Genomic DNA, 72089 nt, shown 5'->3' with positions numbered 1-72089 from the left:
TGTCACACTGAAGGTTGTCTAATAAAGGTTTTGTATTCTTGGCCTAGATTTATCTTCTTTATGTCCACCGTACACAGTTTCTACTACTTTAACCATAAAAGAGCTAATAACTGCCCCCCCCCCCCCCCCCCCCACACACACACACACACACAGCAAGAGCAACTGATTTAGGTTATGTTACAAAAATTAGGAAACTAGCCGCTGATGATGTTTTCCACCTATAAGAGCAGTACTGATTAAATATACTGTATGTGGGAAGTGACATGGTGTGTTGGCTGCGCCCATTGAGAATGTGGTGGCCACTGATACAACACTTAAATTATGCCAGTGGTTGCATCTGTCCTCATGTTAATTATGCTTCATGGAAAATCACAGTTTTCAAGTAAATGGCATTGGCGCTTCTTATTGCAAATCAATTTTAGACAGAGCCCAGAAAGAGTGCCCTGCAAGGGGCTGCAAAGGTTGTAGCTAGATTCATTTAGATTATTATTATTAATTGGATTTATATACCGCCAACATATTACACAGACAGTGGTGCTCATCAGAGCTAGGATATCCGACATACTCGGATATCCTAGCTCTTTTTTCACTATTCGAGCTTGAATACCGAGCTCGAATAATATTAGCTATCCGCAGAGCCGGGACAAGGTCCTCCAGCACCCAAGGCTGAGACACCAAAGTGCGCCCCTCCATTCCTGCCACCCGAGCCATCAAACACTGATTGCTATTAGACTAAGAGGCGCCACAGGGCCCACAACCTCCCCAACACCTTAATATCTAGTTATCTGGCTTGCAACCACTGCCATATATCCCCTTTTCTTATTTCTTTCTGCTTCAAACACAATTAGGAATGACAGCTGAATGAATTCTGCGCCCCCTCCTACACTGCGCCCTGAGGCTGGAGCCTCTCCAGCCTATGCCTCGGCCCGCCCTTGGCTATCCGGGCTGTGCTATCCGAGCGCACTCGGATAGCAAGCAGCTATCCGGAGATATCCTAGCTATCCGAGCTCGGATAGCGTCACCAGCTCGGATAGCGTCACGTCTGACGTCACTTCGAGTCCTCACAAGCGAATCAGAGGGCTCCCAGCCCTCTGACTGCAGCCAATCACAGAGGGGGAGCCTGGCCAAGCCCCCCTCTATAAATAGCGTACGCCATCTTGCCTCACTCGTCCTGCTTGTGACTTACTGACTGATTGTACTGAGAGATTGCTCCAGTGCTTTTTGTCTGTGTGCAAGTGCATTTATATTGTTCTAAACCAAGCGTTTTTACACTCCAACACTTGATATTCAACTGTATTGCTTTGTATTGTAGATAGATTGTATTTTAGGCAGTTTAGTTTGTGTGATTAGGGACTAGGGAGGGAGACTGTCACTGCTGCAGCTGCAGCCAGCAGCTAGGCCCTGTGCCTAGGCAAGGCAGCCTGCCCTGCTCTGTGCTCTAGTCTCTAGTTACCTGTGCGCTCACCTGTCTTACTCTACTGTACTACTACTTCTGTGTTAGATAGATTTGTACTATTTTGTAGTTAGCAAGGCCCAGCTTTACTGCTATACCTGTCCTGTATCTGCTCTCTATAATCTAGTCACACCTGTTCTATTATTTAGCTAGATCTTCTATTGTTTAGTTAGTAGTACTGTAGTGTACTCTAGTCTGTGTATAGGGACAGTCCGTCACCGCGTTACCTAGGGTCTTTGTGTGCGCAGTGCACGTCTGCGCTGTCCGCACCCTCTCGTTAGTGCTACACCCGTCCTATTGTTTATATTACTTCTATTGTGTATTCGCTGACTGTACTGTACTGTAGTCTGTGTATAGGGACACCGTCAGTCAGCGTCAGCTAGGGTCTTTGTGTGCGCAGTGCACGTCTGCGCTGTCCGCACCCTCTCGTTAGTGCTACACCCGTCCTATTGTTTATATTACTTGTATTGTGTATTTGCTGACTTGTACTGTAGTCTGTGTATAGGGACACCGTCAGTCAGCGTCAGCTAGGGTCTTTGTGTGCGCACTGCGCACTCTCTCGTTAGCGCTACACTGATCTCTGCTGTAGAGTACACCTGTCCGTCACCTCACACACCCACCACCACCAGTCCCACCCCATTAAAGTACCCCACTTGTCCCACCCGCCTGTACATACATACGTTTTTTTTTCATTTGTATAATATTAAAAATATACGATGTCTGGCACTGGCAGCCGCGGTTTGGGCAGGGGCAGCAAGGGCAACAAGGGCATCGCCAAGAGAGGAGGTCGTGGGCGTGGCAGCCGCGCCACCACCACCATGCGCAGTTCTGCATCTGCACCAGTGGCTATTCCACCATTAGCCACTGGCCGTGGACGCCTTGGCCGCCCAACAGCTGGGAGTCACGCTGCAGAGACACAGCAGCAGCAGCGTGTGGCGCAGATGTTCCTCCCACCGCCAGGTCGTAGCCGTCCTATTGAGGAGAAGGATGCAGACTCTGTGGTGGAACTGATGGTGGATGAGCAGGCCACCATTAGCTCTGGAACCGAGTCCTCCACCCCCGCCACCACTCCTGTTCGCAAGAGCAGCAGCAGCCGACCAGCACTGCCTGGGGAGGAGGAGGAGGAGTACAGTTCTCCAGCCCCAGCGGGCGACACCAGCACCCTGTCACTCAGCACCTTCTTATCCCCAAGCACAGCGGGGTTATGGAGTGCTGTTGCGGCAGAATTGGAGAAGGAAGGAATGCTCATGGGCACTTTGGGGGATGATGCTTTGGACAGTCAGACAGTGGTGATTGTCCATCCGCCCATGCATGCAGAAGGGGAGTTTGTGGGATCCCAGCAGGACATGTTTGCAGAGGGGGAGGATGATGATGACAGGGTGAAGGACAGAGACTGGGTGCCAGGTACTGGGAGTGGGGATGTCATCAGCTCTGAGGAGGAGGATGCGTCTGTGGGCCTTGCTAGAAGGATCAGCATCGCAGGCATGGGCAGGATCACAAGTGGGCGTGGTATGCAGGCCACACAGCGTGCTGATCTGGAGACGAGTTTTGCCAGTGCCACCACCAGCCGCACCAAGACCCCCCCCCCCCTCCCCCAACCACCACAGGGAGACCAGCAGCAGCAGCACCTTTCAGCTGAAGGGGCAACTTCACCTCCCCAATTTGGAATTTTTTCACCCTGCCATATGTGGAGTGCAAGTATACCACCTGCAACCAGTGCCGCCAGCAGCTCAGCAGAGGGAAGGAGCCCTCTGTGTTTGGCACCACCTCTCTGGTGAACCATCTGGCAGGGAAACCCTTTCATGAGCATGAGGAGTTCATGAAGTTGAAGGAAGCTGGCAGTGGCAGTGGCAGACCCGCCACCACTGCGAAGCCGTCGGCAGCAGCCACCCGCCCTCCTCCACCTCCTCCAGCAGCACCAGCAGGAGTGCGTCAGAAACGCACTGCTCCTCCTCCCTCTGCAACTCCTGCCGCCGACACTGAGGCCTGTTCTGGCAGCCAGTCCTCTGTGGCCTCCTCTGCTCCCTCCACTGATTCCCGTGCCAGCAAAAGGCGTCGCCAGACCCTGCTCAGCGACACCATCCAGGGGGTGGTCAGGGTTCTGCCTCCCAGCAGCCATCGCGTGCGTCAGCTGAACAGCTTGCTGGCACGGGCCATGTGCTCCCAACTCCTGCCTTATTCCCTTGTGCAGGAGGGGAGCGACATGCGTGTGCTCCTGATGTGTGCAGCCCCCGATTGGCCAATCCCCAGCTGACATTATTTTGCACGCAAGGCCATCCCTGCACTTCACCGCTCTGTGATGGCCAATGTCGGGAGAGGGCTGGATCACACGGTGGGTCAACGGGTCCACGTCACCATGGACTCATGGAGCAGCCGGTTTACAGGCCGCTATCTGTCCTTTACCGCGCATTGGGTCAGCTTGGTGGAAGGGGGTGAGGAGGGGGGAGCAGCATCGGGCACTGTCAGAGCAGTAGCAGCAGCAACAATGCAGTGGGTGGTGCCACCATGCAGGGTCAGTGGAATTGCAGCAGGTTCCTCTGATCCGCTTTCATCCTCCGGCACACCAGCCCAAACCCCCCACCTCAGCAGCAGCGTGAAGCCCCGCCACTGCCAAGCGCTGCTGGAATTGGTCAGCCTGGGGAAGACCAAACTGACGGCGAACCATGTCCTGGCCAAACTCTGAGAGCAGGAGAGGAATTGGCTGACCCCCAGAGGCCTCAGAGTCGGAGAGGTGGTGTCCGACAATGGGGCAAACCTTGTTGCTGCCATCAACAAGGGAGACCTGACCCACATCCCCTGCCTGGCGCACGTACTAAACCTGGTAGTCCAAAAGTTCCTGCGGACCTACCAGGGGATGGACCGACTCCTTGAGGCGGCAAGGAAGGTTGTGCTTCATTTCCGGCACTCGCCTGCAGCCGTAGCGAGCCTGGAAGAGGTGCAAAAAGCTGCACCTGTCACAGCACCGGCTCATGATCGATGTTCCAACTCACTGGAACTCCACCCTGGCGATGTTGGAGCGTCTGGTTGAACAGAGGCAGGCTGTCAGCCAGTACATTGCACGAGCAACAGTTGCCGCCATCACTGCAACTGGGCGTGCCACCACCAACCTCCCGTCCATCATCTCCACCGAGGACTGGGGGCATATGCAGCAGGTGTGCTCCGTCCTGGCACCCTTCCTGCAGGCCACCAACATGGTAAGCACGGACCATGCAATGGTGTGCGAGTGGGTCCCCTTGGTGTGTGTGCTGGACAGGGCCCTGTATGCACTGCTGGAAGAGGGAGCGGCAGCCTTGGACCAGCAGGAGCTGCAGGCAGCTTCACAGGCCACCTCTGAGGAGGAGGGCTTGGAGTTGGTGGAGGTCCCTGATCTTGCTGCTGATGAGGGGGAGCAGCAGAGCGCAGCTGGACTGGTGCGGGGGTGGAGAGAGGATGAGGTGCAGGAGGCAGAGGAAGAGGAAGACAGCACTGTCGGCTCTGGGGCTGCCGATGATGTGCCAGCAGACGTGGCCAGACTCTTCCCAATGGCAGCGCACATGCTGAGGTGCCTGCGCACGGACCCAAGGGTCATCCAGATGAAGAAGAGGGAGGACATCTGGATCTGCATGATGCTGGACCCACGTCTGAAGGGGAAGCTCAGCCAGTTCCTGCCTGCAGGAGGAGACCGTGCGCAACAAATGAGGGATTTTCAGCTGTCCCTTGTTGAGCGCTTGGAGGAAGCCTTCCCTCAGCCATCCACCCCCACTGTCCAGCCAGCACAGAGGCAGCACCAGGTGCCTGCATCCACCAGCAGCAAGCGCACGCGCACCACAGACCTACTGTCTCTGACCAACGAGCTCTACATGAGTGTAGATCTGCCAAGGACTAGAGAGGAAGTGCCTGCAGCAGCATCCTTCTCCGGTCACAGACAGCGCTTGACCAGCATGGTGGCTGACTACATGGGGTCCTTCAGCGGGCTTGACAGCGTTGCCCCTGTTGATCCCATGGAGTACCTGGCGATCTGGAGCGAGCTTATGCAGTACGCCCTGGAAGTGCTCTCCTGCCCCCCTTCCAGCGTACTGTCAGAGCGTTGCTTCAGTGCAGCCGGTGGAGTCGTCACTGAGAAGTGATCTCATCTGTCTCACAAGTCTGTGGACAGACTGACATTTCTCAAAATGAACCAGGCTTGGGTGGAAGGCGAATTCCTGGCCCCTGTTGTCGGCGAGAGGGGGACATGAAGTGGAGCACACACACATTACACCTGCTGCTGCTGCTGCTGTATTTCTTCCTGCTGTCTGTGTCTCCACTGCCAGGGAACACATTACAAGGTGCTGCTGCCCATGCGCCACCAGCTATTATGCTCAAAAATAGCTGCCTGCATTATTTTGAGAGAAAAAAAATTGTAATTATTTTAGAGGTGTCCGGGTTGAAAACTGTGCTGTCCCAATTGTGTATTGGACACAATGTGGGCTTCACGACCGCTGTCTGGAACCTCATGCTGTGTATTTATGGCCCTGGAACTACCGCTAGGAACCAGGGCCTATTATGTCTCGCTGCCTGCCCTCCTGCTGCCTGCTGCCAGTCTGCCACACACACTCATCCTCCTCACGCTGCCTGCTGTTGTATTTCCTCCTGCTGTCTGTGTCTCCACTGCCAGGGAACACATTACAAGGTGCTGCTGCCCATGCGCCAACAGCTATTACGCTCAAAAATAGCTGCCTGCATTAATTTGAAAAAAAAAATTGTAACTATTTTAGAGGTGTCCGGGTTGAAAACTGTGCTGTCCCAATTGTGTATTGGACACAATGTGGGCTTCACGACCGCTGTCTGGAACCTCATGCTGTTTGTTTACGGCCCTGGTACCACCGCTAGGAACCAGGGCCTATTATGTCTCGCTGCCTGCCCTCCTGCCTGCTGCCTGCTGCCAGTCTGCCACACACACTCATCCTCCTCACGCTGCCTGCTGTTGTATTTCCTCCTGCTGTCTGTATCTCCACTGCCAGGGAACACATTACAAGGTGCTGCTGCCCATGCGCCAACAGCTATTACGCTCAAAAATAGCTGCCTGCATTATTTTTGAAAAAAAAATTGTTATTATTTTAGAGGTGTCCGGGTTGAAAACTGTGCTGTCCCAATTGTGTATTGGTTGAAGAGATCAGCAGCACCACGTGGATGTATTCAAGCTCTTTATTGCATAAAGAAAGTGCCCAGGGACAGCGACAGACGCTGTTTCGGAGACAAGCTCCTTCCTCAAGCTGTATAGGCTCACTCAACTTGAGTGAGCCTATACAGCTTGAGGAAGGAGCTTGTCTCCGAAACAGCGTCTGTCGCTGTCCCTGGGCGCTTTCTTTATGCAATAAAGAGCTTGAATACATCCACGTGGTGCTGCTGATCTCTTCAACCGATACTTTGGGAGCTGCTGGACTACAGCGCCATATCAGCTTAGCACACGTATACCCTCACCAGGGTGCCTATCGACTGTGGTCCAATTGTGTATTGGACACAATGTGGGCTTCACGATGGCTGTCTGGAACCTCATGCTGTTTATTTACGGCCCTGGTACCACCGCTAGGAACCAGGGCCTATTATGTCAGTCAAATCACACTGCCTGACACACACTACTCCTCCTCCTGTAGCTGCATTGAGCTTCTGCTGTCTGTGTGCTGCTACCACTGCCAGGGAGAACAGAAGAAGAACTATTTTCTGCTGCCACCTGCCCACCCACTCTCCTACCGGCAGCTATTACCACACTACAACTTGCAACTACTTCCTCCTCCTGCTGATGTCTGTGTTTTACCACCTCCAGGGTACACAGAAAAAGGCGCTGTGGCTTGCAATGTGCCACTACCTACCTATTATGCCATCAACACAAATATAACTATGGTGTTATTAAAATAAAATATTTCCACAAATGAAGTAAAAAAAAATATTACAAAAGAAAGGAAAACCAAGACACATAATATAATGATAGAGAAGAAGAGGAAGAAGAAGATATAGAAGAAGAAGATATAGAAGAAGAAGATGAAGAAGATATAGAAGAAGAAGACGAAGAAGAAGAAGATATAGAAGACGAAGAAGAAGAAGATATAGAAGACGAAGATGAAGAAGATATAGAAGATGAAGAAGATATAGAAAAAGAAGAAGAAGAAGATATAGAAGAAGAAGAAGATATAGAAGAAGAAGAAGAAGAAGCAGAAGAAGATATAGAAGAAGAAGATATAGAAGAAGAAGAAGAAGATATAGAAGAAGAAGAAGATATAGAAGAAGAAGAAGAAGAAGATATAGAAGAAGAAGAGGAAGAAGAAGAAGATATAGAAGAAGAAAAAGATAATTGAAGAAGATACAAGAAGTAGAAGATGAAGAAGATTCGAGTAGAAGAAGATATAGAAGAAGAAGAAAAAGAAGAAGATATAGAAGAAGAAGAAGAAGATATAGAAGAAGAAGATGAAGACGACGTAAATGAAGACTTCCAACTTACAACCATTTTGGACACACCTTCTCATGCAAACACTTTTCATGAAGTTAATTTACTATTTTTGATACCTTTTTTATAACTACTACATCATCACATAATCACTTGACGTTTTTCTTCATAAAAAAGGTGGTTTCATGCATCATTGACCTCCAATACAAGTTTTAAAAGCTATTTAAGGCCAGCTCGAATATTTTACTCGAATACAGACTCGGATAGTGACGTCGGATATCCGAGGTCGAATCAGATATTCGATTAACTCGAATATCGAACTTCGAGATGAATTTAGATAGTTTACTATCCGAATTCGACCAAACTCGAATAGGATAATGAGGTATCCGATCAACACTGTACACAGATAACACCTAATGTTAGGCCTCTTTGCAGACAGACCAGAGCTCAATAACTATGTATACAATGACACTGTATTGGATTAATTTATATGTAGCTATTGCTTTATCCTGAAACAGACATGTTTAATAATAGTTATTGCTTTTCTTATGGTTTTTTTTCCAGCCACAGGTAACGTGCATTTTAAATCAACTCCTAAGTAGTTAAATCTTCAAATTAAATTGTTAACTCCCATTATAATCCCTCCGTCCTCACCTCCCTGCACCTTTCTTATGACTCTTTGCCTCCCCCTCCTCTCCTATGATTCATGCTGTCAGGTCTCTGAACATGTGAGAGAAGACAGCATGAGTCATCAGAAGGGGAGGAGTGGTTGAGAAGTGATTATGTGAGAGTCAGCAGAAGAAGGCTTGGGGTCACTGCATGTTTGGTCTTTAGACAGATAACATAGAAGAAAATGTTCTTTCAATGTGAGAAAGAGCATCTAATCAAATATACATAATAACCTATATCCCCATAAAACAATGCTGTTTCTTAAAGGACAACAAAAGTGAGAGGAATAGGGAGGCTATCATATTTATTTCCATTTAAACAATACCAGTTACCTGGTATCCTGCTGATCTTTCATGCCTCAGTAGTGAAACAAACATGTGCAAATGCAGTCAAACTTAAGTCAAACATCTGATCTGCATGCTTGTTCAGGGTCTATGACTAAAAGTATTAGGGGCAGAGGATCTGCAGGACAGCCAGGCAGTTTACATTGTTTAAAAGGAAATAAATATGGCAGCCTCCATATCCCTCTCTCTTCAGTTATCCTTTAAAAACAATGGTTACAGTCAGCAATGAAAGCTGCAAGGCCCATGTTAATTCTAACTACAAATTGCAAAATATTCTCTGTGAATATATTACAGAGTGGATGCCAATGGTCCTCAAGTAGTAGTTGGTCACCACCTTAATATATTTTACATTCTTTATATTATTATAGTTAATTGTTTTACTTATGCTTCCAAAATGTCTTATGCTATTTTCTCTGAAAACAAACTACAGCTTATAAAACAGCAGATCATGGAATCCATGGTTACACCCCGCCTCACACACGAACACACACACACACACACACACACACACACACACACACACACACACACACACACACACACACACACACCACACACACACACACACACACACACACACACACACACACACACACCACACCCACACCACACACACACACACACACACACACACACACACACACACACACACACACACCACACCCACACACACCACACCCACACACACACACACACACACACACACACACACACACACACACACACCACACCACACACACACACACACACACACACACACACACACACACACACACACGCACACACACATAGACACACACACACACACCACACCCACACACACACACACACACACACACACACACACACACACACACACACACGAACACACACACACACACACACACACACACGTACACACACACACACACACACACACACACACACACACACACACACACACACACACACACACACACACACACCACTAGATCAGGGATGTCAAACTCAAATACAAAGTGGGGCGAAATTGTACACTGGTACCTGGTCGCGGGCCAACCTTAATATCTACTTGGCATCTTCCACTATTATAAAGTTCCCAGGTGTCTAATGGCCCCCCTCCAACCACTATACAGTTCCCTGGTGTTTAGTTGTCCTCCCTCCCCTACAGAGTTCCCTGATGTCTAGAGCCCCCCACCCTCCCCTATACAGTTCCCTAGGGTTTAGTGCTTTCCCCCTACCTCCCCCATATGGCTTCCTTGGTGTTCTAGGGCTTCACCTCCAATATAGCTTCCCTGGTCGACTAGAGCGGGCCAAATATAATGCAAAGTGGGAAAACCACTTGAGGGCCAAATTGAATGGCTTGAGGGCCAGATTTGGCCCATGGGCCGGACTTTGACATGTATGCACTAGATGAACCTGAGCTGGATTTAGAGACAAGAAACTAAACATATTTATCATGCTTTAAAGAACCAGAGCTGCAGCTACTAGGGTGCGCTCTATAGGCAGTAGCAGTGTTAGGGAGGTCTCCTCATTGAATAGGTGTTGGCTTACTACACAGGAAGAGTTGAGATACAAATCCTGATCGCCTGTGTCAGAGGCAGAACCCTTAACCAGTACACTATTCAGCCACTAGTAAGTGAACATGACGTTATTATAGACACTGGAATCCCAGGTTATGTGACTTTGGTCTGGAGGTTTATGAAAACGTATTGGGACATTTATTTACTTGTGCAAATAACAAAATGGTGAACTTAGACTACCCATCTGAAATTGTCACCGGCTACAGTAATGTCTGTATAGCTGCAATTCCCTTGCAATTATTGTCTGCTATATATTAGATTTTTCTCAGGTATCACCAATGTCTTCAGTGTACTCTAGCTTGATCTGAAAATGAATGCATTTTTGTTTATCTTCATCACCGAACATTAGCAAAATAGTCCAGAAAAGAACATGACATTGATTTTAAAACTATACTTGTAGTGTATTGATCTGTTGCAGACTGAAGTACTTTTAGTGGTTTTACAAGGACATGGCTGATTTTCACTTTGAAAAGTAGAAAGGTTTCAAGTGTTTACTTCTGCCAGTCTATGACCAAGTTTAGACTGGTTATGTACTAAATAATTCCACTCCACATTTAGGAAAGACTGGAGATTTATAAGCCAACTAGTATGCAAATAAATATGCAAGGCAGCCATAGTGAAAATTAGCCTTAGTGCTTACAGATGGGCATCTGACTAGAGCATTTATCAGCAACAAGGTATTTCCAGATACACCTGGTTTTCAGGTGCATGCGTTTCCAGACTGCTCATCCAGGCGTAGTGAGAGAAGAGTTCTCTTTGACGTGCAGGAATCGAATCAATCACTATCATTCAAAACATTTTTCATATAGTTTGCGAATATCCACACACCATTGCAAACACTCCCAATGATCACAAGGGCTCATCCATAGTCTACTAATCAATGCCTTTAGTGTAATAAATGGTATTCAGTTGTAATATAATCCAGGAATGAGATATGAGAAATGATCGTCCTCTAGCCCAAACTTTTGTTATGAGGTAACTCTCCTTATTGTTTTCTTACCTTTTTTGTTAAAAAAAAAAAGTTTTGGCATCAAGCACAGAAAGAAACTTAAAATAAGCTGTTTCCTATTAGTTTTATATATATTGTGCTGATGATATACATGATGGCTTTATAAGTGGGCACTATAGAGGATGCTGTAAACTGGGAATCACTATATATAAAGCCATTATAATGGGGGACACTATAACTGAGGGCACTAAAAGGAAGATGCATGGAAAGGGGCACCACAATATAATAGATGCAATGGGAATGACACATAGGGACTATTACAGTGAAAATACTATCTAGCCACCTCCATATACTTGAACACAATCTTCAATCAGGATCCCAGCCAAGACGACAATACAACCTTCCCAAATGGTACACCACCACCACACCCCAAAGCAGTGGGCACTCACCGTTATATAGTGACCTTCTATTAGATATGGTCTGCAGCACCTAAGGGGTCATCAGGCCGCCCCTCGCCTGATTAGGATCCTCCTTGTAGTGCTTTTTCCTATTGGGCTTATTCAAACCATATCACTTCAAATAAAACATAGAGGGCCACCATTGCATAAATCCGTAATAAAAATGTATTTATAAAAAGATTGTGCACTTACAAACATGTAGAAACATGAGAACACACACACTCAATAGGCTCTGCGACTCATCATGCTCCCAATGAGTCACCAATGTGAAGAAACTAGTCGAGCTGAGCATGAGGGACGCAGAAATGAGGTGACGTGGTCTGGCGGGATGGTCTGGTTTTGTGGACGGTCAGGTCCTCGCATGCGGGAGGTCCGCGCATGCGCAGAAGACACCGACTGACATGACTGAACCAGTTACCGGAGATGATTGCCGCTAAATGAAGGACCGCAGAAGGACAGCAAGGGATGTGCTTATGGGGCTGGAGGAAGTCCCGGGTAAGTATCAAATCTTTCTATATTACTGTCTCTGGTACACTTTAAGTTTTGTGGTCATTGGCATAAATATCCAAACACAGTTAGTGGTTTCTACCTACTGTGGACTCTTTAAAGCACTGCCAAAGATGTCAATGATTATTATTATTAATATTATTATTATTGATTTTAAACTATACAGTAATAGGTGAAAACCTGTATTGAATGCCATCATTTATATTTAAAGTGAACCTCCGGACTAAAAATCTACTCAGCAGAACTGAAAAGGCTTGGTGTTTCTTTAACAGTTTCACAGCATCAGAGCTTTGTTTTTCTTGCCAAAGCATCATTTTTAGCGGCATTTTTAACTAAGCTCCACCCATCAAAGAAAAAAGCCCGGGCTTTTTTCCCCTGATGCTGTGCAGAGCATGATGGGATTTCCTATGTTGTTATTCACGTTGCCTAGCAACTGGGAGAGGTGCTCAGGACACAGGACAGTTGGAACTGTGTCTCATGCTCCCTGTCACCTACTTTCAACCAAAAAGATGGCTGCCATCATGAAATCAAACATTTGCCTGTTCTTTAAAAACAGTGTGGGTAAGAGATTATATTACCTATCTATTTTAATTAACATAACTAATGTAACTTAATGACAGTATGTTTGTTTAGGCTGGATTTCCTCTTTAATTGCAATTTGTCTTAGTGTGTGGTGTGGCATTTTTCAACATTTCCAAGAAGTTTTATTGTAGAACATTACTTGTTGAAATCATATTGAACAATAAGACATTCATTGATATTTTTTCTTGTTTTAATATTTTTAGCCTACATTTCTGATTAGTATATACGTTAAGAAAAATGTATGGTGCTGATAATGCGAGCAACAGGCCTTTTGTCATGAGATCAGTCTTTGACTTTTAATTATTTGAAAGCCTCAGTTTAGTGGCGATATTTCTGGCATGTTTGGTGTAACCTCTTTGGTGGTGTTTCTCTCTAGCATAACCTGGCAGCAGTAAAGCAGAGTAACAGCCTATTAAATCACAGTTAAATTAGATTACATCATAAAACAAGCGTTAGCCTTTATGACAGCAGTTAACTGATGTACAACTTTAATAAATTCTCTTTTTCATCAACAGACATAATAACAGTTACTGATACTGAGTGTTCCATTAACTTTACTATTTATTTACTGTCAGTCTGTTTGATAAGACCTCTGAGATACAACATAAGTAAAGAAATTGAAATGCTGAGAGTGCTTTATTATACTTCCCCATATAAAATCATTCTTATGATGTGTAGAAAATGTTCAGCAGGAATTATTATTATTTACATAGAGATAGTTCCATCTGTCTTTGGCTTGCAAACAGAGACACAGCTGAATCATCTGGATGTTTGCCAGTAAAACGAAAATGCCATTTGGTGCTACTACCCTGAACAGTAGGCACTACCATCAATCCTAGGCCCAGGTGTAAGTAAGTGCCAGGAACTTGTTGCTCCAGTAAAGTCCATAGCTTGATGCAGTAATGTCAGATATGGCATATTACTGTCAGTACATTCATAGCAGTGAAGAAATGTAGAAGCACAGGGTGTGTGTATGAGATATGGAGACAGGAATTGCTGTGTTAGATCCATGGGCCTGGCTGTACACAGAAGCTTTCATTCTGCTCACTTTAAACAGCCACTCTTGTTCAGAAAAGTCTGTATTTTTTAAATTCAGATTGGATATTTGAAGAGAACAGTGATTAAGTTTGCTGATCTCATTGAACATCTCTGTTAGGGAATCACACCCTTTGTGTCACATTGCAAGCCTTGGAGCTCTTGATGGATTTGGTTGCAAAAATATCCCAAATCCCAACAATCACTTGTAGTCCACAATAAGTCACTAATTGCTACTGGCAAGGAATGAAACAGAATAATAGTTCAGAAACATGGCAAAGGCTGTTTCTGGACATAAGCAGGCTAAGCAGCAGGGTAGGGTATCAATGAGCTTGAAAGCATTACATTGTTTACATGGATGCATTTTCTCAATCCCCGCCCACCCTCCCTTTCTGCTACTATTTTCTGCTGAATGCCCATTCCCTGAAATCCAGACTTATAATGGGGTGGTGTATCGATGTCTACATTTTACTGTACATATTTTGACAGTAGGCCCTGTTCTGTAGTACAGCCCTTATATCTGTTGACCCCTTCACATCGTCATTTCAATTCACTAGGATTGAGTTGGGCGTAACATTTGAATCACAGGCTTGACATCCAGAACAGGAATATATGTGCAATTTATTATAAAATTATAAAACAAATGGTATAACAAGGCCTCAAAATTTAATGTTATTATGCAAGTCTTAACTCCTCGTTGCATACTGTTCATTCAGCTGTCTGGCAGATGCCAACAAATTATAGCAATAGAGATATTGGTTTCAAACACAGTAGATGTTCCCTATCTGTGGTAGCTCTGCCCACCTACTGGTTTTGCACACTGCATGTGCTCTTCCACAGGGTGCTCTAAATTGGCCTGAAGAAGAAACTTCAAGTTTAGACACCTTGCAATAAATCTATGTACAGTCAATAAAGGTATTACCTGGACCAACAATTGATGTCACCAGGTTCTTAATCATACCTGATACAAATACAACCATTTCTCCATTTTAAAGATACAAACTTCTACCTCCTTCAAACCATTTATTAGCAGATACAAAAAAATCCAAAACTAAACAAAAGGCAGATTCTTAAAAGGTAACTGTCAGGCATAAAATACAAAATTAGGGCCTTATATTTGTGAACCATAGGCACTGATATCCCTATAAGCTTTGGCCCCTTGGTTGGTTTATTACTGATATTCCACTGGGATAATTGTAATTTAATACTCATGCTGTAATTCATTGTTCTACATTTGATATATTTTCGATGTTGGTGTTATGGAACTTGACTTTTTCTCAATATAAAGCTTAAAGTGGACCTGAACTCTTGCACAGGACAGAAGGAAAACACAGAGAAATGCACCCTGAATGTATTTAAGGAGTTTATCCTGTTTAATTCCTCCTCATTTGTGTCTAATCACGAGTTGTAATTTGACTACTCCCCTGTGTCACATGACTGCCACGGCAGATAAGGCAAATAAGCTCATTTGAAACATTTGAAAGTAACAGAGGTTAACAATATGTCTGCTTCCATGAATGAGGAAGTAGAAACAGTGCAGATTTATTTTAGGATTTGCATCAGCTGTAACAAAAGAAATGTTTTTTTTGTTTAAAGGTTACTATGCTGCTGTGTATCTTTTAGAGCAGAGAGGGCATTCTGAGTTCAGGTCCACTTTAAATACAAAATTCAATTCTTTATTTTTATCTGGTAAACAAATGATAAGGATGCTAACGAGGTAATCCAAAAGTTAAAAATCACTCTTATTTTTTCTTCTCCATAAAACATCATTCCCCAGTTTCTCTGGCTCTTATTTGGTACATCTGCCACACAAAGGAAGTTGCAGGACATGCTGGGTTTTCTTTTTTTCTTCTTTACTTTCCCCTTAGACATGACTAATGCAGCTTGATTGGCTGAAGCCTCTTTCCCTCCTGTTTTCCCCTCCCACACCTCTATTCCTCTCTGATTGGCCAATATTTCTCAATGCACTTTCTATTACAGAGTTGGGTGGGAGTGTCTAAAGACTGGGAGGAGGGCAGGCAATGCATACACAATCAGGCAGAGGAGCGTAAGACAGAGTAAGGGAGGAAATTATGTCAGTATTGGCTTCAAGATAGACACAGACAAAATGGAAAATCCTAAGAAGAAAAATCACTAAAATCAAAATGTGAACAGGCAAAACACGTTATGTTTCTGAGATAGTATGGATGACAGTTCCACTTTAACAGCCCAACAAATATACTATAAAATGACTAGAGTATAATTGTGAAAACACCAGACAACAGAAGTAACTACTAACTAGGTGGCATATCTATGGGGCCGTCCCAATATTTATTTAAACTATATGCAGAACTGTAGATTGCAAAAGCACTAGACTTCTTAAGGTGCCTATACATCAGGCGACTTGTTGGCCGATCGACAATCCAATTTGATTATTATAATCGAATTGGATGAAAATCAGTGCCGCCAGGTGCATGCCCGACCGACAATGTGACCAATTTTGGGACGAAAATTGGTCGCATTCTCGATCACGCATGCTGCAAGATGCTGGGCCGTCTTACTCGATCGGGTGCGCAGCGGGAATGTCGTGCAATTTTGCGTCGATAGACGAATGCAATGAAACCCGCGATGCTGTCCCCTAATGTAAAATCCCCCCCCCCGTGCCCAGTGTAAAGTATACATTACCTGTCCGCGGCCTTCGCTTGGCCCTCTGATGCTCCGGGTGCTTTCCGTTCTGCATACATGTTCGCCTTAACATGTTTTCTAGTAATGGCACACGTGTGACATCACACACATGCCCTTGCTGAGAAACCATATGGAACACGCGTGTATGGAGAGAGGTAATTGCTCAGAGCAGCGAAGGGACAAGCACAGGCTGTGGACAGGTAAAGTGGCGCACAAGGCCGATTCCGGATCGAATTCATCATGAAATTGATCAGGAATTGGCCTGTGGTGAATGGGCCACTGATAGATCTCTCTCTAATCAGATTCTATTAGAGAGAGATTTGTCTCTTGGTCAAATCTGCCCATGCATCGCTAGATGTACGGGTACCTTTACAATATTAGTCTGTACTACCACACCCTTCAAATGGCCACAAAACATTCTCTACCTCATGGGACGTGATACTTGACAGATCACCACCAGACACAATGGTGACATGCCAGGATACATACCAATCTGAGGGGGGGGGGGGGCACGCCATCCACTCTTCATTTAACCATTCCAACGTTTCTCTGGAATACTTCTTGTTTTTTGGATTACACTTAAAGGTTGAGCTTCCAAAATGATAATATAATCTTTTTAGAATGGTTCTCTGCACTCACCAGTGTATTGGGAGCAGCATCTCTCAAGGTAGGGAAAGTGGGAGTGAACATCAGTTCTTCAACCTCTTCTTGCAAAAAAGGTGTCTATAAACATCCTGTTTCTGCACCTTTAATGCAAATAGGGTCTTCACAAAAATCCAATTATTCTGCTAAAACACATTTGAATCCTTTAGTATATGGCATAAAGTAGTTGGGTTATTTATTTATTAATTAGTTATTGAACTATTTTGTCATGGTAATTGTTAAACTTGTTATTCAACATTGTTTCTCAAGTGTTTTCCCTTGTAGATATTTTTTAGGATTCAAGGAATCACTCACCTGCACTAGGGGCCCTTTTGTACTAGGTGCGTTTTGATTGCTGCAACACTGTGATTAATATGTAAAAATCACTTAACTTTTTCAAATCCTCCCAACATAAAGAAACATTATATAAGATTCTATACAAGTAGTACTATTCTCCTTTATGTTGGAGAAAATGCGAGAATGTAGATACTCTATTGCATATATTATGGGAATGTCCAAAGGTTAAACCCTACTGGCTGTTCATAGAGTCAATAATTAAATGTATCCATAGTAATCAATTGTCCTATTACCAAGATTAATGCTACTTCACTTGGATATGGAGAGGGTACCTATCAGCAATAGATTACAAGTAAACCATACAATTAGCGCAGATAGACGTCAACTTTTATCTCATTGGCGTTTAGAAGCCCTACCTTCTAAATTCCAAGTTATTAATAAACCAAAAACTTCAAATGTAACAAAAACTTAAATCTTAAGACTTAAATCTGACTCTCACCCCAACTATTTTATAATATTGACTGGACTTGGATAATGTATTGAATATGTATTTAGGACTTACCCTATTTTTCGACCATAGGACACACTTTTCTCCCCCAAAAGTGTGTGGGGGGAGTCAGTGGCCCATATACAATTATCATTTTCTCCCGAGTCTTCTCCCAGGAGATAATTTTTCATCTTCTTTTTAAAATAACTTTTCAACAATCTGCCATTGAAAAAGTACTAAAAAGTAGATGAATAAGTACTATCAAAATTATTTTGAGTATTTTCTTACTTGCTGGTGGTTTAAAGGGCATTTTATCGACAAGGTGTGAAAATGTCACCTAGGAGAAAACTCAGGTGATAAAGCTAATTGCATATGGGGCAGTGCGTCTTATGGTCTGAACAATACAATCTGCCCTGGCACCAGCCCCCACCCCCGCCCTATATTGCAATTTCTGCAGCGGCCCTCCGCTAAGGCTTCTGTAACCCCCTCATATTCACTGAATCTTTGGGGATATTGGTGCTTCCATGTTTAAGTTGTACAATGGATCTGCCCCCTCTTTTATTGGTGGAAGTCCCTGTGAAGCAATATGATTTGCTTGTCCTACTTGCAGGAGTATTGGTATAAACGCGGATGTGGATGGTGTTGTCATTGGGGAGCAGAGAAGCGGAGTTCTTCATTGTGAGTGGACACTGGCTGGCCACAGGTTTGTGATTGGTGGCAGCTGTTAAATTCTATACCCGCTTGCAGAAGTATTGGAGCTACAAGCATTGTGAGGCTGGTGGCTTCCAATGATTGGGCAAACTGACAGTGGGGTGCCCTATGATGGCTATTGCCTTTCCAGGGGGAATATCTGAATAAATGATCTAACAGGAAGGGGAGGTAAGGGGAGCTTGATTGGCTAAAGAAGTAGAAGTGAGCCGCATAATCTAATAGTAAGTAGTGTCCAGGCACACCATGGGTGGTTTCAGGAGGAAGGATACAATGGATGGACTGCTGGTAATGTATCTACTTAATCAGTAGTTGCTGGTGATATTTATTCCTTACATGGGAACCTCCATCCTGATCACTATTATTTACTTAGGCAGCTTGGGGGGAAAAGCTCCACAAGCTGCCCCCGCACCATGAACACACCAAGCTTATTGTATTTTTTCTTCCCTGGTTTTTGTCCTCTAAACCTAGGTGGTTTTTATGGTCAGAGATGTCTTATGGTCCAAAAATATGGTATCTCTCTCCCTAAATACAGTATGCACAATAGTTTATTGGCAACATGTCTTTTCGTGCCTTCTTTAGGTGCATGCCTTACCTAGATAGGAGCGTACCTTCCTATACATAATTTCTATGTATAGGAAGGCACGCTCCTACCTAAGGAAGGCACACTCCTATCTAAGTAAGTCACGCTCCTATCTAAGTAAGAAACACTCCTATCTAAGTAAGGCACACTCCTATCTAAGTAAGGCATGCTCCTATCTAAGTAAGGCACGCTCCTATCTAAGTAAGGCATGCTCCTTACATAGCACAACGGCTGCTCCTTCACATTAAGATGCGCTGCTTTAGCAGTGAAGCTGAATGAATCAAGCCATAGTTCTATCTAATGTTTATTTCTATGCTAATTGTCCACTTTCTATTGACAATGCTGCAATTTTCTGGTTGTTTGTGGTGTTGTTCTCAGTTCTTTTGTATCGTTCCCATTTTGTAGTTGTATCCTTGATAGATTTTGTGTTCCATCTAGTTCCATCAAGCTGAATCCAGGCAAAACAATACCCATGACTATAATAAGCAAGAATATATCCTGCTGTCGCACCTGGTTTCCAAATACTGATTACTTTTTTTGGATACTCGTACTTCTTTATTGTATTTTTCTAAATTTCTGTAATTTTCTGAATCTAAGTACTTATTCTAAAGTTATAGTGTGCACATTTTGTACTGTAATGTTAAAAAAACTCTTTGTAATAAAAAAGCAAGTTACAAAAAGAGTCATGGCACTGTTTTTCCACTGGTGATATTTGATTTTTTTCTGAATTTCAGTCGCCAGCCTGCTACATTTTTGGAGCGTTTTGCGCTCCAATAATTTGTATAGGAGTAAACTTTAAAAAACTTTACACCTTGGGAAAATCACTGGTAAATATCTAGCCAGCCAGTAAACAGCTTCCAACAGGTATACCACCCCTGTAGATCCAGTAGGCAATATCAAAAGAAAGGCATGGCACTCAAAAGGCTGTATGCAGCAACAAGCTGTATTGGAGCTTAGTAGACACACACTACATGTTTTGGGCGAAGCACCTGAGAAAGGGCTCCTCCTGAAACATGTAGTGTGTGTCCACTAAGCTCCAATACAGCTTGTTGCTGCATACAGCCTTTTGAATGCCGTGTATAGGAGTGCAAGGAAAACACTTAGCAATCATTCCACTATGCGATTTCCCCCGCAATTCAGAAATTCAAACTATTTTCCCACCTAGATTTTTCTCTTGTCAGAAAAACCAAGTACAAATGTACTGCAGTCGCGCTGTATACCCAACAAATCGTGGCACAATCATGGTGAAATTTCAGTAGTGGAGATAGAAACAAAGGCGATCGCAGTGCGTTTCCTAGTTTAAAAGGGCCCTTACATTAAATGTTAAACTTAGTGAACTAGCCTGCATTTATTACTGCAACTTTAAAGAAAAGTAAGCATTGCTATTCATTATGTAGATAATACGCACAGAACAATGTGAAAGTTTTCCTCTTTTCATTACGATATACCGTGTGAAAGACAATGTACGTCATGGCTGGCTAAAGCAGATGATGTGATATGGAGCATTCCTGATTAATTTGCTATGATATCCAAATGGTCCTAATCCGTCTCTGGTTTTAACATGATTCTCAGTGTGTAAATGACAAGATTCATTGAGATGCCTACAATAGCAAGGCAATTCAGCATGTCTAACCTCTCATCCTCTTAATGCTAAAGAGGGCCGAGAAAATGAGCTTCCAAACGAGGGATCCCAGTGCTTCTAAAAACGAAACAACAAAACACAGATGTATGTTACATTGCTCCACTCCAGAGCTTTTTGTCCTAAGTTCCCCCCAACCTGTAAGGCACAATTTCCCATCCCCTCCCCTATAGGAAGTTTCATTCATTCATATATTGCTGGAATTCCTTAATTCTCTTTCAGCAAGATTACCACCATCCAAGCCCCCTCTTCCTCTTTCTTGCCTGTGCCATGAACAGAAAGGGGAACAGGGCAGAGCCTGCCCAGATGGTTGAAGAACCAAAAAGACAGAACATTTTCTCATGCTTTTAAAAAGGCTGCTTTCTTTCCTGCCTAATATTTAGCTCCTTCAAATGCAAATGGAGAGGTTTTACTCCAAGGTTAGCATAACAATTATGGGAAAGCTTTAAATCTGTAGCATTTGTTTACATGCTGAAAGGAGTTTCCAGTCCAAAGGCATTGAGGCCAGGGCTTTTCACCAGTTATTTTCAGGACACTTCATGATCTGCAAGTCAGTTTAGTTACAGTGAATACTGCCAACCTCTTGAATACTGCTGCTCTGCTGTACACTTTCTTATGAACTGTAAGCATAACTTCTGCAGGAAACATAAACATGTGTATTTTTTCATATAAAAATAAATAAACACACACAAACACATATATTAGTATTCAAAGAAAAAAAATAGTGTATCATTACTTTTTTATATTCATCTTTTATTGTACCTTTTCGAATTTACAGTTACAACCATACAATAATATTAAATTAGATCATTTTTACCATTCAAGGACATCTGAAAGAGATGATGTCAATTAAACACACATATCTACCCATAAGCTTTCTATATGCCAATTAGAGATGGCCCGAACAGTTCGCCAGCGAACGGTTCCAGGCGAACTTTCGGTGGTTCGCGTTCGCCAGCGAAGGCGAACTTTTGTGGAAGTTCGGTTCGCCCCCATAATGCACCATTACAGTCAGCAGGCACATTGTAGACAATTAGGCTACACTCTCTCCTGGAGCCACTCCCCCCCTTATAAAAGGCAGGCAGCGCTGGCTATTACACTCACTCGTGTACCAGCAGTAATTATTGAAGGGACAGCTGCGGCAGACTCTCATAGGGAAAGATTAGTTAGGCTCTTGTAGGCTTGTTAGCTTGCTCCTGGCTGATTGTTATTGCTAAAATAGCACCCCTCAACAGCTCTTTTGAGAGCTAATGTTCTCCTGATGTGTTTTTTTTTGTGTGTTGCCCACTGACACTGCATTATACAGCCCTATCTGTTGCAGCTGGACCTTGGTAATTTCTATTACTGTGCCAGCCAGGCCCTGCCTAACTATCTATACTAGGAAACCTACCTATGCCTACCTAACTACTGGGGCACCTACTTACCTATACTGGGACACCTACCTATGCCTACCTACCTATACTAGGGCACCTACCTATGCCTACCTACCTATACTGGGACTCCTACCTATGCCTAGCTAACTACTGGGGCACCTACCTATACCTATCTACCTATCCTGGGACACCTACCTAAGCCTGTCTACCTATACTGGGACTCTTACCTATGCCTAGCTAACTACTGGGGCACCTACCTATGCCTATCTACCTATACTGGGACACCTACCTTTGCCTACCTACCTATACTGGGACTCCTACCTATGCCTAGCTAAATACTGGGACACCTTCCTATGCCTACCTACCTATACTGGGACACCTACCTATGGCTACCTACCTATACTGGAACTCCTACCTATGCTTAGCTAACTACTGGGGCACCTACCTATGCCTATCTACCTATACTGGGACACCTACCTATGCCTACCTACCTATACTGGGACTCCTACCTATGCCTAGCTAACTACTTGGGCACCTACCTATACTAGGACTCCTACCTATGCCTAGTTAACTACTGGGGAACCTACCTATGGCTACCTACCTATACTGGGACTCCTACCTATGCCTAGCTAGCTACTGGGGCACCTACCTATACCTATCTACCTATACTGGGACACCTACCTATGCCTACCTACCTATACTGGGACTCCTACCTATGCCTAGCTAACTACTGGGGCACCTACCTATGCCTACCTACCTATAACCGGGACTCCTACCTATGCCTAGCTAACTACTGGGGCACCACTGGCAAAACAATAGGCCCTGCAGCCCGTGCCCCTGCGGGGGCCCCGCCCCCCCCATGAGGCCCACCCGGGGCCATTTTGGGGGCTGGAGGGATCGCAGCATGAGGGGAAAGCTATGCTGCAGTTCGGCGGGGAGGGGAACGGTCCCCCCTTCCTCACCTCGGGCTCTCCTCTCTGCGCTCTTCTCCAGCTTAAGTAAGCGTCCGTGAGCAGCGGTGGGCAGCGGCAGCAGATACATACCTTCCGTGCGCTCCAGCGTGGACACTCCTCTCTCTAGTCTCTGACGCAACTTCCTGTATAAACAGGAAGTCGTGTCAGAGACTAGAGGGAGAAACTTACTGACAGGTACACATTGTAATCCCCATCACTGCATATGCCTACCTGTTGTTCACAGTGCACCCACCTACCTACGTGTGCGCACGCAGTGTCTTTGTGCCTGTCCGGTACCTGTGTGTGTGTGCAGGTGCACATTGCAATACCCATCACTGCATATACCTATCTGTTGTGTTCAGTGCGCCCACCTACCTACGTGAATGCAAGCAGTGTGATATACCACTCCGTGCATACCTGTTAAGTGCACCTGTGTGACTGCACATTGTATTAGTCAAGTCAGTGCATACCTTTCACTTCATCCCCCCCGATATGGACAAAACGGACAAAGCAGGTAGAGGCAGAGGTAGAGGCAGAGCCAAAGGAAGGCCACCCGGCAGGTCTGTGCGAGGTCGTGCTGATGTTATTTTGTGCAGCCCTGGACCAAAGTACAGTGCTCAGAAGAAGGCACGTCCCATCAACTTCCAAGATGGTCAGGACGTGGTTGACTATTTAACACAGAACACCTCATCTTCCGCAGCCACCAGCGCTACTCCAAGCATCACATCCACTACATTTGACAGTTCGCAGGAGTTATTTGGTGGGGAAATCACTGATGCACAGCCATCATTTTTACAACCAGATGAAAGCGCTAAGCAAGTTAGGCGACACTATGGACGTAATGTTTGAGGAGGAGGATGATGAAGTACCTGCTGTTGGTGCAGTTTTGGATGTGTCTAAGGCAAGTGAAGCTGGGCAGGATGATTATGATGATGACGATGATACGGATGCCACGTGTGTTCCCAATAGAGGAGATGAACAGGGGGACAGTTCAGAGGGGGAGTCAGAAAGGAGTAGGAGGAGACGAGTTCCTGAAAGAAGCAGGGGGAGCTCATTTTCAGAGACAGCTGGTGGCAGTGTCCGGCGCCATTTATTGCCACCTATGGACAGCCAGCCAACATGCCCTTCAACATCAGCTGCTGATGCCACCATAGTGCCCACACCCCAGGGGGGCTCAGCGGTTTGGAAATTTTTTAGTGTGTCTGCCGTAGATCAGAGCAATGCCATCTGTTCTCTCTGCCTCCAAAAATTGAGCCGTGAAAAGGCCAACACCCACGTAGGGACAACTGCCTTACGAAGGCACATGGAGAAAAGGCACAAACTGCAATGGGAAGAGCACCAGAGGAAAAGCAGCACACAAAAGAAAAGCCACCCTCCTTCTCCTCTTCCTCCTTCAGGTGCAGCATCTTCAGCTGCTTTCTCCCTTGCACCTTCACAGCCACCCTCCTCCAATCCACATCTGACCTTGAGCGGTTCCTGCTCCTCTGCCCACAGCAGCCAGGTGTCCCTGAAGGAAATATTTGAGCAGAAGAAGCCAATTTCTGGGACAGGTGGATCAGTGGCTGACCCCGCACCAGCTGGAGATCGGCAACGTGGTGTGTGACAATGGCAGCAATCTCATTTCCGTTTTGAATTTGGGAAAGCTGACACATGTACCCTGCATGGCACATGTGCCGAATCTAGTCATTCAAAGATTTGTGTCAAAGTACTCAGGCTTAGAGGACGTCCTGAAGCAGGCCTGGAAGTTGTGTGGGCATTTCAGGCGGTCATGGCACGCTTTATGGACATTCAGCGGAGAAACAAGTTTCCAGTGAGACGCCTGATTTGCGATAGCTCGACTCACTGGAATTCAACCCTCCTTATGTTCTCTCGCCTCCTAGAACAGGAGAAAGCCGTCACCCAGTACCTTTGCAACTACAGTAGAAGGACACAGTCTGGGGAGATGGGGATGTTCTGGCCCAACAACTGGACACTCATGCAAAATGCATGCAGGCTCATGCGGCCGTTTGAGGAGGTGACCAACCTGGTGAGTCGCAGTGAAGGCACCATCAGCGACTTGATCCTATACGCTTACTTCCTGGAGCGTGCCGTTCATAGAGTGGTGGATCAAGGAGCGTGAACAGGAACAGTGTAGAGGAGCGTGAACAGGAGCAGTTACGGGACGAAGCGTTGTGGGATCAATTCTCATTAGAACCAGATGTTTCCTCAACACCTGCGGCAGCACAGAGGGGGGAGGAGGAAGAGGAGGAAGAGTCATGTGGGGAAGAGAAGTCAGACTCGGATAATGAGGAAGGGTGTTTCTTTGGAGGAGGAGGAGGAGGCGGCGGCAGAAGAACAACCACAGCAGGCGTCGCAGGGGGCTCGTGCTGATCAACGTTCCCATGGTATTGTTCATGGCTGGGGGGAGGAGGAGGACTTATCTGGCGTCACTGAAGAAGAGCAAGAGGAGATTAATAGTACGTCTGGATCCAACTTTTTGCAGATGGCATCTTACATGCTGTCCAGCCTGTTGAGGGACCCCCGTATAAAAAAACTCAAGGGGAACGAGCTGTACTGGGTGGCCATGCTACTAGACCCTCGGTATAGGCACAAAGTGGCGTACATGTTACCAACTCACCTGAAGGCAGAAAGGATGCAGCACTTGCAGAACAAGCTGTCAACTATGCTTTACAAAGCGTTTAAGGGTGATGTCACAGCACAACGCATTAAAGGTACCACTGCCAGTAACCCTTCTCCCATGTCCACACAGGCAAGGACAGGACATTCCAGCGATCTCATGGTGATGTCAGACATGCGGACATTCTTCAGTCAAATGCCTCGCCTTAGCCCTTTCGGATCCACCCTCCACCAACACCTGGACTGGCAGGTAGCCGACTACCTGGCCTTAAGTGTGGATGTAGACACTGTGAGCAGCAATGAACCCTTGGACTACTGGGTGCGCAGGCTTGACCTGTGGCCAGAGCTGTCCCAATTTGCCATCCAACTTCTGTCTTGCCCTGCCTCAAGCGCCCTGTCAGAAAGGACCTTCAGCGCAGCTGGAGGCATTGTCATTGAGAAGAGAAGTCGCCTAAGTCAAGTCACAAAAGTGTTCAGTACCTCACTTTTATTAAAATGAATGAGGTATGGATCCCGGAGGCCTGCTGCCCGCCCCAAGACTAAGTCAGTCCCCACACACAGCATCTCTGTCTGCACGCCGTGTGACTGCCTGCCCCAAGACTAAGTCACTCTCCACACAGCACCTGTGCCCACAGGCTGCTTGACTGCCTTCTCCGCCACCACCAACAGGGTCCAGGACTCCAGGGGGATTCCTGAATTTTTAAGGCCGCTGCTAGCAGCGGCCGCTATACTAATTTTTCTGGTGCGTGTACATTCCTGCCTAATTTTTCTGGCTGCACTGCAGCTGCAACAACAAAACAAAACAAAAGGCATGTACATGTGCCAATTCCCCTTCGTGATCATTACCTTGCTGCGGTGAAGGGGCTTGCGTATCACAATTAAGCAATGACCGATGGCTATATGAGTGTCTCGGGAGGTGCACACCAAAGATAATAAGGTCATTGATACATTGTGGACAGATGAAATTTGATCAGCTAGACAGTCACTGTTCTGTCATTCAGCTACCTCAGACCGGCGACCATATGGGCTGGAAAGCCGCCATCACCTGCACTCTCGTCATGGTGCGTACCAGTTCAGCATGGCTGTCACTACACAAACAGCTGTTTTGCAGTCACTGCATACCTTTCACTGCATCTTTGATTACACATTGTATTACACTTGGCAGTCAGTGCATACCTTTCACTTGAATGGATGGCAGACTTGCCCTCCATAACAGATTCTCATTAAAGGATTTAAAGTTGATTCGTCTCATATACAGCAGGGCCTCGAATGTCCACCTGTATTGTTATTTTTGGTCACTTCCTTGGGACGTGCATGCCATGCCTGCTGCCTTCCTTGGATGTGTGGTGGTAGCCGTTCCTGCTCCTTTGCCCACAGCATGCCTGCTACCTTTCTTGGATGTGTGGTGGTGGTAGCTGTTTCCTAGGCTCCCACTCCGGACCGGAATCGAACCATGATTCCCCGGCCATTACCCATGGTCACCATGCTACTGAGAAAGTACCATTGAAAGTTTCACACAGTTGAATGAATGGTAGACTTGCCCTCCATAACAGATTCTCATTAAAGGCAAGTGGTGTCATCTGTGGCACACAGTGTTGGCACACAGCGTAGGGTCAAGGGTCCATCTGACCACAGATGCCTGGTCTGCAAAGCACGGTCAGGGCAGGTACATTACTTATACAGCAAATGGGTCCTTACTTGGATGTGTGGTGGTGGTAGCCGGTTCTTAGGCTCCCACTCCGGACCGGAATCGAACCCTGATTTCCCGGCCATTACCCGTGGTCACTCACAATGGCAGACTTGCCCTCCATAACAAATTCTCGTTACAGGTACTGAACAGCCTGCAGAAAGTGTAATTTAAAAAATATAGATGTAAGCTTTAACAATGGTAGAGAAAGAACCATCGAAAGTTGATAAGGCAGTCAGACATTACCTGATATCACTGAGGAAGAGCAATCTCGCCATGGTGCGCACCAGTCCAGCACGGCCGTCACAACACAAACAGCTGTTTGCGGTGCGTTACACAGCGAGTTTGGTGTGTCAGTGTGAAGCAGTACTCTAATTACACTCCCTGATTGATGTATACACATGCAAGATGTTTTAAAGCCCTTTAGGCCTGCAATTTAGCATTCAATGGGATTTCTGCCCTTAAAACGCTGCTTCGCGTCAAATCCAGACTTTTGGCGTCTATCCCACTCCTCCATCCTCCATGCAAAAACTCAGATGTTAGACCCCTTGAAACATCTTTTCCATCACTTTTGTGGCCAGCATAAGTGTTTCTAGTTTTCAAAGTTCGCCTCCCCATTGAAGTCTATTGTGGTTTGCGAAAGTTCGCGCAAACCAAACTTTTGTGGAAGTTCGCGAACCCGGTTCTCGAACCAAAAATTCGGAGGTTCAGGCCATCTCTACTGATAAGCGGATGATGGCTTCTTTTTTTATTTAATAAATTCCAGCCTAAGTTTTAACCCTGTTTGGAGGATTTTACTTTAGCTTTCCTGAACCCTCCCCATTTAGAGGGTGTGGTGCCAATGAAGTCTGAGGACCTTCCAAAGGAGACAAAAAATTAGACAGGGACACCAGGCGCCCCTGATAGTGTAGCACTTTGAGGGTATGGGACACTCAACAACAGTATGTGCAGAATACTTACAAGGATAGCTTGCAAGACCAGCAACCACAGTGTAATGGCTGGTGAGGAAAGCCCGTCCTCACTCGGGTTCTTTGGTCTTCGTCAATGTAGGTCTAAAGTCATAGAGGCGCTCCATGCTTGCAAATCGCCAGTATTGAGACAATTTTGTTATTTGATCTGAGGAAGTGGACTGCGATCCGCAAAATGCGTTATCATTCAAGTGTCTGGTTTCTATTAAAAATGTTATTACTTTTTTTGGGCTACCCCCTTCTTTTAGAGGTAAACCTATTTATGTATGTTTTATCCAGCTTACATTATCCATTCCACACATCACATCTTGGGGCGCCTCCTCCCTCCCAGTTTTATCCCCATTTGTACCAATCTTCCTACAATGGATAACTAATAGGAATTGTATAGTTTTAAGTGCATTCACAGTAGAGATGGATTTCTAGAAGGGCCACAAATGCCCAGGCCTTGGTCAGGTGCATCCCAGGAGGGCAGTTGGACGTGGAAGAGGAATTGCTGCATGCTAAAAAGGATATTGCAAAAGGAAAAGGAAATCTGCAACTGTGGAGCAACACATGGATGAGGATTGCTGCTGCCCAAGGATGTGGTGCATGAAATAAGGGACTGCTGCTCATGGATGTTATACATGGAAGATGGGGCTGCACATGCAATGGGAAGGAGCCTTTACACATTTTTTCATTTTTTTGAAAGGATACTACAAAAAAGTTGGCCTAGGGGTGAAAAAATATAAATCTGGCCTTTCATACAGTGTTTCTGTGTGTGCTGTGTACCTAGAACATGATGATATCATAATTTTCTTGACCCATTTAAGAGGAGCTTTTTCTTGTCATTGTAAGGAGGGGGACATGCTCTGGTATAACATATACACCAGGAGGAACAGATTATCTTTTTGGAGACATTGACGTTCTTCATAGATTCTGTATACCTTCATTGTGTACTGCGAAAAAGTTCCCTACCTTCTTTTCATCCAACTTTAGGCATCAGGGAGGTAATTCTGTAGCAGGACATGTTGTAGATAGAATTCTTCTTAAATTGATGTTTCTGAAATGCAGGATAGGTAATATGAAGACAATGGGTGGCAGAGGGAGACAATTACCAGTGGGGGATGCACACTGCGTAACATTACGGAGGAATCCAAACCTGCCATAATCATATTTGGGACAATAACACTGCAAAAATAAAACAATCTCATGGCTGCTACCACAGTCACAGCTTGTTTTATGGTTTGATTACCATGTCATATAGTTTATATCCATGGCTATGTGTATACTTGTCAAGGACAAGCACATTTAAAAACATACTATGCAACGTGTGCAAGATACGGTGGCATTTTATAATTAAATCTTCACTCTTCAATTCATTCAATAATACATCTATTTTATGTTTAATATAAACACATACTGTTTAATCAATAAAATATGACAGTGCATCTTTAAACTACACATGTCACTTCCTTTACTAATATAAATCACCTTGTTTATTCGTGATAATTAGAGTGGGGCCGAATATCCGATTTTAGGTTCGCGAACCGGGTTCACGAACTTCCGCGTAAGGTTCGGTTCGCGTAAGAGTTCGCGAACCGCAATAGAACCGCAATAGACTTCAATGGGGATGCAAACTTTGAAAAAAAAGTATGCTGGCCACAAAAGTGATGGAAAAGATGTTTCAAGGGGTCTAACACCTGGACGCCCAGGTGGAGGAGTGGGATACATGCCAAAAGTCCCGGGAAAAATCTGGATTTGACGCAAAGCAGCGTTTTAAGGGCAGAAATCACATTGAATGCTAAATGAGAGGCCTAAAGTGCTTTAAAACATCTTGCATGTGTATACATCAATCAGGTAGTGTAATTAAGGTACTGCTTCACACTGACACACCAAACTCACCGTGTAACGCACCGCAAACAGCTGTTTGTGTAGTGACGGCCTTGCTGGACTGGTGCGCACCATGGCGAGAGTGCAGGTTTTGGTGGCTTTACAGCCCATATGGTCGCCTGGCTGATGTAGCTGAATGACAGAACAGTGACTGTCCAGCTGATCAAATTTGGTCTGACCACAATGAGGCAACGACCTTATTATCGTGGGTGTGCCCCACGAGACACTCATCTAGGCGCCGGTCATTGCTTCATTGTGATACGCAAGCCCCTTCACCACGGCGGGTTCACTGAACACAACAGGTATGCAGTGGTGAGTTCACTGAACAGGAATACAGTGGCGGGTTCACTGAACAGAACAGGTATACAGTGGCGGGTTCACAGAACAGGTATGCAGTGGCAGGTTCACTGAACAGGTATACAGTGGCGGGTTCACTGAACAGAACAGGTATACAGTGGCGGGTTCACTGAACAGAACAGGTATACAGTGGCGGGTTCACTGAACAGAACAGGTATGCAGTGGCAGGTTCACTGAACAGGTATACAGTGGCGGGTTCACTGAACAGAACAGGTATACAGTGGCGGGTTCACTGAACAGAACAGGTATACAGTGGCGGGTTCACTGAACAGAACAGGTATACAGTGGCGGGTTCACTGAACAGAACAGGTATACAGTGGCGGGTTCACTGAACAGAACAGGTATGCAGTGGCGGGTTCACTGAACAGTACAGGTATGCAGTGGCAGGTTCACTGAACAGGTATGCAGTGGTGGGTTCACTGAACAGGGATGCAGTGGTGGGTTCACTGAACAGGTATGCAGTGGCAGGTTCACTGAACAGGTATGCAGTGGTGGGTTCACAGTACAGGTATGCAGTGGTGGGTTCACTGAACAGGTATGCAGTGGTGGGTTCACAGAACAGGTATGCAGTGGCAGGTTCACAGAACAGGTATGCAGTGGCAGGTTCACTGAACAGGTATGCAGTGGCGGGTTCACTGAACAGAACAGGTATGCCGTGGTGGGTTCACAGAACAGTACAGGTATGCCGTGGCAGGTTCACTGAACAGGTATGCAGTAGTGGGTTCACTGAACAGGTATGCAGTGGTGGGTTCACTGAACAGGTATGCAGTGGTGGGTTCACAGAACAGGTATGCAGTGGTGGGTTCACAGAACAGGTATGCAGTGGTGGGTTCACAGTACAGGTATGCAGTGGTGGGTTCACTGAACAGGTATGCAGTAGTGGGTTCACTGAACAGGTATGCAGTGGTGGGTTCACTGAACAGGTATGCAGTGGTGGGTTCACAGTACAGGTATGCAGTGGTGGGTTCACAGAACAGGTATGCAGTGGCAGGTTCACTGAACAGGTATGCAGGTATCCAGTGGGCTCACTGAACAGAACAGGTATGGTGAGCTCACTGAACAGAACAGGTATGCAGCCAGGAACAAGCTAAGCCTAACTAATCTTTCCCTATGAGAGAACTAATCTTTCCCTATGAGAGACAGTCTGCAGCAGCTCGCCCTACTCTCACTAACGCAGGCACACGAGTGAGCGTAATGGCCGCCGCTGCCTGCCTTTTATTAGGGGGGGAGTGGCTCCAGGGGCTAGTGTAGCCTAATTGGCTACACTGGGCCTGCTGACTGTGATGTAGAGGGTCAAAGTTGACCCTCATGGTGCATTATGGGGCAAACCGAACTTCCGCAAAAGTTTGCATGCGGGACGCGAACGCGAACCACTGAAGTTTGCATGGAACCGTTCGCAGGCGAACCGTTCGGCCCAACTCTAGTGATAATCTTACAACATGCATATTCACTGGATGAATGACGAGATCCAGCTTCCAAACAGTCCCGACAAAAAGGGAAACCTCTCCCAAATCCTGTTCTATTCTTGATGACATTTCTCTCCGACTGTGAGCCTGATCTCATCTTAGTCTCAAGCTGAGTACCCAGACCGTGATTTTCCCGACTGGCATTACTTTGAGCGATGAGCGATCGCTTCTGTGGTCTCGTGATGTGGGTACAGGTGCGCGATCAGGCCGATGTAATTTAGCGTCGTGCGGCGATAATGACTGTCAAACCGGATCAGATTTTTAGGATCCCAGATGACTCTGCCCAAAGTACCAGCTAGAAGATGGATCGTGGGATGCTTGTTGTCAGGGAAACGTTGCTGGATACATCTTCCACGCCGCTGCGGTGAGTATTCAGCTTCAGGTAGTGGATAACCAGTTTAAATCATTATATATCCATTTATTATGAGTCCTATTTAAGATCTAAAGCTACCAGGGCACTTCTTCAATTGACTTTTCTTCAGTATGTTCTTCCAGAAAATTGTTTTTTAAAATTGTCTGCATAATAACTCTTTAACACCTAACAAGTGAAAAAGTGCTAAAAAAAAAAGTAGTTAAAAAATGCAATCTCAAATTTACTTTGAGTATTTACTTCCTTATTGAGGGCTTAAGAAGTATATTATTTATATTATTGATGAGATCTCTTATGAGAAAACTCAGAAGAAAAGTTCATTACATATCGGCCCATGTATTCTACAGCTAGGCCTGGGAAAAAAATGTTTTTGAGCAGATAAGTGCATGTGTGTTTTCTCTACCTACATTATTAGTATTGATCTGATTACTGTATACTTATGAGTTTATTTATATGCAAAGTTTTCTGCTCCCTTAATGTTTTCTAGCATCCTATGCCTGCATGGTGTCAGACTATACACCCCCATGTCCAAATTGCAATTATCTTTTGATTCTTGGTCCTATTTCCTTTTTCATATCTAATTTATTTGCAATTCTTCTCCAATTGCTGTCTATGGAAATCCCTCCTATCACTATGAGTGACTTTGGTTTTTCATTAAAAGAAACAATCCTGTTCCTTTCCTCCTAGGAACTGGTTATCTGCACCAACTCACAGTTATGCTGGGGATACACGGTACGTTTCTGTACCGTGTATCGACCAGCTGATCCGGCCAGCTGATAATATTCAGCTGGCCCGATCATGCCGCTCAACTTCCGCCCGCTCGATCCCTGCCGGCGGACAATGGCAGGCAATTGAGCAGCTGATTAGGAAGCGCCGGCGGGGACAAGCGGCAATCGATCCGTGCGCACGCGCAGACAAGCGGGGACACGGCGGTGACGCGACGGGGGTCGATCTGGCGGCTAATTGGCTGCCGGATCGACCCATGTATGCCCAGCACAGACACATGCTAAACATCATATTCAGATTTTATTAACTATCCTTTCCCTCCCACTGACTACAAATTATTAACAATTACCCTCTCCTGCTTTGCACAGGTAGGCACGCATTCATGTAGAAACTGCCACAACCTGGTTTTGCTTTCTCTCTGAGATCATGTAAACTTCTCTTCTCCATCTCATCTACTCTTCTCCATCTCATCTGTAAACTTCTCTCTTCTCCATCTTATCTACTGACCCTGAGACAGAAGCTTCTCCTTCTCTAATCTCTCTTTTCTAAGTTATGGACACTACCGAATGCCCATCTTTAGTATATCAGCCACCAGCTTTGGCAGACCGTAGTAGCTAAATCTCTGAAAAAGTTCTCTAGAGTAGCTGAATTCTGATGAAGAAAAAGCAACAATGATGAGGAGTTATTTGCAGAAAAAGCTGTACACGACACCCAGTTTATTCTGCGAAGCGGTCTTCTTTCACTTTCCTCATAGTCTCACAGTCCCATAATCCCAAAACAACACTTTAAGCTCTCTACTCCATACTCTACCTCAGGGGCATTGCTAGGATCCTAAAAGATGTGGGGCACCTTCTGTCACCAAGGACAAAAGTAGTGTAAAAAATGAGGATGGCCAGTTAACCATGATGTGGGTACCAAAAGATTGTCGTAGAGAAAAAGCACATATATAATAAGGCAGCAACACACCTGACAAAACAGCATTTCCCCACGATGAGGTGGTCTCATTTCATGGATGTGCAGAAAATAAATCTGCATAAACTGTGAGATGCTATTATATCGATAATGACCAACCTGAGAAATTTTGTAAAGAATGAAGGCAGTTCAAAGCAAAAAGAGTTCCAACTCAGTATTAGCAAGACACAATTAATAATACAAACACTACACCAGATATAAAATGCAGAAACCAGTAGATGTGAAATGCAGTAACCATTGCCCCAAATGTCAAATGCAGAAACCATTGCTCCAATTGTCAAATGCAGAAACCGTTACCACTGATGTCCTCTAGATTGTAAGCCTTTAGGCAGGGTCCTCCTCCTTTTGTGTCCTACCTGATCATGCACCTCCATTACTGTAAACCCATGCTATGCATTTGAGTGAACCTAACTTGCCTATTCTCCATGCTCCCATCCAAAGACTGACTAAGCATTACCTTGTACTCATACTGTGCTGTGTGATCTGGTTTTCTTGTATTCCTGTATTGTCATATTGCTGTATGTGACCCCTAAATATTGTCTGTAACTTAAATTAATGCCCAGCGCTGCGTAATATGTTGGCACTTTATAAATACAATAAATAATAATAATAATAATAATGTTGATAGATCTATGGACCATAGCTGGCTGGCATTTCTCCTATACGCTCTGTATGCAGCATGCAATCACTGAACAATATGTAGGAAATGCATTGTTCAGATACCTAATCAAATATATTGATAATGCCTAGTAACCTGCTTATGTTTACAAAATAAGTTGATTTCCTTCAAATGTATATCAGATCAATCCATCTATACATATATTCCTATGATTGGAAAAAAGTATATCCTGCTTAGCTTGCAGTTTTTTTGAACCAGACAGAATCACAAGACAATGACAAGACTTGCCCGTGACATCTCTGTATCACAAGATATTCTCTATACTCAACCAGAAGAATGCTTATATAAAAAGATTTTGCTAGCTAATGGATAATTTAATATATTGTGCAATTATCTTATGTGGAATATATATATTCATAAGACAACCCATTTTTAATACGTTGAATCAACATGTGATTAATATACGTTATGAACCTAAAGAAAGGGCCTGCAGGAGCCCTTGGCCCCAGAGTCCATACTCACAAGCTGTCTGTGTGAGACTCTCCTTTATGCATGCATATTATTTTTATTCCAGGTATAACCAGAGGCCTACATCTATGAGATATTTCTCCCTTCGTTTACACCACCCATGTGAAATGCAGAGACTGTTGCACCACATACTGGAAGTGCAGAAACTGTAACTACAACAATGAGAGTGCTTTTCTGCATAGTGTTAACCAAAGGGGGAGCCCACCTGTGGTAATATAACAATACTGCCAATATTCCATGCCAAAAGTGTCTCATAAACACATTACACCTTTAATAAAGTGAATGAACTAACATTTGTATATGGAAAACCCTAACCCCCATAAAAACAGTAATTAACAGTTTGAGTTATCTTCCCACATAAAGAATCACACTTCTAAGTGAGAGACAATCAACCACACATACCACACAAAGCTGACACACTCCTAAAGGTGGCCATACACTGGCCCGATTCCCGGCCGTTTCGACAGCAGATTCGATCCTGGGATCGAATCTGCTGCCAATCGTTCGCGGTAAACGCCGCCGACGATCCGATTTCCTCCCGAAATCGGATCGGTCCGTCGATCGCGCCGTGCGGGAAATTACCCTCGATCGCCCGCGGGTAAAGTGCGCGTCGCTAGCGGCGGCCGATCCGATGAAAAATACATTACCTGATGCGGGCTCCCGGACGTCTTCTCCGCATCTTCTCAGCGCTGCACCCGCTCCATCCCGGCGCTTCCTGGGTCACTGTAGTGACCCAGGAAGTTCAAATAGAGGGTGCTCTATTTGAACTTCCTGGTCACGGAGTGACACAGGAAGCGCCGAGATGGAGCAAGAACAGAGCGGTGCAGCGTGGAGAAGATGCCCGGGAGCCAGCGTCAGGTAATGTATGCGCGGGGGGAGGACAGGCGGCAGGAGCAGCTGAACAGATTGTGATCGGTTTCAGGCTGAAATCGATTCACAATCTGTTTGCAGTAAAGGCAGCCATACGATCCCTATCTGATCAGATTCGATCAGATAGGGATCTGTCAGCTGGTCGATCTGATGGCACATCGACCAGTGTATGGCTGCCTTAACTGACCCTTGCCTGAGGTGGATACTGCCCATTGTCCTCACTAATGGGCTCTGTCAGCGGTGTGTCAAATGGATTTTATTTGCCACAGATATGTCATCAGTCGACCAGGTTGTTAGTTTGAATGCAAGTCTTGAGTCTTGATTGAACTACCCCACAGAATCAGGCAGCAAGTTAGGGCACAGCATAACGCTCTACAGCCAATTTCCTATTGCCACCAAGGTAATTCAACCCTGCTAGGATATAAACTGCCCAATCAGGCTCTCTCTCCACTTCCCAAGAACAGTCTCTGGATCCATGGTAGACCAAGCCTCTGTGCAGCATTCCACACTGCTAGTTACAATGCCAGGATCCCATGACTTTTACACAGGCAATTGCAATACTCAGTGTGTCACTTCCTGTAATAGAAGGATGCAGGGAGATGTGTCATCTGCTAGCAACACGCATCGTCCTTTAATCAGGGCGTCATCATTCAGGACTAACTGATTGAGCCAATTAGTGAGGACCTCACTAATGTTTATGAGACACTTGTGGCATGGAATATTTGCAGTATTGATGTACTGCTGCCTTGCTGGCACTCCCCATCAGTACTACTGCTGCACCCACCACTTGCCATTGTTACAGGACTAGGTACCCTGACACTCTCTTGACATTAGCCTCACCTCTTCCAGCCCCTCCATAAACTGCTGCTACAGTGCTTGGCGCCCCAATACACTCCCGGCATCTGCCACCACATGCCAGGCATCCCGATATTCTCCTGACATCTGCTCACCTATCCCTCCCCTCCGTAGCAGCGCCTACATATTCCAATGTGTGTGTGTGTCAGACTAACAGTAGAACCCAAAGAAGGGATTACATAGTACATACATAAATGATTGCTTAAAGAAAATAAAACTGATATATAGTGATAATATACTGTATATAAAGCCAGATCTGTTTTATTATTTTGTTAGGAGACATACATTTTTATGCTGTATTTTATTTTCTTCAATTAAATAAAATTTTAAAAAAATGAAATCGACTTTTAGTACAGAACTACCTCAAAGAATATTGCATCAGAGTATTGCTCATGTTCAGACATTTCTTGTAGTTGAGATTATTGTGCCATTCTGATTAGTTATGAAGAAAAATGAGCGTGATCCAACAGACGATCAGTGACCCAAGTAGGAAGAGCTAGTTTTCTGAGGTCAGTCACTTCACTGGACAATTGATGTTCACATCTCTAAACAGAACAAAATTCATGACAAGTGCAACACTGAGGTCAAGGATTCAGTAGCCATGACGAAGAAGAATAGCTTTTTCAGCATTTGAAGTAGTCAGTTCGGCCCAAGTATTTAAATTCATGGGTACTCCAATGAAAGTATAAAATACGGGTATTAAATGATAAAACACAAAATATTTATATTTTAATGTAGTGAGGCAGAAAAGGAATATATTTTTTATTTCCTTTTCTTTTCTCAAAAATGTGGCATGAAAATTTAAATCTCTGTGAAACATGGTCCTTTGGAAAAACCTTCAAGAGCTTGTTCTCAGTGCACATTGTACAGCACTGACACAGGAAATACGCAAACCTTTCTCCTCTGCACTTGCTACATATTTGCTGATGTCCTTGCAGAATCTCATTCAATTTTACTGAATGGGACTGAAAGTCCATTCAGTTCTACTGAATGGAACTGAAAGGCAATCTCTCTGAAAAATTCAGCATGCAGTTCTATGAGAATGCCTATGTCATATCAATTCTCAGATTGCATGCCATACAGAAGGCAGATGGGATTGTGGGTAGTGAGAATGGGCCCTAAGACTCCATTAGTTCATAGAGTCAGACGTCTACAACTGTCTGAATTTGTATTATTTAGTGTTTGGTCTTAGGCACAGCCCTGGAAGCAGCATAAAGCTGCTAACAGTGAAACTTTTTTTTGCAGAAGTTTATAAATGTCATCAAGCAATTCATCACTAACGTTACCTCAGTAAGGATCATAATCTAATGTCCTTAAAGGACATTAGATAAATACATTAAATATATAATAATAATAATTAAAAAAAAAAACTTACATCGGGAGGGGGAAGCCTCTAGATCCTATTGAGGCTTTCCCTGTCCTCCTTAGCCAGCCCGATACAGGACTGGCACCCCCGTAAAAAAAAAATCACTATTATTGCTTTGAAGTTGGCACTGAATTTAGCGGTTTATAGCAAAGCCTCAATACATGCTATAATTATCAACTTTGCGAGTTATGTTAAGCAGAAGAGTGAGAACAAGGGGCATTTTTTTTCTGGAAGATGTTGTAGTTTTTGAGGGGACCCCCAGGTGCCCGGCCCTCCAAGTGAAATAGGTATAGGGGTACAAATGTACCCTTTACTCATTTCCACAGAGAGAAATAAAAGCACAAAAGTGAAAAAAGTACTTAACCATAACAGCTTACCTTCAATTAATGATTCATTGCCAATATCCTCTCAAAAAGTCCCATGCCAATATCTTCTCAACACCTTGAAGATTCCCGATTAATCTGATCACTAATGCTAATTAAGCACAGGGCAAAGCATTTTTAAATGTGCCATTGGGGAGAGATCCCATTGATTAGTGTAATAACCAATGGGAAACCCCAGTGACAAATTCAAAGATGCTTTTGTAGGGGTTCTCAGTAAGTCAATGTCAGAGTGTTGGTGGTAAGCGTAAGTGTTAGTGGTATGAAGTGTGTGAGAGGGCTAGCGGATGTCAGGGCAAGGTGCTGTGAGTGCCCTGGGTGGCGGCAAGGGTGCTATGCGGGAGGAGGAGGATGGCAGTGAGTGTTAGTGGCAGTCACGTAGGCCGGAGCTTCTTATACTAAAATACAGCAAGCTCTGGCAAAGCATCTATAAATGTGCTGCCAGGGCTCCTCATCGGTCCTTTAACAAATCAATGAAAATACTCCCCAGACAAGTCAGGTCACTTTAGTGCCTGTTCAGTACCATACATCGCCTCATTTGGGCACCGCTTTAGCCTGTAGTGTTTTTCTTTTCTGTAGATAATAATTTAATTACACTGTTTAATAAATGACAAAAAGTACAGTAATTTGTTTGGCTATTTACCTGTATTGAGCAGTGTGATGAGCCAAAATTTTGCGGTTTTGTAATTACAATACGAAATTTGCAATTATGACACAAAATCAAAATTTGCAATTATCAGAAGTTTCGTAATTCATAATTCTGCAATTCGTAATTCTGTGTCGTAATTTCACACTAAATCATAATTTTGTGTTTCACACGTAATTCCGTAATTTAGCTTAATTACGAAAAATGACATGAATATAGGAAAATACGAGTTTGCTTTCTTAAAACCGAAAGAATTTGCGATAATTCAGGTTGGAGTGAGCTTGAGATGTCTCCCAGTGCATCACTGCTGAATATATGCAAATAGGTAACATGAGATCATAATTTCGTGTTTTACGCATTAGGAAAATTATATAATTACAAAAATCTTGGTTCAAAAAAGATTGTAATTACAAAAAATGTGTGTATGGTGGTAATAATGCAAAATTTTGCATATTTTTTCATGATTATGATTCTTCCATTATGATCGTTATTACAAAAATAAAGTGAAATCTCGTGAAATTGTAGTTAGCGCATTAGGATCATCACTAGTATTAAAATTAACAAAACAAACTTGCCTTTTGGAGAGATGTTACCCGTAGAACTGCATTGTTTTAGTAATGCTGGATACACACGGTTCGTTCCCGCACTCAATTCCCGTCGATGCGCCGCTCGATTCCTGTCGATTCGTTTATTTCCGACATGTCCGATTCGCGTTTCGATGGATCGTTAGGTCGATTTGCCATACTTTACATGGCAATCGACCTAAAAATCATCGAAATGCGCTCGGAAATGTTCGGGAATAATCGATTCGTCGGGAATCGAGTGGCGCATTCGATGGGGGAACGAACCGTGTGCATTCAGCATAAGATTAGGTTGTGTTAATCCTTTTTTTACCCAGTCTGTGGGGACCAATTCCCCTTTCTTTTGTTTATATTATAATCAGTGGTGGTATCTTTTTAATGGAAAATTGTGCGTTATTTTATTGTGTGTTTACACGTTCCCTCCTGGTCTATCTGTGTGCCGAATCCCAGCCACTTTGGCACATCGATTGCATCCATGAGATTTTATGGTCTGTGTGCTGAGCAGATTGGGAGGCACTAATCATTCTGGCCAGTAGGGGGCGTGTAACAGTATGGAATTTCTGTAAAATCCCGTAAGTCTTGTAAAAGTAAAACCTTTTAAAAATCCCGGTAATTCGGGTGGCGGCAATAGCCAGACCTGATGTTCACATGAGATTGCGTTTCTGCCGTATAAAAAGTTGAGCTAAATGTACCATTTTTTTCCTTGCTGTCAATATGTAATGAGATTATCAAGTATCCACAGCTTGACTTTCAAAGTTGCTCTGTCCTTGGTAGCTGTGAAGACCTATGCTACTGTCAAACAAAGAATAATTATGCCATATCAACCATGCATCCGAGTTTTTTTCCTACCTTGGCTTGGCTTTAATTACTTGCTCCTGTAGGCTGTGTGTTTCATGATGTTCCTCTAAAACAATTTCACAGTAGATTGGCTGCACAATTATCAGGTTCTATTTTTACATAAATTATAAGGGATCAGACCAGCGTTACTAGGAAGGTGAACTGTAAATGACACACTTCATAAGGATAATTAATACAATAATATAGATTAGTTAAACTAAGAATTTTCTCAAAAATATTAATCACGAGGGCTACCAGTTTTCTATAACTGGGTCATTCTTATTTATTAAATGTTGTTGTGGAATGTATTTGTTTTATAATGCTTTACAAACTACAAACATCACTTTCACATGAATTGTTATACAAGCTAAAATACACTGACATTTATTTTTTTGCACTTGAGGTGAGTTTATGAAGCACTCTGAATGCATCTGAATGACAAGATTTTAAATTGTGAGTGAAAATTCATAGAGCAGCATTAGCCTGCATATAAAATGCATTCAGAGTTGCAATTGGCTTCTGTTTAGTTTTTCCTAATGCAGTCTGTTCCCTTCTGCTGCATTTGGAGTTTGCTCCTGATTGCTTTGAACGCAGTGGGTGGCTGACAGGCTGAGAACAGACACAATGTTGGGATCCCAATGTTTGAATAAATGCTAGAGTTCACAAACCCTGGAGCTTTCACTCATTTATTTAGTAAAAAAAAAAAAAAATCAACCAAATCTTTTTGATAGTGTAAGATAGTGTGTGGAGGGGTTATAACCTCTGTCAGGTTCATCCAGCTAGATTAGTATGTCTACAGTTGTACAAACTGGAGCAAATATGACGGTATAGTAGATATAGCACTTGCATCTTGGCCAGGACACTAAAAGCTAATTTGTTTTTCCCAAAATCGGTCTCAAGTTACCTTTCCATCAATCACATTGGAACGCGTTGATCATGTCAATCGACTGCAAATGTTTGTTTTGTCAGTTGTTTTATTGATCTATTTTGCGGATTGATTCCATCCAAAATGATCGGATTGTTTATAATTTTTATTCCATTTTATTGGCCTGAATGATGCTTTACAATTATTTCCTTCCAATCACAATTATCAGATGGGAAGGTCAATCGTTTGGTGAAATTGCATCATTAATGCGCATCTATAGTCTTAAAGAGAACCCGAGGTGGGATTTAATTATGTTAGTGGGGCACAGAGGCTGGTTGTGCACACTAACACCAGCCTCTGTTGCCCCATGGTGTGCCTCCAGTACCCCCCTGCGCTCCACTATACCCCCCGTAGTGCTAGCAACACACAGCGTGTCGCCAGCACAATGTTTACCTATGCCGTGTCAGTCAGCGCCGCTCCCCCCAATCAGCGGGAGGGAAGGGACGCGGGCGGGTAGCGCCGATACAGAGGAGGTGGGGGAGCGGCGCTGACTGACACGGCATAGGTAAACATTGTGCTGGCGACACGCTGTGTGTCGCTAGCACTGCGGGGGGTATAGCGCCACTCAGGGGGGTCCTGGAGGCACACTATGGGGCAACAGAGGCTGGTGTTAGTGTGCACAACCAGCCTCTGTGCCCCACTAGCATAAATAAATCCCACCTCGGGTTCTCTTTAAACTATAGAAGTTTCTGACTTTAAACTACAACTGTGACAGGGATGATATATGTGAGCTCCTCAGGGGACAGTTGGGGACATGACTATTTACTCTGCAAAGCAATGCTTAAAGGGTACCCAAAGTGACATGTGACATGATGACATAGACATGTGTATGTACAGTGCCTAGCACACAAATAATTATGCTGTGTCCCTTTTTTCTTTCTCTGTCTGAAAGAGTTATATACCAGGTATGTAAGTGGCTGACTCAGTCCTGACTCAGACAGGAAGTGACTACAGTGTGACCCTCACTGATAAGAAATCCCCCCTTTTTATCTTTTTCTCGCCCTCAGAAGCCATTTTCTGCTAGGAAAGTGTTTTATAGTTGGAATTTCTCATCAGTGAGGGTCACACTGTAGTCACTTCTTCCTGTCTGAGTCAAGACTGAGTCAACCACACACATACATGGTATTTAACTCTTTCAGACAGAGAAAGAAAAAAAGGAACACAGCATAGTTATTTGTGTGCTAGGCACTGTACATACACATGTCTATCTCATCATGTCACATGTCACTTTGGGTATAGCCTAAGGCCCCGTTCACACTTGCGGTTCTCTGCCAAACGGACCGGATGACCTGACCGGATCCGGACCGGATCCGGATCGGAACTGTACGGTTCTGATCCGGATCCGATCCGGATCCGGTCAGGTTGCATCAGGTGTTCATCAGGATGCGATCCGGATCCGTTTGGCAAAAGATAGTAGAAACCGAATAAAAATGTTGGGGTCTGGGAGGTCAGCAGAAGGTGGACCTGTGGAATCAGGCCCTCCGCTGTTTAGCACTCACCTCCACCTCCGACATACTGCCAACATCTCCAGCACGTTTAAAGTCACTGCTGCTCCACTCCAAAATGCTTGCCCATGTGTCCCCATCCAAAATCGCCGCTACAATACGCATAGGAAGTGGGGTAGAACATCCGGATTTTTAGCCAGTGTGTTGTGCGCTCTCCGGGTTCTCATTGGTTTGTATTGGCCGGATGGTGCAGTCCGGCTCCGCTCCGGATACGGCTGCCGGAGGAGCTGGACCAAAAAATAGCGCATGTTGGGTCTTATGCCGGAGTCCGGATCCGGTCCGGATCCGGTCCGGACGAAACGGACGCATGTGAACGGACGCATAGGCTTTCATTGCTATGCCGTGCGTCCGTTCCGTCCGTTCTGCATGCGGTCCGGCTCCGGCACGGCGATTCCGGACGGCGACCGCTAATGTGAACCGGGCCTTATGTCACAACTGTATAAACACACGCATAATAATAATAATAATAATAATAATAAAAGCATCAGAGCATCAGTTAAAACTTTAATCAGAGCATCAGTTAAAACTTTACACAATTTATAGTATACTTAAAGTGAACCTGAGGTGAAAATAAATAGATGAGATAAATTATAAGTATTTATCCTCCTACTCCTAAAAATTACTTTGTAAGATATCCCATCTTTTTATTTATATTAAACATTTACAAAGTATATTGAATGTTTTATTGTCTTTGCTCAATAACAGTCTTTGAAGTGTCCCAAAGTTAAAATACATGAACGTTTGACCTTCTCCTATCTTTCCTCTGCCCTTAGAAGTTGTATTATGCCAGGATAACTTTTATGACTGTATCGGTGAGGGGAAATATATTTCCAACAAATTACCGACAAGACAGAAGCTGTCACTTGCATGCCTGAAAAGTAACTATTTCAGGCAGCAAAAATATAATAAAATAAAACAGCCTGGCTGTTTATATGTTTTGCACTATACATGCACATGTTTATCTCATCGTGTCACATGTCGCTTCAGGTACACTTTAATATCTGAATAGCTCTTTATATGTAGTAGCTCGTTGATATCACTTTGTGTTCGCACCAGTTTATTGTTTGTGGTTGCAATACTAATACTCCTCGACCTTTGATCTACTTTTTACACTATTGATCATTCTCCATACACTGTCTTCACTAGGTGTCAATGGCCTAGGGGGCCTGTTGGATAGATAAAAGAGATGAACTCACAGGCCAAGTTGTATTAGATGAGCTTCTATCTTCTACTCCCGTTGAATAAACAATCCTAACCTTGACATTCCATAAAAATTACCAATCTGGAATCAAATGATCGTTTGAGTGGCTGGGCCCGTGGAGCTCGAGGACTGGGATTCACCTATATCTCTTCTTTATTCTTTCCTTTCCTTTCTTCTTCTTTATCCTTAAAGGGACACTTAAGTCAAACAAAAAAAAATGAGTTTTACTCACCTAGGGCTTCCAATAGCCCCCTGCAGCTGTCCGGTGCCCTCACTGTCTCTCTCCGATCCTCCTGGCCCCGCCAGCAGCCACTTCCTGTTTTGGTGACAGGAGGTGACAGGCTGGGAATGCGAGTGATTCTTCGCGTTCCCAGACACATTAGCACCCTCTATACTGCTATATGGTATGTGATATATGCTATAGCAGCATAGATGGCACTATTGGGGCCAGGAACGCGAAGAATCACTCGCGCCCCCAGCCTGTCAGCTCCTGTCACCGAAACAGGAAGTGGCTGCCGGCAGGGCCAGGAGGATCGGAGGGAGATGGCGAGGGCACCGGACAGCTGCAGCGGGCTATTGGAAGCCCCAGGTAAGTAAAACTCATTTTTTTTTGTTTGACTTAAGTGTCCCTTTAAATACTCACTACATATTCAAATGTAGCTAAAAATGAGTCTGTATGCTTGAACAGAATTTCTAATGCTAGAGCGTTGATATGTATCTCTGGCTTGTAAATTTTGATTGCTAACAACATTATTCTGTTTTGTTTATTGATACGTGTTTATTGAAGACTCAATAAAAATGTATTTTCAAAAAAAAAATGGCCTTTTTGTGTGGCCCACTTGAATACAGCCCTGTCAGTCAGTTGCAGCTGGCCTTTGGCCCCTTGGTGGTAATTACTACTGTGCCAGATGCAGATTTGTAATACCCATCACTGCATATAACTACCTGTTGTTCACAGTACACCCACCTACCTACGTGAGCGCACGCAGTGTCACTGTGCCTGTCCGGTATCTGTCTGTGTGTGACAGGTGCACATTATAATACCCATCACTGCATATACCTACCTGTTGTTCACAGTGCACCCACCCACCTACGTGAGCACACGCAGTGTCACTGTGCCTGTCCGGTACCTGTCTGTGAGTGACAGGTGCACATTATAATACCCATCACTGCATATACCTACCTGTTATTCACAGTGCACCCACACGCAGTGTGATATTTAACACCATCAGTCACTGTATCTGTTCATGATACCTGTGTGTGTGTGTGTGTGTGTGTGTGTGTGTGTGTGTGTGTGTGTGTGTGTGTGTGTGTGAGACAGCTGCACATTTAATACCCATCACTGCATATACCTACCTGTTGTGTTTAGTGCACCCAGCTACCTATGCGAGCTCGCCCAGAGTGATATTTAATACCACCAGTCACTGTACCTGTTCATGGTACGTGTGTGTGACAGGTGCACATTTGTAATACCCATCACTGCATATACCTGCCTGTTGTGTTCAGTGCACCCACCTACCTACGTGAGTGCACGCAGTGTGATATACAACTCCGTGCATACCTGTTAACTGCACCTGTGTGACTGCACATTGTATTAGTCAAGTCAGTGCATACCTTTCACTTCCCCCCCATATGGACAAAATGGAAAAAACAGGTAGAGGCAGAGATAGAGGCAGACCCAGAGGAAGGCCACCTGGCAGGTCTGTGCGAGGTCGTGCTGATGTGATTTTGTGCAGCCCAGGATCAAAAGTACAGTGCTCAGAAGAAGGCATGTGCCATCAACTCCCAAGATTGTCAGGACGTGGTTGACTATCTAACACAGAACACCTCATCTTCCGCAGCCACCAGCGCTACTACAAGCACCACATCCACTGCATTTGACACTTCGCAGGAGTTATTCGGTGCCACAGCCATTATTGTTACAATAAGATGAAGGTGCTAAGCAAGTTGGAGAGGAGTAGGAGGAGTAGGAGGAGACGAGTTCCTGAAAGAAGCAGGGGGAGCTCGTTGTCAGAAACAGCTGGTGGCAGTGTCCGGCGCCATGTATCGCCACCTATGGACAGCCAGCCAACATGCCCTTCAACGTCAGCTGTTGATGCCACCACAGTGCCATCCCCCCAGGGGGGCGCAGCGGTTTGGAAATTTTTTAGTGTGTCTGCCGTAGATTAAAGCAATGCCATCTGTTCTCTCTGCCTCCAAAAATTGAGCCGCGGAAAGGCCAACACTCATGTAGGGACAACTGCTTTACGAAGGCACATGCAGAAAAGGCACAAACTGCAATGGGAAGAGCACCTGAGCAAATGCAGCACACAAAAGAAAAGCCACCCTCCCTCTCCTCTTCCTCCTTCAGGTGCAGCATCTTCAGCCGCTTTCTCCCTTGCACCTGCACAGCCACCCTCCTCCACTCCGCCTCTGACCTTGAGTGGTTCCTGCTCCTCTGCCCACAGCAGCCAGGTGTCTGTGAAGGAAATCTTTGAGCGGAAGAAGCCAATTTCTGCCAGTCAAGCCCTTGTCGGCTTGGCGGAACTGTTAGCTTGCCAGCTGTTACCATACCAGCAGGTGGTTTGGACACTGCAGTGGAAGATGCCAGGATGCAATTATTTCTCTAAAAAGGCGATACCCAAACTGTACCGTGAAATTGAGAGGCAAGTGGTGTCATCTCTGGCACACAGCGTTGGGTGAAGGGTCCACCTGACCACAGATGCCTGGTCTGCCAAGCATGGTCAGGGCAGGTACATTACTTACACAGCCCATTTGGTCAACCTGGTGACCGCTGGCAAACAGGGAGTACATGGCTGTGCAGCGGACCAACTTGTGACACTTCCACGGCTTGCAGGCAGGCCTCCTGCGACCTCCTCTCCTCCTGCTACATCCTCTTCATTGTCATCATCCTCCTCCTCCTTGGCTGAGTGGCAGTTCAACTCCACTGGTGCTGCGATCTCCTCTCCAGCTCCACAGCCCCAGCTCCCCAGGGCCTATGCTGCATGCCAGGTACGACGGTGTCATGCCATCTTAGACATGTCTTGCCTCAAAGCGGAGAGTCACACTGGAGCAATTCTCCTGGCTGCTCTTAACAAACAGGTGGATCAGTGGCTGACCCTGCACCAGCTGGATATTGGCAACGTAGTGTGTGACAACGGCAGCAATCTCATTTCTGCTTTGAATTTGGGAAAGCTGACACATGTAGCCTGCATGACACATGTGCTGAATTTAGTCATTCAATGATTTGTGTCAAAGTACCCAGGTTTAGGGGACGTCCTGAAGCAGGCCAGGAAGGTGTGTGGGCATTTCAGGTGGTCTTACACGGCCATGGCACACTTTGCCGATATTCAGCGGAGAAACAAGTTGCCGGTGAGACGCCTAATTTGCGATAGCCCGACTCACTGGAATTCGACCCTCCTTATGTTCTCTCGCCTGCTAGAAGAGGAAAAAGCCGTCACCCAGTACTTCTACAACTACAGTAGAAGGACACACTCTGAGGAGATGGGGATGTTCTGGCCCAACAACTGGACACTGACGCGAAATGCATGCAGGCTCATGCGGCTGTTTGAGGAGGTGACCAACCTGGTGAGTCACAGTGAAGGCACCATCAGTGACTTGATCCCGTACGCTTACTTCCTAGAGCGTGCCGTGCGTAGAGTGGTGGATCAAGCTGTGGAGGAGCGTGAACAGGAACAGTTACAGGAGGAAGCAGTGTGGGATCAATTCTCATCAGAACCAGATGTTTCCTCAACACCTGCGGCAGCACAGAGGGGGGAGGAGGAAGAGGAGGAAGAGTCGTGTGGGAAAGAGAAGTCAGACTCGGATGATGAGGAAGGTGTTTCTTTGGCGGAGGAGGAGGCGGCAGAAGAACAACCACAGCAGACGTCGCAGGGGGCTTGTGCTACTCAACGTTCCCGTGGTATTGTTCGTGGCTGGAGGAGGAGGAGGATTTACCTGACGTCACTGAGGAAGAGCAAGAGGAGATGGATAGTACGTCTGGATCCAACTTTGTGCAGATGGCGTCTTTCATGCAGTGCAGCCTGTTGAGGGACCCCCGTATAAAAAAAACTCAAGGGAAATGAGCTGTACTGGGTGGCCACGCTACTAGACCCTCGGTATAGGCACAAAGTGGCGGAGATGTTTCCAAATCACCAGAAGGCAGATAGGATGCAGCACTTGCAGAACAAGCTAGCAACTATGCTTTACAATGCGTTTAAGGGTGATGTCACAGCACAACGCAATAAAGGTACCACTGCCAGTAATCCTTCTCCCATGTCCTTGCAGGCAAGGAAAGGATGCTCCAGCGATCTCATGTGATGTCGGACATGCGGACATTTTTTAGTCCAACGTCTCGCCTTAGCGCTTCCGGATCCCCCCTCCACCAATGCCTGGACCGGCAGGTAGCCGACTACCTGGCCTTAAGTGTGGATGTAGACACTGTGAGCAGCGATGAACCTTTGGACTACTGGGTGCGCAGGCTTGACCTGTGGCCAGAGCTACCCCAATTTGCCATCCAACTTCTGTCTTGCCCTGCCTCAAGCGTCCTATCAGAAAGGACCTTTAGCGCAGCTGCAGGCATTGTCACTGAGAAGAGAAGTCGCCTAAGTCACAAAAGTGTTCAGTACCTCACCTTTATCAAAATGAATGAGGCATGAATCCCGGAGGGCTATTGCCTGCCCGAAGACTAAGTCAGTCCCCACACACAGCATCTCTGCCTGCACGCTGTGTGACTGCCTGCCCCAAGACTAAGTCGCTCCCCACACAGTACCTCTGTCCGCAGGCCGCTTGACTGCCTTCTCCGCCACCACCAACAGGGTCCAGGACTCCAGGTGGATTCCTGAATCTTTAAGGCCGCTATATTAATTTTTCTGGTACATGTACATGCCTGCCTAATTTTTCTGGCAGAACAAAAGGCATGTACATGTGCCAATTCCCCTTCGTGATCATTACCTTGCCCAGGGCCGGATTTAGGCCAAGGCCACCTAGGCCATGGCCTAGGGCACCACAGCAGCAAGGGCACCAAAGCAGCAGGCTAAACTGGTGCAGAATTTGCAAGCTTCCAAATGCAGCAATGCAGGGAGATCAGGTGAGCTCTGCTGCTAGCCGCCTGTGCAGCAGTCAACTTGTTCTCTGTGCACGTTTGCATTGTAATCAGTGGCTATTGACTTGGGCAGCATTGGAGATGGAGAGGAAAAGGAAGCTTCTGCACTGAAGATAAGCGGAGAAATGAGTGATCCGCATGGCTGCTGGGGTGTGAAGACAAGTTGGCACCCTATACTGAAAGGGGGGGGGGTGGAAGGAAGGAGGGATTAAGTGAGTCATCTGGCTACCTATACTGGAGGGAAATGGGGGAAGAGTCATCTGGCTACCTATACTGGGGGGGGGGGGTCATTAGGCTACCTATACTGGAGGGAAGGGTCAACTCGCTACCTATACTGAAGGAGGGTGGCTGGTAACAGGGCCTTGGGCGGTAAAGAATACAAATCCGGCCCTGACCTTGCCGCAGTGAAGGGGCTTGCTTATCACAATGAAGCAATGATCGACGGCTATATGAGTGTCTCGGGGAGGGGGGGGGGGGGGGACAGTCATTGTTGTTCTATCATTGAGCTACCACAGCCCAGCGACCATATGGGCTTGAAAACCGCCACGGCCTGCACTCTCACCATGGTGCGCACCAGTCCAGCATGGCCGTCTCTACCCAAACAGCTGTTTGCGGTGCATTACACAGTGAGTTTGGTCTGTCAGTGTGAAGCAGTACTCTAATTACACTCCCTGATTGATGTATACACATGCAAGGTGTTTTAAATCACTTTAGGCCTGCAATTTAGCATTCAATGTGATTTCTGCCCTTAAAACGCTGCTTTGCATCAAATCCAGATTTTTCCTCGGGACTTTTGGCGTCTATCCCACTCATCCATGCAAAAACTCAGATGTTAGACCCCCTTGAAACATCTTTTCCATCACTTTTCTGGCCAGCATAAGTGTTTTCTAGTTTTCAATGTTAGCCTCCCCAATGAAGTGTATTGCGGTTCGCGGAAGTTCGCGCAAACCGAACTTTCGCGCAAACCGAACCGCGAACCGAAAATCGGAGGTTCGGGCCATCTCTAGTCACTGCTATAGTGGCGATGCTACAATGAATTTCTTCCTTCAGAACAGTCCAGCTGTTTTTTATTTTCATAGGACACAAATAAATTCATATTTGCAGAAGATCATTGGTTTTTCTTTTCAAAGTACAGAATATGACATTTTAGTTATCAGTTTTATTAAGTGCCTAAGTTCCCACCATGAAGCAACTGGGCAACAACCAAAGAAAGCAAGTGCAATAATATTGCAGTCTATTAAATAGAGACTGGTCACATACATGATCTGTATTCGTATAGAAATTATTTTTTTATCCTATTTTAATATTGTGAGGTTCACGTTCCTTTAATTTTAAGCAATCTCAAGTTTTAATGGCTTTGCTTTTTTCAGAGGGTGTGAAGATTAATTGGATTCTTGTACCATGATTGAAAAAAGCCCTGTTAGACTTCTGACGGCAATTCCAACATTCCAACTGTAACTGTATTTTTATGGCATTGATGGCTGATAGTTTCAGTCATACTAAGGTGAGTGCTGTCTTTCCCCTTATGTTACTTAATTTTAAAATTTTCCTTCTATTTGGCTTTAAATTGTACCTGTATCCTCCCACATAAGTGTGCAATGAAAGCTTACAGTACTTGCTGTACTTTACCATGCAGGCACAACAGCATCTCTGCCTTGGTTGCCAATTCAGAGGACTAATCAGGGATCTTTTTTTAATTGATGAAATAGCCATTGTATTTGTGGTATAGCCAATAGAATTACCCATTATTTATCCTTCTTTTCCATTGTTTTATCCTTTCTTTCCATTGTAGCAATTAATAAACTATTCCCAGTGTTCTTTTCAAATTCTTTGCATACCTTTGTCTGACCACTTTTTTCCTCTGGAAGGTGGATTCTGGCTCAGAGTGTCATAGGACTCTACCTCATGACATGACAAACGGCACCACAACCTGTATCCTGTGCAAAGCTATAAACTTGTACAGAGCTGGGTTGAGGGAAGCTTATTAACAATTAACACTATGCAGTACATATATGCATTTTCATTCTGTTGTAGCTGATAAGTATTCTTCACTTTCAATTTAAGCCAGTGGAAATAACCTTCCTTTATTGACATCTTCTAGACCACAAAAGTACAGTTTAAAAACTCCCTTATATTCCTTCTGTTGTTTTCTTCTTAGTTTATTTGTGAATAGTGACACTTCAGGAACGGTAATAATGTTATAACATTGCATGAAGAAGAAAAGGGAGATCCAATCCCAGAAGGGATCACAAGCTGCACCAGGAGTAAACTAATCATCCATTTTAGGGAGGGGTGTACCACAAGGAAATTCAGTGACAATTAAAACAACCATAATTAAAAACAAGCTGGCAGAGACCTTGCCATCATTAATGAAATAGATCTCTCAATAGTGCACATTTAATAATCATAGTAATCAAAAAACTCCCAAAACATCATGGTAATGTGTTTAATGCTACCGATAGAGTACTAAATCCTAGTCCTAAATATTTACACTGCTCTGCCTGGCATACAAAACCATCAACTATACCTCCCCTGCGTACATATCGGATTTCATTTCGGATACTCCACAACCCGCTCTCTCTGCTTCTCCAATACTGTACTCTTTGGATGTCCACCCCTCACATCACTTGTTCACTTGCCAGGCTCCAGGTCTTCTTAAAAGCAGCCCCTACTTTATGAAACTCCCTCCCTCCTCTCATCAGGCTAACCCCACCTTCAACTCATTAAAGAAGGCCTTAAAGACCCATCTATTCAATATTTCTTACCCACCATCTTCATAGCTTCACCCCATTCTATTAGACTTACACCCCATCCCCCAATATGTCCCTTTCCCCCACCCCCTAGATTGCACGCCTATTTGTCAGGGCACTCTTCCTAACCACCATATGGACTCAGTGACTTCCCTTCTATATTTATCTCTACCTTGCAATCTGCAAACCATTGTCTATTGTTGTATCACTATTTTGGGTACCCCTGTAATGTCCCTGTGTAACATTATTTAGCATTGTAATGTCTCTCTTATCTATTGTGTAGCGCTACATATATGTTAGCACTTAAAGAGAATCTGTATTGTTAAAATCGCACAAAAGTAAACATACCAGTGCGTTAGGGGACATCTCCTATTACCCTCTGTCACAATTTTGCCGTTCCTCGCCGCATTAAAAGTGGTTAAAACAGTTTTAAAAAGTTTGTTTATAAACAAACAAAATGGCCACCAAAACAGGAAGTAGGTTGATGTACAGTATGTCCACACATAGAAAACACATCCATACACAAGCAGGCTGTATACACCCTTCCTTTTGAATCTCAAGAGATAATTTGTGTGTTTCTTTCCCCCTGCAGCTATCTTCCACTGAAGTGTCAGGCTGTTTCTTCCTGCAGAGTGCAGACAGCTCTGCCTGTATGTAATTCATCAGTATGTGAAAGCCCAGCCAGCTCAGAGGACGATTTATCCAGCTTGTAAAAGATAAGAGAGAAGAGAGAAGCTGCCGTAATCTAAATAATACACAGGCAGTGTGCAGAGAGGGGCCTGAAGGGGGGAGATGCATCACATAACCACAACACTGAAGAACTTGGCAGCCTTCCAGACACAGGCTGACAAGTCTGACAAGAGAGAGATAAGTTGATTTATTACAGAGATGGTGATAGTAGAACGTGCTTCAGTAAGCCAGAACACATTAGAATAGCTTTTGGAACTTGTAGGATGATAAAAAACAGGATGCAATTTTTGTTACGGAGTCTCTTTAAAGGGAACCCGAGGTGAGAATAATATGGAGGCTGCCATATTTATTTTCTTTTAAGCAATACCAGTTGCCTGGCTGCCCTGCTGGTCCTCTGCCTCTAATACTTTCAACCATAGACCCAATACAAGCATGAAGCAGGTCGGGGGTTTCTGACAATATTGTCAGAACTAACGAGATTAGCTGCATGCTTGTTTCTGGTGTAATGCAGTTCACTACTGCAGCCAAATAGATCAGCAGGATGCCAGGCAACTAGTATTGTTTAAAAGGAAATAAATATGGCATCCTCCATGTCACTCTTACCTCGAGTTCACTTTAATAAATAAAGTCTATTCATAAAAATAATAATGATAATATCAAAGTTGCCTCCTCATAAATATCCCAAGAACAAATAGGCCAGTAAGTAGGTACTTTATTTGCATTTGTTTTGATATATTTAGGAAAATGTGGATTACAAATAGAGTTGGGCCGAAGCTCCGATTTTAAGTTCGCGAACCCTGTTCGCGAACTTTCGCAAAAGGTTCGGTTCGCGAAAAAGTTCGCGAACCGCAATAGACTTCAATGGGGAGGCGAACTTTCAAAGTTTAAAAGTTTCTATCAGCTGGAAAAATGATAGAAAACATGTTTCAAAAGCTCTAATACCTGGAGCCACACCTAATTGAGTGAAATACACATCTCTGCTGGAGGACCCTCCCTCCTCCAAGCAAGGTCCTTTATACCATTTGCCTATCTACACTAATTAGTTATGGGACAGCTGCTACACACTCTGCTAGGAAGATTTTAATCTCCCTCCTCCCTCCTCCCTTCAACCCTTCAACCTATTCCCTCCTCCCTCCTACTGGAGGGAGGAGGGTCTCTTCTGGCAGGGAATTATACTACTTTAAAAGCCAGTATACATCATACCATAGCTGGGAATCGAACCCAGATCTCACTGTGTAGTGGACACGTCACCCTAAGCACTGTACCACTACAGTAGTAAGTGAAGCTAGCCGAAAATGTACCATTAATGCTCAATGCAATAGAACCATTAGGTTGCTTAAAGGAGAACTGTAGTGAGAGGTATATGGAGGCTGCCATATTGATTTCCTTTTAAGCTATACCAGTTGCCTGGCAGCCCTGCTGATCTATTTGGCTGCAGTAATAATAATAATAAGGCAAGACTCCCTAACACTGCAGGGTGGCCTCTTGAGCGTGTCCCTGTGGCTGCAGCTCTTGAGCGCTTTGAGTCTGACAGGAGAAAAGTGCTATACAAATGTTTGGATTATTATTATTATTACTGCATTCTGGGTTCGATTCCCAGCTATGGTATGATGAATACTGGCTTTTAAAGTAGTATAATTCCCTGCCAGAAGAGACCCTCCTCCCTCCGGTAGGAGGGAGGAGGGAGGAATTAAAACTCTCTAGCAGAGTGTGTACCAGCTGTCCCATAATTAGTGTAGGCAGACAACTGAGTCAAATGGTATAAAGGACCTAGCTTGAAGGGAGGGTGGGCGGGTCCTCAAGCAGTGTGTTTGACCATAACATGGCTGCTGACAGTGAAATGGAGGGTAAAAATTTTGTTTTTTGATGCGAACTTCCGCAAACGTTCGCCTGCGGGTGGCGAACGCGAACCACCGAAGTTCGCCGGGAACCGTTCGCCGGCGAACCGTTCGGCCCAACTCTAATTACAAATATGTTTAAATTGGATCATGTTTTTGCCTTATGGCACTTTAACCTTAACACTAAAGTCACCTTATCATGTTGTTTTGGGCTATTTTAGTTGTGTGTTTTTTTTTATTACTGTGATTATTATATGTACACGCCCGGCAATAAAATGGATAATTAATTTACTCCTTGTGCAACACCTGTTTCCTTCAGGGGTTACATCTTCCTTTTCTTCTTTTTTTTTCAGTCCTTTATCGATCCATAGCTTTACAGGTAGGGTGGTGCATACCCAGGGCCGGGCCGAGGCAGAGGCAAGAGAGGCTCCAGCCTCAGGGTGCAGTGTCGAAGGGGGCACACAGCTCACTCAGCTATCATTCCCCTATTGTGTTTGAAGCAGAGAGAAATAAGAAAAGGGGATACATTCCAGTGACTGCAAGCCAGATATCTAGAGATGGATGTGTTGGGGGTGGTGGCCCTGGGGTGCCTCTTAGTCTAATAGCAATCAGTGTGTGACTGCTGGGGTGGGAACTGATGGAGGTGGGCACTTTGATATCTCAACTTTGGATGCTGGAGGACCTTGTCCCGGCTCTGTGCATGCCTATTCTTTATTGTGGCATAACATCATATAACAAAACTTTTAACATCATATAACATCATGCACAGATAAAAACCAAAACCAAAACAAAACACAAAGATGTGTCATACAGTTGCTGTCACGCACAAAAACACTATATAAAAAAGCAAAATTAATAAATACAAACATAAATATGTTTTAAGTTCCCCATATTCTGAACCCCCCCTCACTAAATAAGCAGCCTTTACTGCAGATATGACAGTAGCCACATATTTCAAAAAGGGTTAACAGTGTAACAATTGTGTTTTCTCTCCCGCGATCAGCAGAAAACAGGTTAATTAGTATATACACAACCTGGGTTTTGTTCACTCATACTCTGTCATTATATTCCAGTCGTAGGCGTGTAGGATGCAATCAAGGAAGTATTGGCGCTTGGCGCTGCAAGTACCTGCACACTTCACCCCCTGTCTCCCCAAACATAATGAATGCAGAAATGTTAGTAGCAATAGAGGGAATGAAATGAAAAGCCTCCTTGATCTTGGCATGTGAGAGATTTGCAATCACATTTTGATTTTCAGAGTGCCGCTTGATTGGAGATTAATGCGTGGGTGGAATGACCTTTCTCTCTAGAACTGTTGTTTTTGCACCAAAAGTGTGAAAAACAAATTTCATGTTGCTGGCCTTTTGCACCTTTCTTGTGATTCATATTATCACCCCGGTAAGGTGTCTGTGTATTAATGGCAGTTTCTTTATTAAACCCACCAGGGGATCCTTTCCTTTTTTTCCTGCTCGAGGGGGTGGATTGCCTTACCAGTGGCAAGGTCACTTGCAATTCTTTCTTTGTGCTGTCACCGAACATGAAGTTTCCTTCAGCCCTTGTTTCAGGGCTGAGCAGCAGAAATCGTTGATGAAAATTATTAGCTAGTGCAGAGAATGCTTGTGTTTTCCTGTCAGGGCCAGGCCATGAGTCAGTGAGCAGAACTACAGACAAAGGCTGGACCTGGCTGGAATTAGCAAGGAGTTTATTGTACTGTCTTAGCTGTCCGTTTGGGGACGAAGTTTACGTGTCACCACTCACCATCCATACTAATGTGTGGCACACGTCTGGGGAATGGCTTATTTGATACACTACACTAAATGATAGAAATGTGAAATTATTTTAATCATTAATGCAAAACCAGTGCTCGGGAGTGAATTAAGACGCACGTGCTTTAGCTCACAGAAAAGAACAACAGGGAACGTTTAGAAAAAGTGCATGCCGATGCTTTTAATATCAATATTTTATCTTGTTCTGCATAGCTATCAAATACACTCAGTCCTGCTCTGGGTCATTGCTTGCTCAATGGGAACAGACAATGATGTATTCCTCTGCTTTTGCATTCTCTATTGTTCAGTTCTAAAAATCATTATATGATAACAGCATAACAGCAGGCATGTAGATGTTTTGATGTGAATTGTGTGGAGTTACATAAATGTTGGTAAGGCTGACGTAAATGTAGGATAGCGGTGATGTTGATAATAATAATAAGGATAGTTATCATCATTATTGTTATTATTAGCATTACCTATCATTAAATGTATGCATGATGGCATAAATGCGTTCAGTATTTTAAATGTGTATGTTTTATATACAGTTAATAGGGTCTCAGGTCCTGAGTTATTGTGGTTTGAGCATTTCTAGGTAAGAAATATCTCAGAGCACTAAGCTTAAATGTATTACATTAAAACACACCAGCACTAGCATTGCTTTTGACATTTTTTCCTCAGAGACTCACACAACTGCAACAGGAAGAAATGATTGCTGTTTGTGTTTACAGAAAAGCAGAATATTTTTTGTGGTCTTTCAGAGTTACTATGCGTGATGCTGTGAAGAAAAAAAATCACTCATCTGTTTTTACTTCAAATAACCAATCAGGTTGTTTAAAATTAAAATTTTTAATAAATTCTTGATCCTGTTTTAGTGTATGAAAACAAAATGGGTAAGGTGGAAGACGGAAGGAGCTGGAGTGGCAGAAATGAAGAGGCATCACAGGGCAAATGCGGCATCTCCCCTGTGATGCCTCTTCATTTTCACCCATTTATTTCCACCCCTCTACCTCCTTCCATCTTCCACCCAAGAGTTCCGATACATGAATTGCTGCAATGCCTGTGAGTTTGCTGTATGCCCATTGTGGGTGGGGTCACGAGGATTGAGCTTGATATACAGCAGGAGGACTCCCTGACCTTACATGGACTCCTCCCCATGTTACCTCTGATTTTGATAGCTTAAGGCAGGATGTGGACTTCTGTCTTTGGGACAGATGTGATCTTTTGGTTTCAGAAAGTATTTAAAGCTGGCGTCTTCCACAATTCAGGGTCTACCATATTGCTGTGACCAAGCACGAATAGCTACGTGAAACAGCTGTTAGCTGTTCTGGTAAATATGTCACTGCTGCCCCCCTGCCTGGACCTCCTGATTTCTACTTTGTACCTATGTTCCATTGCTGTAATTGGGAATAAAACAGCCATTTTCAAAGGTTGGTGCCATTATTCTATGCCCTGTTTACATTCCTGTGGCTTTGGCAATCTCCATGATAAGCACAGCCTGCTTCTTTCCAGCAAATACATGGTGCAAGATCAATCTCAATGTCTACTTCCCTAACATAACATCATAACTCCCCATTTTACATGATCAAAGGTGCTGACACACGTTTCTCTTTTCATACTTTTGAATGCACAAAGTGCAATGGGACTACTTTCCTGGTAAACAAAAAATAGGGTATTTGAATTTTTGCATTAAGAAAAAAAGAAAAGCTCTGAAACCAAGCAACACCTAACATTTATAGGGTTGTAGGAAAGGGCATTTCAGCCAATTTAGTGCCAAAAAATTGTGCAATTGCTTCTGCAGCACAAACACTCGGGAGCTGAAAGCTGGGTTAGCCAATCAGGTGTTCACAGATTCCCAATCATGGCATCCAGAAAAGCTTCCAGCCTGATTGTTCTGTGCCTGAGACCGAACTAGCTTGGTAAGTAAGGTCTGATAATATAAACGTAGGCTTGCTGCTTTATGCCTTTTAGACTTTGAAGGGGATTTATGTATTTTTGAATTTAACCACTTTACCCCCGCCCGTACGAAATTCTCCATCCCTTTTTCCATCCTTTCACCCCCAGGGACGGAGAAAAACGTACTTTCCGCGCTCCCACCGCTGCCCGCGCTCCCGCTCGTAAACACGCCGCCCGCCGCTCGCCCGGAGATCAATGAACGGGAAAATCAATTCCCGTTCATTGATCTAAGCCCCGCAATGATCCGCTGCTTTTCCGATAAGCAGTGCAATCATTGTGAAAAAAAAAAAAACTTACCCAGCCTCCTAGTACTTCCTCCAAGCGTCCGGAAGGAGGCTTGGAGGTCGTATTAAACAAAAAGTTACTGTTGCCATCTTGTGGCTAAGTAAAACTACACCCTAAAGCATTTTTCACATACAAATTAATTACTTATACACAAAAAATTAACTCATTACCTCCCACACGCCCCATTTTTTTTTTTGTAATTTAAAAAAATTAAAAATTTACAATTAAAAAAAATACATAAATAGTTACCTTAGGGACTGAACTTTTAAAATTTTTATGTCAGGAGGGTACAACACTGTTACTTTATAAACTATGGGCTTGTAATTAGGGATGGACGCAAAACTGAAAAAAATGCACCTTTATTTTCAAATAAAATATTGGCGCCAAACATTGTGATAGGGACATAATTTAAGCGGTTTTATAACCGGGACAAATGGGCAAATACATTTCATGGGTTTTAATTACAGTAGCATGCATTATTTAAAAACTATAATGGCCGAAAACTGAAAAATAATGAATTTTTCCCACATTTTTCCTATTTTCCCATTAAAACATATTTAGAATAAAATAATTCTTGGCATAATGTCCCACCTAAAGAAAGCCTAATTGGTGGCGGAAAAACAAGATATAGTTCATTTAATTGTGATAAGTGATGATAAAGTTATAGACGAATGAATGGAAGGAGCGCTGAAAGGTGAAAATTGCTCTGGTGCTCAAGGGGTAAAACCCCTCAGTGGTGAAGTGGTTAATTAGCGAGAAGTTTGGAATCAGGATAATACCATTTATTAGCTAACTTAGTATTTAATTAGCTGTGACATCTTCCACGGCGCTTTACAGAAGTTATAGACTTTGTACTCATGGTATTCAGGGGGTCTCACAATATATTCCCTAATCCCTACCATATTCATATGTCCATCATAGTCTAAAGCCAATTTTTCCAGGAAGTTAATTAACTTATAAAAAATATTTTTCTTTTGTTTTTGTGTATGTTTTTTTTTTTTTTGCTGTTTTATCGACCTTTCTCCAAATATATACAAATTACAACATGACTGCATAAGATGCTTACAATGGATGAAATACAATTAATTACATAGTACTCATTTCATATCTGGTAAAGGTCTTTAAGAAATTGGTTATTCAACTTGGAACAAAATGTCTTGATGTTATTTAAAGAAACATAAGGATTGTATTTTGGACTGGACATGTTTTTACTGTCAAGTGAAGTAAAAGTTATATTTTACTATGCATGTCATTAGTGTGATGTGATGAATTGTATTTGGTTCAATGTAAACCCAACATATAGTTTTGTTCCCGGCAATTAACATATTTGTATGTTTTTAGGATTTTTAAGGAAACACCGAACTGCCCCAGGGATGTGGAACTCCAGTCCCAGAGGATTGAGGTTCTCTCACATTTTTGGCACAGCTCAAATTACACATAATACATAAGGTGTATACTAGTGAATAAACATAATGGCCTCAATTCACTAAGCTTATCTCCTGTCTTTAATAACGTTTCTAGAGTGGTCACCATGGTGATGAGGCATGTCGTATTTAGGAAACATTTTACCTCAGGCAAACCTAAAGTTAACGCTTCTGTCTTTAGGTTAACTCTTCAATCCTTAAAATAACTCCAGAGTTAAAGACAGGCTGTTTATTAACTGCGTGTGAAAATAACTACAGAGGAGATAAATTAACTACAGAGGAGGTAACATAAGGAATGAAGAGATAAGATAACTCTCTCACTGTGTGGTGGTAAGTTTTCTCTTGGCTTATTATCTCCAGCATGATCTTAGTGAATTGAGGCCAATGTGTGAGTGACACTTTGAGCCTAGAATATTGAACCATTTCACAATATTCTAATGGTCTGATATTTTGATTTTGGGGTTTCCATAATCAGTAAGCCATAGTCATCAAAATTATAACAAATGAAGGCTTGAAATATCTCGCTTTGCATGTAATAAGCCTATTTCATATATTAATTTCACCTTTTAAAGCAAAGCTGAAGCAAAACTAAAGTTATGAGATAATGAATTGTATGTGTAAGACAGCTAAGAAATACAACATAAGTAACAAAAAACAAAAAACAAAAAAAAAAAGAATCTCATATTTTTTTTCAGTACAGGAAAAGTAAAAAAAAAACCTCAGTTGTTGTCTATGCAAAAAAGCTTATTTGAGCTCTGTTTTCTGAAGCTCTTAAACAGCCAAGAAACAAACAGAGAGAGAGACAACTTGAAATAAGGTTTCACTGCAGGAAAGTTCAAGGGTCATTATTTATGCTTTATTGTGTAGCTTAAACGACAGAGTGTGGTTTTAAAACCGGGACTATTACAGTATGATGCTATGTTTGTTTTAAAAAGCTATTTAACTGATAATAAAAATATTATGACTAATATATGACCATTTTCTTTCCTTCTAATGTTACTAATGTCCTATTTATTATCCGTACTACACATACAATTCATTATATCATAAGGTTCTTTTCGCTTTAGGTTTGTTTAAGTTGAATTACTGAAATAAAAGAACTTGTGCACAATATTCAAATTTTACAGATATATATATATATATGTGTGTGTGTGTGCATGGAAGACCACACAATGTACTGTACATAGTCATCACAAGGTTAGAGTAATCATAGGTGTTGTTCTATAGATGGTAGAAAAAAAAAGATAGCGCACTCTATCTCCTCATCTTCTTTGAGAAACTGAATAGATGTTCAGCATCAGACAAAGAATAGTGAAATTCTGCTCTTCAGCATAGCAGCATGCTTACACTTTAAATATAAGAGAAGCTATTTCACGTCAAAACAGTAGCGACAGGATAAGCACTTTGTTCTTTGTCCCCCTACTGCGAATGTATTTTGAAGCTCCTCACTTTTTATCTTTTCATGGCCTGCTTACAAAGCTGAGCCTTTGATTTCTAGATGGCCCCTTACTGAATCAGGGAACTGGGCTCCAGACTGTTAGCAGGTAAATAGGCTGAAGCCCTTTATGTTTTTGTCATTGCAATGCAGTGCTAAAGTAAGAATTACATACATGACAAGTTCATAAAGCCAACTCAGTAGCTTCACTGAAGAGGTATTTTTTTCTTTTCAATTAAAAGCTCAGACACAATACAGCTTTAATAAGCTCCATTGATTTAAAGCTCATTTGCACTTGGCTAGAAGGCCAAGGTCTGTAGAACAAGCTGAGAACTTTTAAATGACTATGGCTGAGAAAACAGTCAGTATATATTGCATTGTTTGTTGTGTACAGGAATGACTGCTTTCTCAATCACCATACTAATTAACAACAGACAATGCATTAAAAATACAATTAATCATATTTACTGCTTAAACACTGGCTGCATACTACAGACCATTTTTGTATTTTTAATTAGCCAAACAGATATTTGAAACTTTGCTTGGTTTCCGATGACCAATTATGGTGTATGATAATGTGGAAGAGAAGCCAATTATAATCTGAAATGTTCAGAGAAGTTGTATTATATGATGATTTCTCTACACTTTGCCCCAAAGCAGGTTTTGCAAAATTAATCATTATCTTTAAAGTAAAAAGTTGATAATATGTGTGTATAGTGCCACTTAATGTTTATCATTTTTCCTGTATTTTAACGCCTCCCCCCCCCTTCCAATATAACATGTAAAAATGTTCCCAAATCATACATTTTTGTTAACTACATTTACAGATTTTATTTCTCTAAGAACAATTGGTACCCCCCCCCCCCAAAAAAAAAAATCTATTTATTTACAAATCTATCTATCTAGGTCTTGAACAGGAACATATACGACAATGATGTAAATGCACAGTGTTGATAATACGATTATTTCGTGTATTCTTAAAAACACTGTATAGCTTTTACCACACCTAAATATGGTTAATAATATAGTTATAATTAGAATTAGCACAATTAAAAAAGACTGTAAATTAATACATAGCGAACACTGTTTATACAAAATTTAAATTGTGCAAGACAAAGAAAAATATATGCAAACTGTAAATATGCATCTTCCACTAAAAGTGATTAGTGTCCATAATTAATTTTAAATATACGAGCTGTATAGACACACTATATAACAATCAGACAAAATGGCTCATTACCGCTTAGGCTGATGATCGTTAGCTCATTTAGTGTGTTTACAGCGGCCACCCAACGTTGCCTAAGGATCCAACATGTCCGTACCTTTACCACCCCTGTTGTCTGAGCTGCCATAATCGCATTGTTTTTCTCACTCCGCTGCCCACAGGAAGCTTCTCCGTCATTTGCTGCTTGTTTTCCTCCCCTTCCATAGCAACAGAATGCATCACTAGCCCGAAGGCTACTAATACATCTGTACAGCATCTTTGACAGGTGACAATAATCAAATGTGTGTACATAGCTTAACACTATTGATAGATGTCTGAGATATGTGGCAATACTCAGTATTTGACAAAAAGAGGCAAATGAGGATGCACACCTAATTAACCACTTGAGGACTGCGGTGTTAACCCCCATAGTGACCAGGACATTTATTGCTTAAATGGCCACTGCAGCTCTAAGGCCAAGCTGCAAGGCCAAACAACTCAACACCAAAGATGGCCTAAACCTCCAATTTTTGGTTCGCAAACTTCCACGAAAGGTTCGGTTTGCGCGAACTTTCGCAAACCGCAATAGACTTCAATGGGAAGGCAAACTTTGAAAATTAGAAACACTTATGCTGGCCACAAAAGTGATGGAAAAGATGTTTCAAGGGGTCTAACAACTGGAGGGGGGCATGACGGAGTGGGATAGATGCCAAAAGTCCCGGGGAAAAATCTGGATTTGACGCAAAGCAGCGTTTTAAGGGCAGAAATCACAGTTAATGCTAAATGGCAAGACATCTTGCATGTGTATACACCAATTAGGGAGTGTAATTAGAGTTCTGCTTCACACTGACACACCAAACACACTGTGTAATGCACCGTAAACATCTGTTTGTGTAGTGACGCCCGTGCTGGACTGGTGCGCAGAGTGCAGGCCATGGCGGTTTTCAAGCCCATATGGTCGGGCTGAGGTAGCTGAATGACAGAACAACAGTGACTGAGTGTCCAGCTGATTGAATTTGGTCTGTCCACAATGAAGCAATGACCTTATTATCTTCTTGTTTGTAGGTAGGCATAGGTAGGTGCCCCAGTATAGGTAGGTAGGCATAGGTAGGTGTCCCAGTATAGTTAGATAGGCATAGGTAGGTGCCCCAGTAGTTAGGTAGGCATAGGTAGGAGTCCCAGTATAGGTAGATAGGCATAGGTAGGTGCCCCAGTATAGGTAGATAGGCATAGGTAGGTGCCCCAGTAGTTAGCTAGGCATAGGTAGGAGTCCCAGTATAGGTAGGTAGGCATAGGTAGGTGCCCCAGTAGTTAGCTAGGCATAGGTAGGAGTCCCAGTATAGGTAGGTAGGCATAGGTAGGTGTCCAAGTATAGGTAGATAGGCATAGGTAGGTGCCCCAGTAGTTAGCTAGGCATAGGTAGGAGACCCAGTATAGGTAGGTAGGCATAGGTAGGTGCCCTAGTATAGGTAGGTAGGCATAGGTAGGTGCCCTAGTATAGGTAGGTAGGCATATGTAGGTGTCCCCGTATAGGTAAGTAGGTGCCCCAGTAGTTAGGTAGGCATAGGTAGGTGTCCCAGTATAGATAGTTAGGCAGGGCCTGGCTGGCACAGTAATAGCAATTACCAATGTCCAGCTGCAACAGATAGGGCTGTAAAATGCAGTGTCAGTGGGCAACACACAAAAAAAAAACATCAGGAGAACATTAGCTCTCAAAAGAGCTGTTGAGGGGTGCTATTTTAGCAATAACAATCAGCCAGGAGCAAGCTAACAAGCCTATAAGAGCCTAACTAATCTTTCCCTATGAGAGTCTGCCAGCAGCTGTCCCTTCACTAATTAATGCAGGCACACGAGTGAGTGTAATGGCTAGCGCTGCCTGCCTTTTATAAGGGGGGAGTGGCTCCAGGAGAGAGTGTAGCCTAATTGGCTACAATGTGACTGCTGACTGTGATGTAGAGGGTCAAAGTTGACCCTAATGGTGCACTATGGGGGGGCGAACCGAACTTCCGGAAAAGTTTGCCTTACATGGTGAACGCGAACCACCTGGAACAATTCGCCGACGAACCGTTTGGGCCATCTCTACTCAGCCCACGAGTGATTTCCCCCCCCCTTTTCTCCCCACCAACAGAGCTCTCTGTTGGTCTGTTGGAGGGGTCTTATCACCCCCAGGTGTTTGTTTGTTTTTTGGTAAATATTTATTTTATTAAATTTTCAATAAAATTTACTATTTTTTTATTTATTCTATATCCCTCCCTCCCCCCCACCAGCCAATCAGCGTGATCAGCTGTCATAGGCTTCAGCCTATGACAGCCGATCACTGTTTAGCCTGCCAGGGGGACAGCCGTGTCACATGGCTGTTCCCAGTACAGCGCTGCTGCAGATCGCAGCGCTGTACAAAGTAATTAGACGGTGGTTTTGTCGTCTAACAGTCTCCAGAGCGGCGATTGCCGCTCAGAGACTGAAGGTGGGGCGGAGCTCCGCCCCCAAGCAGGAGATGCGCGCGCAGCGTGCGCACGATCTCCTGCTAGCCCCATAGACGGCCGTTCACGCCAATGGGCGTGGAGCGGTCCTGGGGCTGCCGCACTGCTCACGCCAATTGGCATGGAGCAGTCTGCAACAGGTTAAATTAAGTCATCATAAATATGAGACTAATCAAGTAGATTGGGTGCTGTGCACAATTATATATAACACATGTAAAACAATAGATGACACGCACACCATGTATATAAATGCAAAAAGGTATGTATTAAAAATACTGGCAAATCACTCAAAAAGAGTGTCATAAAAGTTCGTGCAGGCTATGTACAATAAACACCAAGTGTACAGCACAACATATGGTTACAATACAGTCATAAGCAATACATCAGCAGAATGCTGCCTTGCAAAAGATAAGAACAATACATTAGTATAAATGCTGGCTGTTAGGGCAAGGATCAGCATGAGCTGGAAGCTGCTAAGCTGGAATAACAGCACATCATATTCTTGAGTATAAGCCGACTCGAGTATAGCCCAAACCCCTAACATATACCTTAAAAACACAGGGAAAAATTGATTGTCCTGAGTATAGGCCGGGGGTAGGAAATGCCACAACTACAAACAAAACTCACAACCATAACCAGCCACAACCCTACATGGGAAAAGCAGCATAAAGTCAGCAGATAACAATAATAGGTTTACAAAATTAATGGTCAAAGTAAAACCACAAACTTACTTATTGGAGTAAATGGGTTAACTGTAAAGGTTATAACCATAGCAGCTAAACAAAAGCAAATTAAGCAACTGACCACAGTGATCGCGACCTCAGAACGACAGGTTACTGCACAAAATACCATGCTGACATATTACTTCGCACCACAAATGCCTACTAACCTCATCAGCACTGCAATTACAGTATGCCATACGCCTGCGTCCCCGGCATATACATGCCAAATAATGGTGCGGCTATAATTTACCAGTATGTGAGTGGCTCCCCCTGAGTCTCTTACCCCCGCAGATTGGTGCACAGCATTCACTCACTGGACCACACTGCCTATAGGAGTCTCATCTTTATGACGACCCTACAGTGATCCACGTAATTAAAGGCACCACTAGAGGGCCTCGTAGACATGAGAGTCCTACAGGCAGCATGGTCTGCTGAGTGAATGCCTTGCACCTCTTTGCATATTTCCGGCCCAGTACCAACACATTACTCCAGCGTGGCACCATTATTCGGCATGTATGTGGGGGGATTCAGGGGAGCCGCTCACATATGGTGAATAGTAGCTGCAACATTTTTCCACCTGCATATGGCGGGGGAACACAGGTGGGTGAAGAAGAGACACTCAGAGGCACTTAGGGGGGCACACGAATATAAGTGACTCGAGTATAAGCTGAGACCCCCACTTTTGGCCCACTTTTTTGGACCCAAAATCTTGGCTTATACTAAAGAATATACGGTAATTGGGCAAAATTTTGACATTTTTCACTTGGGGTGTACTACCTTTTGTTGCCAGCGGTTTAGACATTAATGGCTATGTGTTGAGTTATTTTGATGGGAGAGCAAATTTGTTACACCGGCTGTACACTGACATATCTACAGTGTTATCTCATGTTATAGAATATTTTGTGACACTTTTATTGTATGTGTAATGAAGGTACTTCTGCAACAAATATTTTTTTTTAAAGTTTGCTCAGCCTTTCAGAATTATTAATGAATTTTCCTTTTTGTTCTCACCAAAAAGCTAAATAAATTGTATAAATGAAAAATATGTGTCCAGCTCCTGTGTAAAGGTTTAGATAACTGTTAACATATTCCTGTATTTAGTACCAGCCAGTGAATAGATTCTTCACATCTCCACATTACATATTTGTGTCAAAGAGACAAAACATTCCTCACTACTGCTAGACATTCATTTTAGACTTTTATGTACATAAAAGGTGATTCAGAATTTTAGAAGAGAAAACACCAATGCATAATTTACTTTGCTGTTATTGCTGAGGGAGCACAAACCACACAGCAGGAAAGACTGGGCAATTATTTTGAAAATAAGTGTTTGCTACATCTTTAGTCTAAGATCGCAAAGGAGTGTAGGAAAATTCAGTGAAGGGAGGCATAGTGTTGCACTGACTTGCCTCTGTGTGATTTAAGGGCTGGTCCACCAAACACACAAAATGCTTGAGATTCAGTGGTGGTTGTCCTAGACAGTCCTAAAGATGTACATTTACAAAGTTAAAGAAAACAGAGTTTGTTGGATTATGAGGTAGTTTTCCCCAATGTCCAATCTGTCCTCAAGGTAAGTCTGAAGAGGCTATCTGGAGTCCAGGCACTAGAACCCTGTGATTACCACTGAAATTTGGAGAGGTGAGACACTACTTACCCAACATGCTTCCAATGCTCATCTCTTTGTTTCCCCTTTCTGTGGCTGTTTTGTGCGTTTCCGTGCTGCTGTCTCCCCTTTCTGTGGCTGCTTTGTCCCCCCTTTCTGTGGCTGCTTTGTGCGTTTGTGTGCTGCTGTCCCCCCTTTCTGTGGCTGCTTTGTCCCCCCCCCTTTCTGTGACTGCTTTGTGTGTTTGTGTGCTGCTTTCCCCCCCTCTCTGTGGCTGCTTTGTACATTTGTGTGCTGCTGTCCCCCCTTTCTGTGGCTGCTTTGTCCCCCCTTTCTGTGGCTGCTTTGTGCGTTTCCGTGAGGCTGTCCCCCCTTTCTGTGGCTGCTTTGTTTGTTTGTGTGCTGCTGTCCCCCATTTCTGTGGCTGCTTTGTCCCCCCTTTCTGTGGCTGCTTTGTGCATTTGTGTGCTGCTGTCCCCCCTTTCTGTGGCTGCTTTGTGCGTTTGTGTGCTGCTTTCCCCTCTCTCTGTGGCTGCTTTGTCCCCCAATTCTGTGACTGCTTTGTCCCCCTTTCTGCGACTGCTTTGTCCCTCTCTGTGGCTGCTTTGTCCCCCGTTTTTGTTACTGCTTTGTCCGTTTGTGTGCTGCTTTCTCCCCTCTTCATGTGGCTGCTTTAGTCATTGGTGTCAGTGCAGGGAACAAAAAAAAACCCCATACTTACCATCTGACGTCCTTTCCTCCTTGAAGCTGAGATCCTGTTAGAACTCCTCGCGTGCCGGAACTATAGAGCTGGCTTCGGGTGATGCGGCGGCTTTGTAGATCCATCCGCCGCATCACTCCAGCAGCATGAATGAATCCTGCTGCCGCCGCTGCTATGCTGTGGAGCAGCTATGGAGAAGCGGGACTATATTGTCCCGCGGAAGTGTCAAATTGACACGGAACCCCTGGAGGAAACCCCGGTTGAGAATAGCTGACATAGGGGGACACAACTTTGGGCCATTAGAAGGGGCCACTATAAGGGGCACTATATGGGGGTCCTATAAGTGAGCGGGAACTACATGTGTGGCATTATATTTTGGAGGAACTATTTGGGGTGCTCCATATTTTGGATGCACGGTAATGGGGATAGTTTTGAAGGAGCAGACGCAGTATAAATGAGGAGCACTACACTGTAAATTAGGAGCACTATAAAGGGGCAATTTAAATTAGGGACACTCAATAACATGGTAAAGATTGTGAAGTGGAAGAGAGCAACTTTTTAACCTGAGTGGGGTCAGGTTATAATTCTCCCCACCCGCATTACCAGTGGTTGCCTGTGTGGTAACCTTTGTTTGTGAGTATAAACCTTGTTGCTTTTTACACAATCCAGAGGACTGCATTAAATACTACACTATATTGGGCTCTCGGTTTCCTATCTTTCATTGTCAAGATTATGAAGTGGTCATTATACTCCCCTCCTGGTTGGTCTTCTCCTATCTCCCTACCCCACCTCCCACCCCCTAGACACACACACGTGCACACCCACCCACACATACACACGCACATACACACACACACACACACACACACTTGCACGCACACCCACACATACATGCACATACACACACGCACACCCACACATACACACGCACATACACACACACACACACACTTGCACGCACACCCACACATACATGCACATACACACACGCACACCCACACATACACACGCACATACACACACACACACACACACACTTGCACGCACACCCACACATACATGCACATACACACACACACAACTTTTGGCTACTTTTTTTATTGTAAAATGCTTAAAAGTTATTTTCATGAAAAGATAAAATTTGTCTCCTAGGACAGGGCTTTTCAACCTGTGGTACGCGTACCACCAGTGGTACTTTGCTGTTGGCCAGGTGGTACATTCCAAGTTTGTCTGCTACTTAATTGCCCACCTGCCGCTTGTCCTGGTCCCGTTCTGCCTCCACAAAGTTTGGCTACCCCTCACTCGCTCCTCTGCCTCCCCACCAATGCCTCCTGCTATTCCCCTACCATATGCCCCCCCCCCTTTATTAAAGTGTACCTGTAAGAAAAAAGTGCCCCGGGAAAAAAGTCCCCCTTCCTCCTTAGTAGAGGGGATCCAGCACTGGACCCCCTCAAAGAAATCCTTGTTGGTGTGAGTGTATGCGTGGTAGCGGCTCTCCGCTCAGGCTCCTCTGGAAACAGCCGAGCCTGATCTGGTCAGATCTATTGTGCCGGCACACTGGTGGTACTTCAAAATTTTCAGGTGATAAAAGTGGTACAATGAGTGAAAACATTGAAAAGCCCTGTCCTAGGAGATAAGTCAGGAGAAAAAGTTAAATGCTTATGTGTAAAATCTCTTCCTATTGGACCACTTACTGTAAAAGGAATGTTTCTCTTTAGTAATGAATGTGTTACAAATTTAGGATAACCAGCAGCAATTGTGTACTTCTTTCTTTTGACAACATAAACACTAACTTCTGGTGGGAGAAATGATGGCGGTAGCTACTGGAACAATGCTAATGACAGGAGGAAAAATGACTGGACACTTACATTCCCAGTTCATTCATGTGCATTATACAGCAGTGTAATACTGTAGCTCTCAATAATTAGTCTGATAATTTGTCATTATAGATCTGTTGGGGAGAAGCTTGTGAAACCACAAGGCAGCTGATGTTTTTCATCCTTCATATTTTTTTTTCTTAATCATAATAGATTGTTACAGCTATTTGACATGCTGCATTACTTCTACTACACATGACATTTTGTCAGCTTTGTCTTATGGTGATGTGTCACTTATGTATGGTGCGTAACCTAATTACTGTTCCCTTCTTACCTGTATGTTTTATTCATTTCTGCGCTCAAAGCAGCCCTGAACAGAAATAGCACTCATGCAAATGATGCAAATGTTCATTGTATTTGACTTATTTAAATTTATAGTTATGGAATCCTGATGAAAAAATACATGTTGATTCCATCCAAGGCTGTAATAACCCCCCTGATCAGCACAGCCATCTTTGTAGCACCATTATTGCTTACTGGTTATTTTGATGCTTTGGTGAAGCTTTCAGGGCTGAGCATGTGACTGAAGTTGCCATTTGGGTGATCTGCTCTGCGTCCAGGAAATCCGGACTGTTCATTTTAATAAGAAATAGTTGTGGCAAGCTGCTAAGTGATAAGTTTAAGTGTACTCAGTCTGTGGCCATGAGGTAATGTGTTACACATGTGCAGTATGTATTATCATTTTTTTTATTTATATAGCGCCAACATCTTCCATAGTGCTGTACAATGTACCAAAACATGCAATAATAGGGAGCACAGATACATGAGCAGTTCAACATACTATACAATCAGGACAACTAGTGATTCGTGTACAAATAGTAAATATATGCAATTGATGTGTAGTTTGAAAACATCACCAATACTGATGGATGTTCTTCAATTGACAATATACACAGAAACAGGAAACACAAGGCAGAAGTCCCTGCCCTTGCGAGCTTACAATCCAGCAACTTTCATTTGATAAGTTCATTGTTAAAGCGGACCTGAACTCAGAATGTCCTCACTGCTCTAAAGATGCGCAACAGCATACTAACCTTTAAAGACAAACATTTCTCTGTTACAGCTGATACAAATCCGAAAATAAATCTGCAGTGTTTCTTTTTCTTGCTTTCATGGAAGCAGACATATTGTTAACACCCTGTACTTTCAAACCAGCTTATTTGCCATCTCTGCCATGGCAGTCATATGACACAGGGGAGAGATCAAATTATAACTTGTGATTAGACACAAGTGACAGGGAATTAAAAAGGCTAAACTCTCTAAATACATACAGGGTGCATTTATCTATGTTTTTCTTCTGTCCTGTACAAGAGCTTAGGTCCACTTTAACCCCCTCTCGACCGCCTAACGCCAATCGGCGGCAGAAGGTGGCAGCACCAGAATCAGCTAACGCCGAAAGGTGTCAAGTCCTGCGGTCGGGCTTTACAAGGGATCGCGCGTGCTAATGCGTGCGCATCCCCGCTTGGGTGACGGAGCTCCGCCCCATCATCAGTCTACCAGCGGCGATCGCCGTTAGCAGACTGTTAGACGGCAAAACCACTGCTTATTTACATTGTACAGCGCTGCGATCTACTGCATCGCTGTACTGGGGACAGTCGTGTCACTCGGCTGTCCCCTGGAGAGGCTC

The sequence above is a fragment of the Hyperolius riggenbachi genome, chromosome 5 (assembly GCF_040937935.1).
Source record: "Hyperolius riggenbachi isolate aHypRig1 chromosome 5, aHypRig1.pri, whole genome shotgun sequence".
NCBI lineage: Eukaryota > Metazoa > Chordata > Amphibia > Anura > Hyperoliidae > Hyperolius > Hyperolius riggenbachi.
Note: the sequence above shows the minus strand (reverse complement) of the source record.